The 72,089-nt window shown below is 43.2% G+C and overlaps 1 protein-coding gene and 1 long non-coding RNA gene across 4 annotated transcripts; one reads left to right on the top strand and one right to left on the bottom strand.

Moving 5' to 3' along the window:
- Positions 1-16,654: 16,654 nt before the first annotated feature.
- LOC147891275 (SPX domain-containing membrane protein OsI_21475-like) lies at positions 16,655-69,205 on the top strand. Of its 3 annotated transcripts, XM_087389382.1 has the most exons (12): positions 16,655-16,758; positions 17,074-17,218; positions 18,638-18,699; positions 20,741-20,861; positions 21,398-21,709; positions 24,894-24,992; positions 25,104-25,558; positions 25,667-25,977; positions 32,057-32,256; positions 32,365-32,555; positions 40,703-40,836; positions 68,774-69,205. In XM_087389382.1, the coding sequence occupies exons 3-12, from the start codon at positions 18,647-18,649 to the stop codon at positions 69,010-69,012; spliced, it is 2,115 nt and encodes a 704-aa protein (XP_087245508.1). In that variant the 5' UTR covers positions 16,655-16,758; positions 17,074-17,218; positions 18,638-18,646; the 3' UTR covers positions 69,013-69,205. The 3 variants fall into 3 exon arrangements, with proteins under 3 accessions (XP_087245508.1, XP_087245507.1, XP_087245509.1); XM_087389381.1 differs by lacking the exon at positions 17,074-17,218; XM_087389383.1 differs by lacking the exons at positions 16,655-16,758; positions 17,074-17,218 and adding an exon at positions 17,587-17,606.
- On the bottom strand, positions 17,536-18,661 carry LOC147891276 (uncharacterized). The gene is made up of 4 exons (XR_015542588.1): positions 18,579-18,661; positions 18,204-18,464; positions 17,915-18,102; positions 17,536-17,751 (listed from the first exon to the last, which is right to left on the bottom strand). It is a non-coding gene; the product is annotated as an uncharacterized LOC147891276 (long non-coding RNA).
- Positions 69,206-72,089: the final 2,884 nt, after the last annotated feature.

Raw genomic sequence — 72,089 nt, 5'->3', positions numbered from 1 at the left:
ACGTGGATCCTCTCTACGAGGAGGAGGCAGCGGTCAAGGTGGACATTGCCTCTTTTCAAATACAGACAGGGTACATGCATTGCTTGAAAGGAGAATTTTCAGAGGACAATAAGCTTAGTGGGCTCAAGTCCCATGATTGGCACAAGGTCTTACAAGCATTCTAAGCTATAGAATTAGTGTACCGATAATCGTGATGCGTTAGTGTAATTATGATTATGTTATATTGTTGACATGACTTCTTTGTTGCTTTGATAGTTCATCCTCCCAATTACAATAAAAGGGTGCTTAAAAGAAGATGTTAGAAATGCTATATTCAAGATCAGTGGTATTGTGAGGTATGCTTACTATCAAATTGCATTGATTGCATTTTCTTCAATTTAAGCTGAATAATCTGTAGATTGATTATGAAAATATCTTACATGGGCATGTGAAATAGGTGGATATCTCAAAAAGAGATCTCCAGATCGAGCATCGAGAAAGCTAGGGTGGAATCCATCAATGCCGTATGCTTGCTTGAGAAGCACTTTCCTCGAGCATTATGACAACTCAAGTCCACTTGCTTGTGCACATAGTTCATGAGGTGGCTATTGCAGGTACCGTTCATAATCAGTGGATGTTTTTTCTCAAGCAGTTTATGAAAACTTTGAAGGGATTTGTAAGACAAAGAGCAAGACCAGAAGCAAGCATGGCAGAGGGATGGCTTTTGCAAGAGTCATTAGTATATATCACGGAGTTTCTTGCATTCACAGATCCCGATATGCCACAAGCTTGGCATAACAAGGATGATGATTGCATCGTTGGCGAGGTTCCCCAACGAAAAGGGATTGAAAGAAAGATGATCAAAGAGCAAATGGAGAAATTCAATAAGTTTTGTATCCTCAATAGCCCTGAGATGCAGAAGTGGATTGAGAGATATGAAGCAACCAAAGCAAAAAGAATAAATGCAAGGACGAGATTCAAAGTAATGTACAGGCGACCGCAACCATATCCACGGGATCTGGCTCTTCTCCCTACTCACATGTCACTTGATTGGCTACAATTGGCTCTACGTAAAGCCGAACGCGATGGAGAGACAATAAACGAGTGTGAGCGAGAGTTATCATCTGGATGTATGATGCATGTGAGTTTCTTACCTCTTGACGTAATTAAGTAATTATTTGTGGCAATATACGCTATAAAATAGATCCATCTTCATTGTTTGAATGATGCTCTTTTACAGTACAAAAAGTACAGTGCATTATGGTCATATGGACAACATTTTCGTGTGGAACGCATCAATTCAAAGAGAGTCACATATGATTGTGGAGTCATGGCTAACTTCACACAAGATAGCCAAGCAAGTGCATGTTATTGGATCTAAATTTATAATTTCTAATATGACATATTGCATATCTATGTATAGGCATTAAAGCTTACTCTTTGTGCTTTACTTCTTGCTCCAAATAGTTAGGCTTTCTTCCCAATTTATCGTCATGGATACCGTGAAAAAAAGCTCTGGACTATCCTTGCTTAACATTGAGTTTTCAAGTCATGAAAGTGAATCGTTTTGCATCTTTGATAAACTAGATGATGTGCATGATACTATGGACTTGCAGCATGGCTCTTTCTGACATCCTCTTTGGGGTGATACAAATTAGGGTTCCCTCTTTATTATCTTCTATACAAGTAAGTGCTCATTTGGAGCCCTTGGATGATTTTCTTTGTGATAGTCTAGATTAAATATGTAACATTTTTGCCTCATGATATTTGTCAAGTTAATATTTCCACCAAACATTTTGGACATGTTGAAACTATGGAAGAGATCTACCTAAAAGAAAATTGCAAGTTCAAACACTGCGGTAATTGAAAATGCAAATGGAAGGTTTCCACTTAGTCTTTCTTTCATAGATATAACATTTAGAATTATTTTGAATGAAAAATGTGAAAGAGGTACTCTAAATTTGTGCAAAAGGATAGGAAAGTAGTAGTTGCCTTTGGTCATAAAAAGGGAAGTGTTGTAGCAACAACAGTTAGATTTGATTTTCAATCAATTCTTTGTTCTATCGATGATTTTTTACTCATAAACTTGATTTTGGATGAGAAATTTTATTTTTGGAGGTGTCTCAAATCTTTCGTTGTGATAAATCTTCCTTAATTGTTGGATATGTCATCCATATTAGCCTAAATATCTAGAGACAAACCCATTAACATAAGCAATCTATCAACTAGTGTAGGCTCTACTCTCATGTTAATGCTAGGTGGAACCTTGAAGGCTCGGTTGTTATTGTCTACATGTAATAGCTTGAGGGCTATGATGTGCATCATAGCAACTTTGACAAAGACGATTGTTGGATGAGAAATTTTATTTTTGGAGGTGTCTCAAATCTTTCATTGATAAATCTTCCTTGATTGTTGGAGATTTCATCCATATTAGCCTAAATCTCTAGAGACAAACCCATTGACATAAGCAATCTCTCAACTAGTGTAGGCTCTACTATCGTGTTAATGCTAGGTGGAAGCTTGAAGGCTCGTTTGTTGTTATTGTTCACACGTAATAGCTTGAGGGCTATGATGTGCGTCATAGAAACTTGATGAAGACACTCGTTTCAATAGTTGGCCTTGTGTAGATGAATTGGTTGTTGACCAATTAGTTGTAGTAAGGAGGTTTTAATACAATTCGACCAGTAGTCAAAAGTGTTTGACTTGTTGAATATGAGCCAAGTGAATGATGAAGTTCATACCATGAGAAAAGTAGAGGTTTTGCTTGTATGATGAGGATAATATGAATGGCTCGAGGGGGTCACTATGTATAAAACCTCTTATCACGTGCTTTCAAGGCCTATTTTTAAAATCCCTTATCTATAAATTTTTCATGAATAAAATGTATCCTTTTTCTATACAAATCTGTAACTTTTTTCTAAAACTATATTAAATACTCCCTTATGTATATTAATTTTTGTAAATTTTAGAAATAAAAAATATCCTTCTGTTGAACTCACGTGATAGGATTACATATGATGATTGACCTCCCAGAGATGAATGGAATGATGGTGTATGTAGCTTGTCCACTTGGGTTGTGAACATATGTAAGTTGTAACTAAAAGAGATGTAAGAATACGTCTTTTATACAGGCTTGTAGATTCTATCCACATGGTCTACACACTTAGGGCATCTTCCCACATCCCCCCACAACTAGGCCATTCATTATTCACAAGCCATCTACATCTATGGATGGAGATTAGATGCATCTGAGGATGTAAAAAAACAAAAAGAAATTGGAAAGGCAAGACCAACAACAAGGCTGTACAAAATCATATCTTACTACTATAAAAGCACTCTATGTGAATTCTTCAAATATAACACCTAAATGTAGATAGATGCATAGGTGATTTGTGAATGCCCTCAACACAAGCATGCTATCCAAATCGTATTTCCATAGAGAATATATGAATCTTAAAAATAAAAAATAATCCAACTTGACCGTAGGGTTGTTCACAGTTCATAACACAATTCGATGGGCAATATATGTGCATGGTGCGTAGGTGTACAAAATCCGTGTATGTGGGCCATCATGGAATGTTCAAGTGGCATATGGCCATGAAACTTTTCACAAGTTATAAGTAGAGCAGGTTTTGTGTCCTTGCAAAGTTTCATGTCCGTTGGGAAACACCTGAGTCGATGGGCATGCAAATTTCTCCATATTTGTCCACATGCATGGTTCACACTACATATGTGCATAAAATTTGCATATGTGGACCATCATAGAATGTTGCTAGATGGCCATACAAATTTTTATGTGTGTTGAGTAGAGTAGGTTTCATGTACTCACAAAGTTCCATATCGATTAGAAACATTTAGGTGAGTGAGCATGCAAAATTTCTTATTTTTGCAAATGCATGTTGCATAGGTGCATGAAATTCGCATGTGTGAACCATCATGGATTTAAGTGGTAGAAGGCCATGCAAGTTTTCATGGGTGTTTTATTAGAGTAGGTTTCATTTTTTTGCAAAGTTTTGTATGGATCGGGGAACATCTCAATCCATGGGCATGCAAAACCTCCCATCTGTGACCATGCATGGTGTGTAGGTGCATGAAAATTGCATTTGTGGACCATCGTAGAATGTCCAAAGTGTTAGATGGCCATTCAATCTTGGATGGGTGCTAATTATGGTAAGTTTCATGTCCTTCCAAAGTTTTTTTTTTGGAAGAGGAACGTGTGGATGGATGCGCATGCAAAATTCCCCATTTGTGCACATGCATGGTGCATAGGTGCATGAAATTCCCATCTGTGGACCATCGTGCATGGAATGCTCAAGTGTCCAATGGCCATGAAATTTAAATGGGTTGTAATTAGACTAGGTTTCATTTCCTAATAAATTTTCATATCAATGGGAGAACATCTGGGTGGGTGGGCATGTGAGATTCTAAATTTGTTTACATGCACGCTGCATGGTGCATGAAATTTGCATATGTGGACCATCATGGAATGGTCTAATTTAAGATGGCCATGAAACCTTAATCCATTGTAACATAGGTTAATCTTCATGTCCTCGCAAAGTTTCATGTTGATCGGGAAACATTTGGGTGAGTGGCATGCACAATTTCCCATTTGTACACATGTGTGGTGCATAGGTGCATGAAAATCACATAACCATGGAAGGTCAAGTGTCAGATGTCCATGAAACTTCAAATTGGTGTTACTTGAGTAATTTTCATGTTGCTACAAATTTTTATGTCAATACTAGAACATTTGGGTGGGTGCACAAATGGAATTCCCCATTTCAGCACATGCATGTTGCATAGGTGCATGAAATTTGCACGTGTGGACCATCATGGAATGGTCAAGTCTTAGATGGACATGAAACCTTGAAAGAATAATAATTATAGTAATTATTATCTCATTATAAACATTTATGTTGATCGAAAAAATATTTGGGTCAATGGGCACACAAAATTCCCAATTTGTATAGATGCATAGTGCATAGGTGCATGAAATTCACATGTGTGGACCATCATAGACAAGTCTAGTGTCAAATGGCCATGAAACTTTTCACATCTATTAATTAGAGTAGGATCCATGTCCTTTTAAAATTTCATATCAATCAAGAAACATCTGGGTGGGTGGATACACAAAATTGCCCATTTCTGCATATGCATGGTGCATAAGTGCATAAATTTCGCATGTGTGGACCATCATGGAACGTTCAAGTGGAATGTGGCCATGAAACTTTTCATGGGTGCTAATTATAATATATTTCATGTCCTTTAAAAGTTTCATATCAATTTAGAAACATTTGGGTCGATAGGCATGCAAATTTCTCCACTTGGGTGCATGTTGCATGGTGCATAAGTCCATGAAATTCACATGTGTGGATTATCATGGAATGTTCAAGTGTCATATGGCCATGAAGCTTTTAAAATGTGTTAATTAGAGTAGGTTTCATTTATTTTCAAAGTTTTATATATATCATAAAACATCTGGGTGAGTGGGCATGCGAAATTCCCCATTTGTGCACATGCATGGTGCACAATTGCATGAAATTTGCATGTGTAGACCATCATGGAATGGTAAAGTGTCAAATGGCCATGCAAGTATTCACAAAATGTTAACTAGATTAGGTCTAAATTTCACTAAAATTTTGGTATCAATCAAGGAAAAACTAGGTCGGCGGGCATGCAAAACTCCCCCTTTGTGCACATGCATGGTGCATAGGTACATGAAAATCGCATTTGTGGACCATCATGGAATGTCCAAAGTGATAGATGGACATGAAACTCTGAACACGTGCTAATTAGAGTAACTTTAATGTCATTTGAAGGTGGTCTCGATAGGGGAACATTTGGGTGGATGTTTATGCGAAATTCCCGATTTGTGCACATACATGGTGCATAAAATTCCCATCTGTCGAACATCATGGAATGTTCAACTGTCAGATGGCCATGAAAGTTTTCATGGGTTGTAATTACAGTATGTCTCATTTCCTCACAAATTTTCATATCAATTGGAGAACATCTATGTGGGTAGGCATGCTGAGAAATTTTACGTGCATGATGAAGTTTGCATCTATGGACCATCATGGAATGGTCAAGTGTCAGAAGTCCATGCAACCTTGAACAAGTGTTAACTATAGTAAGTTATATGTATTTACAAATTTTGGTATTGATTGGGAAGAATCTGGGTGGGTGGACATGTGCAATATCCCATTTGTGCAAATGTGCCAGGTGCATGAAAATTGCATATGTAGTCCATCATGGAATGGCAAGTATGAGATTGCCATGAAACATTTTGATGGGTGTTAATTAGAGTAATTTTCATGTCCTCACAAATATTTCTCTCTATAGGGTAACATTTGCATGAGTGGGCATGCAGAATTCCCCATTTGTGGACATGCATGGGGCATAGGTGCATGAAAATTGCATGTGTGAACCATCATGGAATGGTCAGTGTCCAATCTCCATGAAAACTTAAGAGTGTTGCTTAGACCAATTTCCTTGTACTCATAAAATTTTGTGTCGATCGAGAAGCATTTGGGTCAATGGGCATGAAAAATTCACCTTTTGTGCACATGCATGGTGCATAGGTGCATGCGATTCACATATGTGGACCATCATGGAATAACCATGTATTAGATAGCCATGAAACTTTGCACAAGTGTTAATTATAGTAGGTATCATGTCCTCGAAAAGATTTGTATCAAAAAATTATTTTGGGTGGGTGGACATGCAAAATTCCCCATTTTGCACGTGTGTAGTGTGTGGGTGCATGAAAATTGCATCTTTGCACCATCATGGAATGTCCAAAGTATCAAATGGCCGTGCAATGTTTGATGGGTGTTAATTAGAGTAATTTTTGTATCCTATCAATTTTGTTTATATATAGGGGAACATATGGGTGGGCATGTGAAATTCCCCATTTGTGCAAATCCATGGTGCATAAGTACAATAAATTCACATATGTTGAATATCATGGAATGCTCAAGTGTCAGATGGCTATGCAACCTTTCATGGGTGTTAATTAGGGTAATGTTCATTCTCTCATAGATTTTGTGTCAAGAAGGTAAAATTTGGGTGGGTAGGCACATGAAATTCCCCATTTGTGTACATGCATGGTGCGTAGGTGCATGAAATTTACATTTGTGAACCATCACGAAATGGTCAAGTGTTAGAGGGACATGCAACTTTGTAAAGGTGTTGATTAGAGTAGTTTTATGTCCTTCCAAAATTTTATGTTAATTGGGGAACATTTGGGCAGATGGGCATGCGAATCTCCCACAGGCATGGTGCGTAGGTGCATGAACTTCATATCTATGAACCATCATGGAATGATCAAGTGTAAAATGGCCATGCAACTTTGAACGGGTGATAATTAGACTAGATATCATGTTATTGCAAAGTCTTTTGTTGATTAGTGAACATCTAGTTAATGGGCACACAAAATTTCCCACATGCATGGTGTATAGATGCATGAAATTTGCGTTTGTGGGCCATCATAGAATGGTCAAGTGCTAAATGGCCATGAAATTGACAAGGGTGTTAATTAGAGTAACCATGATGTCCTCACCAATTTTCTTGTCCATTAGGCTGTGTTGCGGATGGATGGGAATGTGAGATTTCCCATTTCTGCGCATGCATGGTGCATAAGTGCATGAAATTGCCAACTGTTAACCATTATGGAAAGATTAAGGGTCAAATGGGCATACAAATTTACATGGGTTTTAATTAGATTACTTATATGTCCTTGGAAGTTTCATGTCGATTGGCTTGTGGCCAAAAGTTTATGTTTGATGAAGCTTTTGCAGCATAAATCTTGCATATTGAAAGCTTGCTCGTAGATTTAAGAGCTTAGGCCATGTATTGGAATGGGGATTCAATGATAAGAGGATGTGGGAGCTTAGTAAGTGCTTTTGAAGAACAATGGTCCCTGGAAAGGGCATCAAATTGACACTAGAAACTTGCAACCTCCTATTTGAAAAAGTCATTCATGTGAACTCAAATGCACCAATCCAAGTCTCATGAACTAATGGAAGAATCAATTAATGTACATTGATCCCACCATCAATTTTTCAAGTACACACATTAACTACTATGCATGTTTTGATTGCAATATTTATATCAAATGCCAATAAATGTTATTGTAGCAACTAATCCAAGAGAATTTGGAGGATACAACCACTTCATTTGCACTTCAAATGGATGCCTTATGCATAAGTGCTTCATGTGCACTTCAAATGTATGACAATAAATGTTATTGTAGCAACTAAGCTAAGAGAATCTCAAGGATATAACCACTTCATGCGCACTCCAAATGGATGCTTCTTGAACCTAATTCCAAAATGATGCTAGCAATGACTCTACGAGTGACACTAGTAATGACGCTTGCAATGATGCATATGTGTCGAAAACAGTATCATTAATTGAAATGATAGTATGCTCAGATGGGTGAGGCTGAGAGGCGAGAGAGAGGAGTGCAGATGGGTGGGAGGTTGAGAGGCGAGAGAGAGGAAGCTAGCAGATGAGAGAAGGGAGAATAAAAGAGCCACGAGAGAGGTGAGAAGCGCGAGAAGAGGTGAGGAATAACAGTGGAGGCAGAGGGCAATATATAAGCGAGGAGAGGCGGTGCAGAAAATCTGAGAAGGGCGGACATGTGCCTCCCCCATTTATCCGTCCTTTTCCCCTCCCGTTGAGGGCGTCCCCAAGACTAATTAATTGAATTTATTTTTGAGAACGTTAGGGGTCCCTATTCACCTTATTTCAGGAATTTTAGATTCTGCCATCCGTGACTAGGCTTTACAAGTTGTCAAGAGATACCCGACATGCTAATATTGTTACTCCCAAAAAGCTGCCACCCTTCAATCAGAAAGACGCGTGCTGAAAGCTGCCAATTCCCACATCCAGACAACGAATCACGTCTCTTCTAGCCACGAAGAGCTACGGGGCTGATGAACACTCGAACTCGAAAGTTTTAACAGAAGTTTCTGAACGTGGTTTCTGCTAGTAACTCTGGGAATTGTTGTCCCTCGCAAGCATCGAGATGCTAATAAAGGCACGCAGTCAGAGATACCGCTTCTCGCTTTTATTATTATAGAGTAGATTGTGCCTGCCTACCGGTTCAAAATAGAAGCTTGGAATTTGGATTGTGCCAACTAGATGAGCAGGTTTTGTCTGGGTTTTTCCTTGTCGCGCCTGACGCTGGGGCGACTGGAAGATGCCCAGATCCAACAAGTACTGGTACTGAAACTTGGAAGAGATGCTCAGTCCTGACTCCTGATTCCCTGAGGTGCCTGTCACTCCTTCATCCATATTTCCATGCCAACACTAATAAGGTCCAATATCTGATCAGCTTTCCACATGGCGAGCGCCCATAGTAGTGAACAAACAAGTTTGTCTTCACACAAGGGAGGACTTACTCTTAGGATTGATTCCTTCCTAGATATGCTTTCTCGGGAACCCAGATATTCCCCAACGAGCTAATTGGATATTCCCAATCAATTCCTAAATTTTTAGCTGTCCAAAACCAAACGAAATTTGTTTCAAAGTGAGGCTAATTGAATGTGAGTGTGTGTGTGTGTGTGAGGAGCGATGTGCGTGAGTGTGCATGTGCATACATGCATGTGTGCGGCACACACATGCGAGCATGAGGGGTGTGTGTGTGTGTGTGTGTGTGTGTGAGAGAGAGAGAGAGAGAGAGAGATCGGGCACATGAGAGGTTTTCGATTGCAATCCGTTAAGACTAGAGTTATCAAAATCTCTGCCAAAAGCTTGCTAAATGCCTGATTCTCCATTAATCCCTTCTGTCGAACCTTATCAGACTGTGCAATCCGTTTGCATGAGCCAGGCATCCGATTGGCTTTTTTACCAGAACCTTGCCAAAAGGCCCTCATGCCTAGGGAGGGTGAGAGAGAGAGAGAGAGAAAGAGAGAGAGAGAGAGAGAGGTGCAATACTTTATCATTGAGCAAGACAAAGGGGGCTCAACTAAGAGAAAGATAACGATTCTAATCTTTGGTTGAAGAAATTGTGTGCTTTCCTTTAGCATTTCTTTCCTGCATGGCCCAATGAATTTGCTTTTATCGTTTCATACAAAGTCTTATAAAATTGAACTCTCTATCTTCCTCTTCGCTAGACGTATTGAAAGTTGTCTCCCTTTCCCAAACCCACTTTTGCTCTCTCTCTCTCTCTCTCTCTCTCTCTCTCTCTCTCTCTCACACACACACACACACACACACACATGCACACACACATATATATTGGGATGCCTCACATTTGGGATGTCATGTTGCATGCTCGTACTCTTTTCTATAGAGAATACAATCATTTGGAAAAGCATGGATTGAATTGTAGCCATCCCAAAGGAGGATAAGATCTCATTTGCATCTTCTTTAAGTAAGCCATACTTCTAAACATGATCCATAATTAGAAATGATTTATGCTTGTCTTATCCCTGCAATGTGCACATTGGCAATGTATCCTCACACTAAGATATTCCTCTCTATGCAATATGGCAGGTTCACCTTCTAAGTTTGAGGAGGTTATTAAAATCTAAAAGAGTACGGGCAAGGAAAGAAGTGAATTCCAATACCATTAGGTTCTCCCTCTCAAATTAGCAGAGTCGCCCTCACATAATCAAAATACAACTAGGCATTAGAATCCATTTGTCCCTCCAAATCAACCATCTCTCAACCATCGATGGTCTTTTTTTTCATACGAAATATGTTAGGAACCTCATATTTTGTATCTTGAACCCAAAATTAATGAACAAAAAATTTATGTATCTATGCTACATACCCCCTAGTGGTTGTCCCCTAATTCCTCCATTAGTTTACAGAGAAAGGTGATTGAAAAGCACTTTATTTTTCAATTGAGAAATTGAATTAATTTCTTAGGCAAAAGGGTGGAATATTCCAATTAAATTAAGCCCAAAGATATAGCTTCAAAAACTCATGAAAACGGGGGACTCTAGCAGAAGACATCCAATATCACCTTCCAAGGTCTCAATTGAAGATTTTGTTAAAGAAGTAGAGTATGTTGCACATCGATTACGATGGGTCCCACACCCTTGCACCCTAGCCGTGTGGCTTGCAAGACCTCTCTCACTCACAAAAAGCTGGAGGATATGAGAAAGGGGTCTACACACTTCAATAAATCCAAGTCCCTCATGAGACCCCTGTGGGCGAGTGTAGCCTAAACATATTTAAGAACTATTTATCTTTAACAATGATATATGATGTATGGAAAAACCTTAATGGAAGTTAGTTGTGCAACCGCTGATGAGGCGTGTTTGCAAGCTAGCAAGTAACTACCATATGTAGTTAGTTAGTCGTTCGACTCATGGATCTGTCACGCAGTATTCCGAATGCAGATATGGTGTTGTTGATCAGACTCTATTTTGCCTAGTTCTATGCCTACTTTATATGCCGTTGTTACAGAAGCATTTGCAATATAAGAAATATGTAGTTGTTCACTTCAATTGATCATCTCTATTGCACTCAATCTTGAGTTGATGTGTTCTCTTTTGGAAGCCCTGAATGCATTCATGAAGATACCGTATGTTTATGAATAGGTATATTTTGGGCTCTAATCTCTACCTATTACAACCCCATTTGCATATGGGGTTATTCAAGGCCCAAAGGTAAATGTGTCAGTCACAAGTGCCAAGGGCACCTATCTCAACCATTACCCAATTTTACTATTCAAGCCACAAGGAGGGTACCATGGGGGTTGGCCCAATATTCAACAACCCCTATGGGCCAAGCATCTTGAAAGGGTTTGTGTGTGTGTCTGTGTTTGCGTGCATGTGTGTCTCTATGTGTGTGTGTGTGTGTGTGTGCACGCGCACGCATGCATACGTGCACACATGATCGTGCATGCATACATGTGTACGTGAGTGTGCACACGCACACGTGCACACGCGTGCATGTGTGTGTGTGTACATACATACATACATATAAAGTGGGCGTGTATATAAAAGAATGGTGACTCAAGACCAACCTCGTGGAAACCAATAAAGCAAAGCCACCCCAAAATGCCTCAAAGTCTGTTCCAACTAAACAAATACAGACAACTATTGTTGCAAATGGCCGTCAATTGAAGTCGCACTTAAAAGTCAACCACTGGGGGGGGGGGGAGGGAGTAGGGGAGGGAGGGAGGGAGCAAGGGGGAGAGAGAGAGAGAGAGAGAGAGAGAGAGAGAGAGAGAGAGAGAGAGAGATTCTAAATTTTTAGCACAAAATTTATATCCATTCTTTAGTGCTTAAGCAAAATCTAAGTATATAATAAGTGTAAGTCCTTAATGATTCAACACAACAACAAACATCAACCGAATCACATAATGAAAAAATATATGGCATAAAAACTTTCTCAAAACAAATAATATGTTGGTTCTAAGGGACCTCATAAAATGAAAGTGGTTTAAAAACTACTAATCACATGAGTTTGGGAGTTGTAATGTCTCTAGCGTATAATGATGAAATCACATGATGAAAAAATTTATGGCCTAAAAACTTTCAAAACAAATAATTTGTTGGTTCTAAGGAACCTCATAAAATGAAGGGTTTAAAAACTATTGATCACATTAGTATGGGAGTTGTAATGTCTCTAGCTTATAATGATGAAATAAACCAAAAGATGTCAAATCTCATGTTTTAGACCTTGGAAAGTAAAGTGCACTTCATGATGAATTGTGTCCTTTTTAAGAAAAGGGTAGAAGTATGAGTGGACTATGAGGCCATTAGCATCCGCATTTCACAAAGCACACTGAATTGCATAAAATGATCAAAATCATTGGTAGATATCTATGACTATAGCTACATTGCTTAAATGACCGATCGACAACAATGCATTTGAGTAAAAATTCAAACCTATACCTAAACTAAATTATGTGAGGGTTTTTTTAAAATTCAAGTGACAACAAGGCATTGAGTAGGACTTGAATCCTAAACCTAAAATAAATTACGTGAGTGGTAAAAACATTTCAAGCATTTGCAACAAAAATCATTCTTAAATATGATTTGAATTATCTAAATCTAACCACAAATTTGAAATCAAACTTTTGGTTGGATTAGTTTAAAAAGCTATAATTTGTTGTCCATGTAGCTTTAAGTTCAAGACCTTCTTTCCTGATATTATTATTTTATCAAGAACATCACTCTGCCAAATAAGTCGATGTACTCAATATATCACATTGTACCTTCTAATTAGCATCCATTTGCTTAATAAATTTGCTAGACCTATCCCAACACTTCATGGCATGTTAAACACAATACTGCTTTTGCAGAGTGATCAAAATGAAACCATATCATTATTTACTTAAACATTCAACAACTATGTTAAAAACACTCACTAGTCTTGGTGTTTTCAAATGCTATATGCATTTAAGATATAACTTCTTGGAGTGCAAACATTTTTGGCAATAGGTTTTGATGTGACTCAATTTGAGAAAATATAATAATTTATATTTATTGATGGGTTTTCACACACACACACACACACACACACAAAGCATGCCTAATAGAAGCTCCATTGTAAATGTTCAAAAACTATATATTCCTATGATCTCATGTGATATTGTGCATTTTAAAATAGTGATTAATTAAGGGGCCAAGGGGTCTTTGTAAGCTTCTTTGATCACTTGAGTAGGGCCACTTGCCAATGTACTCCACATGACTTAGCCTTTTCAATCCATTGTTCCTTATTATTGTAAGCCCTTGAGAGGAGGACCTCTCTAGCCATTATATTCTCTCAATAAAAAGAAACTTGTAGACTCTCTGCAAGGATGTTCATTAGAACATTTAAGGATGCCACTTTGTCAAGACTAGTATGCAACATTTTATAGAATTTGGGCTCTTTTTTTAAGAATGGGCATATATACTCACGTGCGTATGATCTTTTGTGGCAATATTTGACCATATTAGATGTATATTTTGAAAGCAACATTTATTGAGACATCCCATTAGTGCTCTTAGCTTTTAGCCTTCATGCATTGGAAAGGATACATGGACCACCATGCTTAACTTGTGGTACAATATATTTGTGGTAGTACAATTAGTGGACTACACTAATAAAATATATCTTGACAAATGGATGATTTTGTCTCAATATAATCATTATACTACACTTTTGCATTGTGTTTCAATTGAGGGGATGATTGGTTGGTGATACTACTTTCGATTGGAAGGTATGGTGCAGAGATTTTGAGGTGCATGAAGTGACACAACACTTGGAGAGAGCAAAGAGAGAGAGAGAGAGAGAGAGAGAGAGAGAGAGAGAATGTTGATGGGAGGCCACATTTGATGTAACCCACACACCTAAATAGAGAGGCCATCCTGCTAACAAACAAGTGTGTGTCCAAGGGCATAGAAATGTTGGTGTGGGATATCTTTTGAGAGGATAAGAAGAAGATCTTATGTGAGGGATGGGGATGGAGAGAGGTACATGTGCTCAAGAGGAATCTTCAAAGATATGGAATGGAGGGAGGCAGGGGGTTGTGTGTGGAGAAGTGGACAGGAGGAGGATAGTATGATTATTTAATTTTAAGTAAGTGCTTGAATTTGACATAATTTTAGCCTGGAAAGGATACATGGACCAGCATGTTTAACTTGTGGTACAATATATTTGTGGTAGTATAATTAGTGGACTACACTAATAAAATATATCTTGATGAATGGGCGATTTGATCACATACAATCGTCATATTCCACTTTTGCATTGTGTTTCAATCGAGGGGACATTGGTTGGTGATACTACTTTTGATTGGAAGGTATTGTGGAAAGATTTTGAGGTGCATAAAGTGATACAGCATTTGGGGGGGGGGGAGAGAGAGAGAGAGAGAGACTCAATGTTGATGGTAGACCATATTTGATGCAACCCAACACCTACATAGAGAGGCCATCCTCCTAACAAATAAGTGTGTCTCCAAGGAATGTTGGAATGGGATGTCTTTTGAGAGGAATGAGAAGAAGATATGATGTGAGGGATGAGGTTGGAGAGAGGTAAATGTGGTCGGGAGGAATCTTCAAAGATATGGAATGGAGGGAGGGCGGGGGGTTGTATGTGGAGAAGTGGAAAGGAGAAGGAGAGTGTTATTCTTTAATTTTAAGTCAATGCTTGAATTTGACACATCAGATTCATTGGTTTGTTTTCTGGGATCAATTACAAGCGTCTAAAAATTCTCAATGTGAAATAAAAAAGGAGAATCAATTTATTTTTTTCATTTTTAAATAAAAAGTATGTATGATGCATTTTTGGCCAAATGAAAATGATGCATTTTTTGGCAAATGAAAATTTAGGACAAGTAAAAGCTTGTCATTGGACAAAGAAGGCGGTTTTGGGGGGGGGGGGTGATATATATATATATATATATATATGTATATATACATATACATATACATATGTATATGTATATATACGTATATATATATACATATACATATATATACATATGTATATGTATATATACATATGTATATATACATATGTATATGTATATATACATATGTATATATACATATACATATGTATATATATGTATATATGTATATATACACACACACACACACACATATGTATATATATATATATACATATAAATAAAGTATATATATATATATATATATGTATGTATATACATACATATACATATACATATATGTATATGTATATGTATATGTATATGTATATGTATATGTATATGTATATGTATGTAGATACATACATACATACATACATACATATATATATATATATATAAAATTGTTATTTTACTATTATTATTTCCATGCACTCCCACATACACAACTACGAGGGGCACATCACTCGTAGCTTATGTTGATACGTAGCATGTTTCCTGCTTGAGAAGTTGTTCAGGTGGGCGAGTGCCCATATTGATGCAATGTGGGATGAGTGACGATCGAGTGAGTATGGGTCCAAACCTCCTCTCAAACCGCCACCACCTATAATGTGGGCTCCTTGCCGCAAAACAATTAGCGAACTCAAATTGAGTACATACATTGCAATGTGCCCTGCTTCAACACAGTTCTTTGCCTTTGAGCATTGATTGTGCCATCTCCATGATGAATCTGTCCCACCCCCCTCTTTCCCATTCTATGATGAAGTGTGTGATCGGAAGCCTATCCGATGCCTGACGGTTGCAAACGGATTGCACCAGCAGGCAAGGTCCGGCAAGAGGGGATATCCAGTCGGAACGCAGGGCCATGTAATCAAATTTCGATCCTCTCATGTGCCCCTACTTCCAGCAGGGTCGAGCAACCTTCCGACAGCCATGTGCCCCTGCTTCCGATAAGTCCACCCTTACCGGATTGCAATCGGAATCCTGTCATGTGCGCAAGCTATCTAGCTGCGCACCAATAGCACTGGCCATGAAACATCCACGGGATCGAGATGTGGTGAGGCGAGCAGAGGCGGCGTTAGCAAGCGCGTTGAGAAGTCGGAGGTGTGGGCATTGGGAGTACGTGGGAATGGGCTCTTAGTGTTGTGCATGTCATGCGACATTCTGTGTATGAATGCGAGAGGCCTTGGAATAAATGCTGTCTTTTTATCGTCGTCATCAATTTGATCTTCATCATCTTCATCTTTTTTTTCTCTGCAAATTCTTCACCTCTCGCAGTCAAACGCCTCAGCTCCTCCAGATTTCTCATCAACAATTCCGATTTTTCATCCACAATTTCTCCACCGCCATAGCTTTGGCCACCGCCAGAATGTATCTTATATAACTGTGCTACTTACTATCGGTATTGGCTTCTCTCGCCCTCGTCGATATCTTCTTGGGTATCCAATTCATTAACGAAGCTCTCAAATTGCTCATTTCGTATCCTGCGCTAATGCTTCCTTCCGTTCCTTTCGCTGCACAGTTTACTTGATTAGCAACTCTCTGTTTATTTTAGTGTGGTTTACTGTCCTCCTGCCCATACACAATCTACTATCATATTGTGTTCTACACAGAAGCTGGACGAATTATAAAGGTTCGGATGGCTTACTTTCAACCAATCTGTGTGTGTGAGGGGGGGAGGGGGCGGCATGCCCCATCTTTGCGTTGCTTTTTCCAATAAGGGATTACTAAGTATAGCATCTGCATGTTTGCAGTGCGTTTCCGATTGGGAATCAGTACTACAGTAAAACCATTTCCTGTTGGCAATGAGTAGAACATAACTCAAATTCTCAATTGCATATTATCGAAAGACGCTTCATTTCGTGACGCTCTGTCAGTCAGTCCAACTTTGCGATTGAGGTATGGCTTGAAATTACCACCAGAAACACGGAAGTCGCTTTACTTACTATCGCAACCTGGTTTACATCTAGGAATTTTCGGCGCAGCACTGTTCTGCGAAAATATCGTTGTGGGCCGCATCTCGGAAAATTAAGACTCGCAGATGCCACCTCTAAGATTTTAACTATCTTCAGCTTATTATCTACGAGATTCTTGTTTTTGTACCTCCTTTACTTCTGTGCTAAATGGAACATTCAGTCTGTGCAAGCGCACTAATTCACGTTACAGACTAGTTCACGTGGGAATGTCGCCCAGACTGGCTTTGCATGTTGGCATGATAAATTATTGTTGGCATGAGAGAGAGAGAGCGCCAAACTTAATTTGGCGACAAAATTGTACCAGTCGCCAGGTGAGAGCATTTGAAAAGAATTGTTTCTATATCGATCGAGTACACATAGCTGCTTCCCGAATTGGGACAGTTGGTTCTTGGCGAGGGAGAGACTGAGCAACAGAATATGTATCTCTTGAGAGTCGGGTCCAAAGCCTGTGATGATCTGGAAATAGTGGGCGTTTCCTATGTTAGGTCCCTTTATGCTATGGCATCGTTTTGAGGTATCTAGGAACGTAGGGCGTTTTAGACACACAACTCGACCTGTAGAACGATAACGAAGATGTATCAGACAACGTGAGATGCGGCATAATAAAAAAGCGACATACCATGTCTTTGTCAACCTTAGCCTTGCATATAGATCAAAACTGGTTCCCCTCCCCCCTCTCCTTGTATTAAACGTGTTTTGATTTTCATCTCACAAAGCTGTCCCATGCGACAACAACTGCAACCAATGTAATCCACCCTTTCTGCAACCAATGTAATCCACCCTTTGCAAATATGAATTCCCTACTTCCTGCAATCACCATCAATTGGCAAAAGGGCATATGAAAGCCGTCTCAGTTGGGGATGAACATAGCAAGGCCAATGCTCGAAGCATCAAGCTTGAGATGCTACCTGAGTGCCCCGTCTATCTGCTAGCTGTAGGCAGCCATAAATGCTGCCAATGTGGTAATTATGCCCCAAATTTGCAGGGAAAGGCTTTTGTGCTCTTGGATCAGAAGGGATAATGAAGCTGACATTGTGAAGCTGGAGGAAGCGCTTCGCAGTGCATCTATGCCTGGCTTGTTTTGGGTAGCTTGATGTAGAAATATGTCTATCTCTGTTTCTGTTGTCAGGCAGGGATGATCATGCCATATCCTCAATAACAGAGGGCTCCTGGAAGAGCCGGTTCTATCATTGTAAATTGTTTTTTAATAAATGTAAAAGCTCTTTTGCTAAAAAGTAAACAAATAAAAAAGTTATTGCATGCCATGCTGTATTTTCACTTACCTTTCTGGTATCTTGAGAACCAAGCTGGCTTTTGATTACTTGTTCTCTCTGTTTTGCAGTTGAAGAATATGGTTGGATTTGGCAAGAAATTGCGTGAGTCGCTGAATCCAGAATGGGAACCGTAAGTTATACAGCTGCTAAATTTTTTGTTTAATTACAGATGCTATTGCTGCTTATTTATTTGGGTGAATCGAATTTGATCTAAAATGCTCTCTCTTTAATGTCCAAGATTTTCAAATGACAGCTAACCATCAGAAAGTGAAATATCAGGAGACTTGCAGTGAAATAAGAAGGCTTTGATGACGATTCTTGGTGAAACTGAATTAGTTATGCTTTTTAAAAACCAGGTTATTACAGTATTGAAATATAATGGCAGTCTGACTAGCTCATTCGAACTGCTAAGTTGGTGCTTGAAGGAACAATACTTTCTCTACATTCAAACAAGTCACTTTGAATAACAGCTACATTTGTCACTGAAGGACACTGATATTATCAGTGGGTCCTAGTGTGTGGATTTGAGTGCTTCAGGACACATTTGTAACACTTCAAATCTACTGCATATTCTCTTTTTGTTAGCAGGAGAGCAGAAAAACTTCGTGTCTGCTTATCAATGGCTGGCTCTAACTTAAAATGGGCGATTGTGCCTGGATTTGGTGTACACATTTTCCTCTTTTCTGAGCTTGTACATGCGTATTGACATTCTTATTTTATGGTATTCTCTGTGCATACCTGGTTGTAGGAGGGACTCTTTTACCTAAATAAATAAATAAGTAAATAAAGCCGGCAGGCCGACCTGCAAAGCCAACCACAAGGCCGACATCGAGGTGCCAAACCTTCCCGTCGATGTGAACCCTTGGGGAAGATCAGCAGCATATTTCTTCACTGTAGCGGGGTCGCTGAAACTAGTTCCATCTAGTTCACCACCATGAGATTCGACAGTTACACCTAGTGGTTGGCGAAACGAATGAGGGCTGAAGGCAAGAAGCGGTTGCTTTCCTCTTTCTCGGGCTTCGGTATCCATATCTAACAAATGGGGGATAAGAAAAGTCCGTTGGATTGGAAGAATCCTCGCCAGCTCCAGTAGAAGAAGTATTATTTTCCCCCACATAAGGAATGAATAAATTTGTACCTTATCTAGCGATTAATGCTGATAGGTGGGCGTCTACAGGCCCGGCCCGATGAAACCGGTGGGGGGGTTTCAGTTAGTAGCAGGAGCTAGAGTTCCGAAGGTTGCCCAATCTACGTTACTATGCACCAGCACAAACTGATGGGGATAGGGAGAAATAGGATCGGTATGACATAATTTTTCGGAACGAAATGCAATTGTTAAGGGGAAAACGACAGCATTACCAGCTGGATGTGATACACCTGCGGGGTCGCTGAAACTAGTTCCATCTAGTTCACCACCATGAGATTCGACAGTTACACCTACTTGTTCAACATTGTATTTTGATTCCGCCTGTCTGAATGGAACATCCGCCCTTACGATGCCTTCCCCGTCGACCAGGACCACCAGGAATGTCTCGAAGAAGGTGGGCATACGGCGCACAAGTAACTTATGACCTTCCTTATCCTTGAAGATGGCATGCCCTAACCAACCGACAGCTATTCTGTCACCGTTGTCCATAGCACCTGCTCTGAACAATCCACCCTTGGCTGGGTTATTACCAATATAATCATGAAAAGCTGATTTCTTGGGAATTTTGGACCACGCTTCCGATAAACCAGAATTTTCAGCTTTGCACACACACACGAAAGACTTGAAATCTTTTGAAACCCAGATGGCAGGCAGCTTATGCTTGGGTACTGATGAGAACATAAGCGTAGCTTTGCTTACCAAGTTATTATTAGTTTTTCATTTCCTCATTTTCTGATAATTTTGTTTAAAGTTTCTTACAAACTCCCTTCTTTCCTTTGTTCTTTTGGTTGTTCTAGAAAAAATTTAATTTGTAAGATTGGACATATTCGAGCCTTATCTATATAGTTATAAAAAATTTATGTATATATACATATATGTATGTATGTATGTATGTATGTATTTATATATATATATAGAGAGAGAGAATGGGTTTTTGTTTGAGGGTATTGTTTGAATATGCCATGATTGAGCTCATCAAACAAGGATATGTGTGTTTCTTACCATGTATCTACTGTGTATTTAGGTATTACATAAATTACAAGATGATGAAGAAGCAGCTGAAGATTTATGTTCGAGCACAGGGAAGGAGCCAAGAAGAACGCACAAATATACGAAAAGAGTTTACAAGGCTACTTGATTGGCAGGTACATAATCAGCTATTCATTCGAGATGCGCTACATTTGGTTTCCTATATACTGTATTTTTAACTCTTTCTCAGCATGTGAGCTTGTTTTCCAATGTCCACCATTCTTCTACATTGAAGTCGTCACATAATCTAAAATATGCAGATTTTTGTTCAATGTTCTGCTGCTAGTAGCTAAGCGTTTAGCATCCATACCTTTTCTTAAACAACATAATATCCAAGTGAAAAAAACAACAATTCATTATAAAGAAGGAATATTTTGCCTATTTAATACAATAAGCTCTTGGTAGTCTTTGAGTAATGGCATCTAGACTTGACTACGAGCTCAGGGTAGTTATACATTCTTAAATTTCTTTGATCTGATGTTTATGTACTGCTGTATTTTATGCATTGAAAAATATGTCTTCAAGAATCTTGAATTGCTTTATTTTCTGTTTTTATAGAAATCTTGAATTAGCATAGACGAGGAAGAGACTTTGAGAATGTCTAAGAAACCATGGACATATTTCATTGATTCGTTGGCAATCATTCTTGCAGATTGAGAAAATTGTTCTATTTTTACTTGAGCAGCAAGGATATCTTGCAGCTCGTTTGGCAGTACTTGGTGAGGAGCGAGAAATGGTTAAAGAAAGTGGAGACTCATCTCGTATTTGTCAGTCTATAGAGGCATATCGAGCTGTGGGAACGGACCTCCTCAAGTTACTACATTTTGTTGAAATCAATGCCACTGGCTTACGGAAGATTTTGAAAAAGTTTGACAAGCGAGTGGCATATAGGCTCACTGATTATTATGTCGCAACCCGTTCAAATCATCCGTACTCACAACTACAGCAAGTTTTCAGGCATGTGGTCAGTTTGCAACCTGCACTTTTTAACACACTTGATTTATAGGATGCTTCTTGTTTAAATTGTGAGATTTGAATATCCTGTTTGCCCACCTTCTTGTTATGAAAGTCTGAACACATCACTAAGCTCGTGATTGCATACATGCGCAAGTGCACTCACCTACAACAGAGACATACCTAACCATGCATGCACACGTGTGTGTGTGTGTGTGTGTGTGGCTCTTGGACGCACTCTTTCTCTGATCTCTAAGATGAATGCCAAAATTATCTCTAGAAATTGTTCTCTGCTCCTGGTTCCCCATCAAATCAAATGACTGATGCGAGGACTGAATTTTTCAAATATGTTTCTGAAATAGTGGAAATGGACGATGCTCTTACCTTGGAGAGAGCTTTTACTGACACAGAACTTGATAATGCATTGTTCCACCTCAGCAAATACAAGTCCCCTAGCTGGGATGGCCTTACGGTGGAATTTTATATTTCTTTTTGGGATGATTTGAAAGATGCCCTCTTGCACATGATCAATGTTGCCTGGCAAGAAAATCAGTTACCGCACTCTTGGAAGCATGGCATAGTCAAACTTGTGCCCAAAACATCTGTGTGACCATATGTCAGATTGGAGGCCTATTACTTTGATGCCTATAGTTTACAAACTCATTACCAAAATGATTGTGCATAGGCTTCATAGGATACTGGATGCGGGACTTCATCGTCATCAGTATGGATTTGTGCCGCGAAGACAAATCCATGATAATATTTCCAATGCCTTGACTGCAATTGAATATGCTAAGTATTCGCATCAAGATGTCCTTATATTGCAGGTGGATATTGCTAAGGCATTTGATACTGTTGGTCCCAAGATAGCAAATGCAGTTTACTGGCTTTATTCTGACTCTACTTCTCAGTGCATTCTTGGGGGTCATCTGTCTCGGTCATGGACATTGGGCCGATCAGTTAGGCAGGGCTGCCCTCTTAGTGCTCTATTCTATGCCATTGCGACTCATCCCCTTTTAATGTATCTTGATCATCTTACAAACACAGGACAGATGACTGGTCTAAAAATCCATGGAGCTGCATCTTTTTTGGCACAAGCATATGCTGATGATTTCTTCTTTATGCTAAACAATTCTCCCCGGGAAGTTCACATGCTTATGACCACTCTTTCATTGTATGGTTTGGCAGCAGGATTGCATGTCAATTTTGACAAATCTAAATTACTTCCCCTGACACAATGTGATTGGCATTCTATTCTTTGCCCAGGTCAGGTGGTGCATTCCAAAGATGTAGTCAGGCATTTGGGATATCCCATAGGATGGCATATCACCAGGAAGCAGCAGCTAAAATGGATCTTCCAAAGGCTTCAACATAAACTGGAATACTGGAAGATTTCTACTTGGCCTCTTCATGTCAGGCTCAAAATAGTACAGTCCATTGTAATGTCCTATGTCCAGTTCTATTTGCCTTTGATACATTGGTCCTTCAGGGATATTTCAGCCTTTATGTCTCAAGCTATGGAGATGTTATGGAGGACAAAAACTGCTGTGAAAGCATTGAGACTGATGAAGATGGAAATGGTGTGCTCTCCTAGGATGCATGGTGGACTTAATGTCCTCAATATAAGATATCATGTGCTTGCAAGGAAGGCGACTATGCTGCATACTTTTTTCCGCCAACAACAGCCATGGACTCGTATGCGAGCATCCATGTGTGTCAACATGAGGACTTGTGCTTATGGTCATTGGACTACTGATCATTGGGAGGTTGTCATTGGCAGATTTGTAGGGAAGATACCTGGCTGTCCTTTCTCTACTGCTCTGATAGTTGACTGGAAACAAGTACTTTCTAAGGTCAAATGGGCTCCTGATAGTTGCTCGAGGACAAACTCAATGAGGAAAGAAAGTATTCATTGGAGTGCCATTTTTGCAATTCCGCTAGCTTTACAGGAACCTGTTCGGGCCTACAATCTCATGAAATTGGGAATTAGATACATACATGATGTGGTAGATGATTAGGGATATGTCTTATCTTTTCCTCAGGCCACTGCTTCCTATGCATTGGGAATGCATCATAGGTCTATATGGAAGAAAATTGCTGATTTATTACATCCTTTTCTACCTGATCCTCCTGTGGCTGACACCGACAGGCTTACGGATTGGCAATTGCAACCCTCTGCTACATGCACTCATCCTATTCCTCTTCCTGCCTTAACCTCCATCAAAGCCTATAGGCTTCTTCAACCTGCTCCATGGATTCAGCAATATGCTAATTCTCTGTGGCATATAAGAAAGCCCCTCTCATGGTGGCGGAAGAATCTCAGGAGTGTAAAATGCCATTGAAACCAAGACTTTTTCTTTGGAGATGTATGTCAGTGGGGGTCACACTTGCTAAACGTCGCATTGCACCATCCACATGTTTAAGATGTCAGGCTCCTTCAGAGACTGTTATTCATTTGCTTTGGCACTGCCCGTGTACTAAGATCCTCCTCAGGACAATTTCAGATTATCTTCGGATCCGTTTCACAAGTCATAATTTTGGGAAACATTTATGGCTCTTTGGCAGATTTATGAAGTCTTTGTCTCAATACTCACTATTTGTCTCTGGGGTGCGATATTGGGCTCTTTGGACAATCTGGAGTGAGCATAATTTGGCATACTTGGGTCAGCAGATTCAGAAGTCATATGAATCTTTCCGAGCCTCATTGCGACAATCCTTATATGATGCCTGCCATGAGGGTGATATGGATGCTTCTTGCATACAGCTTTTCTTTTTATGCTTCTAAACTTTGGGATACTCTCCATTTTGGAGACCTCCCATCATGTAAATTTATGATCATATAAATATATGCACTGGATATTACCAAAAAAAAAAGTCTGTGTGTGTGTGTGTGTGTGTGTGTGTGTGTGTGTGAGAGAGAGAGAGAGAGAGCATACATACGTACGTACGTATGTACAGACATATGTATGTATACATATAAATGAGCAACATCACATAGCTTCTTGGTTGTCTTAAAAGGATTCACAACACCTTGAAGATAACTTCTATTGCTCCTCTTTCCTCATAGTCTTAGAATTCTTAGGTACTTTCAAATATACCTTGTGATTTTCTAGGGCCCTTTGGAAACTCCTTTGATTATGTGGTTGTGATTATTGCGGAACTCTTACTTAACCACATGGATGATGACAAAGCAGGGTATAGGTGCTATGGTGGGTGCACTTTCCCGAAGCCTTGCTGAGTTGGAAAATCAAACAAGGTCAATATATGATGACCCTGCGGGTTTTTACCTGGAGGTTAAGAGGCCTTCCCCTTGTGACACATCTTTATTCTGTTCTTAAATTTATTTTGGCATGCAAATAAGAGTACGTATTGTGTTGATGAAGGTGGGTGCTGTTGTTCTGCAGGAGCCAGTTATTCATTCTATAAAGGCTGCTCAAGAGCGGCTCACAAATTCAACAAGCTTTCTTCAGTTCATAGGAACACATGCACTGATTGGCAAAGAAGATGAGCTTCCTAGAATTGAAGATGAGTTCATCAACGAACAATATCACTTCATGTCTCTTGTTCTTAATCTAGTAAACACGTTTCTGTACATGGTAAATACATATATAATTGTACCCACTGCAGATAAATATGCTATCAGCCTCGGGGCAGCTGCTACTCTATGTGGGGTGATCATAGGTTCAATGGCCGTGGCACAGTTGGTCTCCTCCGTTTATTTTAGTGCATGGTCTAATACATCATATAACAGGCCTCTCATTTTTAGCAGTCTTGTCTTATTCCTTGGGAATGTACTGTATGCTCTGGCGTATGATCTGAATTCCCTTCCTCTTCTTATCATTGGGCGGCTCTTTTGTGGGTAATGCCTTAGCACTTGCCTCCTTTTATCAATTGCAAGCTGTTAGTTTCTGTTTAATGGGTTTGACAATTTGAACTTACTGGAAGTGACCTAAGCTTTGCATTGCAGGCTGGGCTCAGCAAGGGCTGTAAACAGGCGATACATTAGTGACTGGGTGCCTGCTAAAAAGCGACTGCAGGCTTCAGCTGCCTTTGTCAGTGCAAGTGCCTTGGGTATGGCAGCAGGACCTGCCCTAGCAGGCTTTTTTGAAATACAAAAATCCTTTCTAGGATTGACTCTCAATGCAAATACTTTGCCTGGATGGGTAATGGCTGCTTGCTGGCTGCTGTATCTTATCTGGCTTTGGATGGGTTTCAAAGAGCCTGTTCGAGATCAGAGTACAAAGGAAGATGTTCAATCACCTGCAATAGCAAATGAAGGTAGCCTTCGTTATTTCTAGTCAGCCTTTCCATAAATCTCTCTCTCTCTTTTTGCTATCTCCTCCCCGACATCCTAGATTTGGCAAGGTAGCAGCTTTTTTTCCATATCAAGATAAACACCAAATAGGATACATAGGATGAGCAGCACAGGATACTATCACACCCCCTATTTTGTCCTAGACATGGCCTTTAATGAAGCCTTATCTTAGAATAGATAAGTTCCTACATAATTACTCTCCTTGATCCAGCAAAAAGTCTCATCTCTCTAAGGAGAGGGCACGAATGTCTAATAGTAAAACGCATGCTCAGATAAGACAGCTTATATTCATATACAAACAGTTGCTCCTGCATCAAAAGCTTCTTTGTGTCAGGAAAGTGGTCAAATTTTTTTTGTTTTGGCTGAAAGACATTCATCTAAGCTTTAATGACAGGAGCCTTCCATTCTAATTGTAAGGTTCAAAGTGGCAAGACCCAAATTGTTCTTAAGGCTAAACACTCTAGTAGAAAGCACTTCCGGAATGAAATTCAAGGCACAATAGTTCTAGGCTAAATAGTCTGATAGAAAACACTTCTCCTTGTCCTGGCCACACCCTGTTCAAGCTGGGACAACACTTGGATTCTTGCTCAACCCCCCCCTTTCCCCCCTTCTTCCGCCGGCCCTCCCTTCCCATCAAGCTTTGGCTCAGAGAGGGATTCTTCAAGAGGGAGCTAGTTCGGGGGACATTGATTTTGAGAGATTGCTGCAGTGGTTGGACGTGGCCTTTTCTACTGCATCCAGTTTAGGAGAGTAAGAGGAACTAATCGATTTTTTTTTCTCTCACCAGTGTTTTGATGGTTCCTTTTTAGCATGATGTTCACTATTTGCTCCCTTGAAATAGTTTCTAGCACACGTGTTTACATGCTGGACAAAAGCAGGCCTTTGTTTGTTCCCTCGATTGTTTCTGGCACATCATGCGGAAGGAAAGCAGGTTCCCTACTAAGCAGGTTTTCGAAGTCTGACCTGTTGGGGCAAGGTACCAGTCAAGAGCGCCCTTTTTTTGGGGGCTCTTCATCGACGTGTAGGATTGGGATTGACCTCGATCTCCCGACAGTAGGCTATGCGAGGTTACGGGTTGAGATTTATCTCTCCACCTCTGATGTTATTAGTTAGTACTTTATTTTTTTGAATGGAGTATTACTCCTTTCAGCAAAAATTGAAGGCACAATAAGCTTTAAAGGTAACAATTCTTCTAAGCATAACTCATATACCCTCAATCTGGTGAAAAGCTCACCATTTTTAGTCAATTTCCCCGTGCAAACATACAAATCCCTCAGTGCTTGGTGAGTTGATCCATTTACTTGATAAAGATATATAGACTCTCATCATTTATCAAAGCGATCAAAGTCTCAGCACACCGCCAAAACTCCCTTCGATCACGTAGCCAATTGTCTTTGATTGGTCAATGGAGCTTGCCCCAACATAACATGTTGAATGCATGCAGAAACGACCGCCTCATCCAATAGACATGCAGCACCACATATCTCCAGCCAATCAAGGTCCATATTATCACGTGAACCATGCATTCTACAGCCAATCAAGGTCCATATTATCATGTGAACCATGCATCCTAAGAAACCTGTCACAGGAAAGCCCCCCCATGAGGGGTTCAGCCAACAAACTTGTGTTTCTCTCTCACACAATCCGAAATGAAAGCTTAACCCTCACATAAAGTATTACATGAAATAATAGAAGAGCTTGCAACCTGAATTGTTACAGAAATTATATTTCTGAAAGCAATCTATTATCGTCCAAATCATATCATTTTGATTCGATGTAGTAGGAAAACCTGTTATGAAATCCATAGATATTTGTTCCCAAGGTTGCGCAGGAATAGGCAAAGGCATAAGCAATCCTGGGATCTTTCCTTTGTAACTCTTGATCTTCTGACAAGTGATGCATTCGGCTACAAACTTAGCCACATCTTTTCTTATAGTAGGCCAATGGAATTCTCTTGCTATCACTTGCAAAGTGGCAGTCATTCCCCTATGTCCCATATATGGTGGTTGGTGCATTTCCCCCATTACAATTTGTCTAAAGGGTCGAGTGATGCATAATTTCTTTTGATAAAAGAGGTATCCATCATTGCATGAATAGTCCAACATAGGATTCCAATTGTTATTTTCTAATTTGTTCCATATATCAGAGAAGTCTGGATCCCCTTGATAAGAATTCTTCATACCTTCAAAAGGCTGGGTCTCTACAGCAGTAATGTGATTAATACTTGGCTTTCTGCTAAGAGCATCAGCAACTACATTTTCCTTTCCAGGTTGATACTGAATCATGGGCTGAAAACTCTGTATAAATGATGCCCACTTGATGTGTCTATCGGATATTAGTGGCTGAGTCAACAAATGCTTGATACTTTGCTGATCGGTTTTGATAAGAAACTCAGCTCCCATCAAATAATGTTTCCACATTCGTAAAGCATGCACAACAGAGCGGTTAATTCTTTATCATATGTACTGTAATTGCATTCCGCTGGTTTTAATTTTCGGCTCTCATATGCTATTGGATGTCCATCTTGCATAAGTACAGCTCCAATTCCATATCCACTAGCATCGGTTACAACTACAAAGAATGGTCTAGAAAAATCGGGTAATTGCAACATAGGAGCTTGTGTGAGAGCTTCTTTCAAAGCTGTAAAAGATTTATCTTGACGCTCAGTCCATAAGAAATGCTTGGTATGCAATGTATGCAAAATTCTTGACGAACTTTCTATGAAAGCTACACAATCCCAAGAATGATCTTAATTCATGTATGTCTCGGGGTTTAGGCCATGTGACTATGCACTCTTCTTTGGATCTACTCGAATCCCAATGTGACCGAAATACTCTATCTAATCTTGAAAGAAACTGCTCTTTTCAAGATTTATGTACAATTGATTTTCTTTCAAGAGTGAAAAGACTAGCTTTAGATGTTCCTTATACTCCTCAACATCTATGCTAAACACCAGAATATCATAGAAAAATACTACCACTCAATCTTGGTGTTTAAGAAGGATTCTGTTCATCATTCTACTAAAAGTAGCTGGAGCATTAGTTAGCCCAAGAGGCATAACTAGAAACTCATAATGTTCCGTTTGAGTTCTAAAGGCAGTCTTGTATATATCCTCTTTTATCATACGAACTTGATGATAGCCAGATTTGAGATCTATCTTACTGAAGACCTTGGCCCCTTTCAATTTGTCCAAAAGATCATCAATCCTAGGGATTGGATATTTATTCTTCACTGTGATTTTGTTCAGTGCACGATAGTCTATGCACATTCGGTAGGTTCCATTTTTCTTTTTGACAATAAGACAGGTGCTCCATAAGGAGAACTACTGGGTCTTATCAATCCTCTCTCTATCAGTTCCTCCACTTGCTTTTGTATTTCCTTTTGCTCTAGCTGGTTGACTCTATAAGGAGCTTTGCAAGGTGGAGTATTGCCCTGTAGGATTTCTATCCTATGATCTTCAAGTCGAGAACATGGTAGTCCAGGCGGTAAATCCTCTAAGAAACAATCAGAAAATTGAGAAAGAAATTTTTGGTGCGTAGGCTTAGTGTTTGGTTGAGTAGCCGTTACCGTATTCACCAAAATAAGATCTTCAAGTCGAGAACATGGTAGTCCAGGCGGTAAATCCTCTAAGAAACAATCAAAAATTTGAGAAAGAAATTTTTGGTGCGTAGGCTTAGTGTTTGGCTGAGTAGCCGTTACCGTATTCACCAAAATAAGATATGTCTTCTTACATTTTCTAATTGCTCTTTCTAATTGCTCTTTTGGCTTGTGTGTGGTTGAGTAAAGGACTGTCCTCAGATTTCATTGAGCTTTTCAGACATATTTCTTGTCTGTCCTTCTCAATCCACATCTGATGTGAATCGTAATCTATCTTAGGATTGTATTGATGCCTCCATGGCATTCCTAAGATGATGTCCACTCCCTGTAGGGGTGCCACTAGAAAGTCTCGTGTATCCTTGTAGGGTTTCATTGAGATTTCAAGATTCTTAACTTCTCTAGTGCAATTGTATTTTGTTTTGGTAAAAGCAGCTTTGACCTTATAATTAGATGGAAAAGACTCTAGGTTTAGCTTTGCTAAGGTTCTTTCCGAAATGAAATCATGAGCGTAGAGGGTACAAACTCCCCCTTTGCCTCAAACTCATCCAAGTCTACCAATGCTAAAAATGAATTCCTACGAGACACCTTTGGTGCAGGAGTGCGAAGAAGTCCTACGGATGGAGGAGTGGAACCCATAACCCCCTTACCTCTATCGGGTGTAGATAGAAGTGGAAGAGAGGGAGGGGGATGTTGCATGAACTTGGCCACGACTTTGGGATTTTTAAGTCATGGGTCTCTACTATAAGGATCTCCCTAGGTGAGCGCTCCTGCACATGAACACCTGAAGGGGCAGGAGCAGTCTCATCTGCACATGAAACCAGGACATGAATGTCTCCTACCTGAAGAGACGGGTCCGCGGTGCCATCAGTGGTAGCCTGAGGTGGAACTAGCTTCCCAACTCTGACAGACACCCAACGGGGGATGACATAAACATGACGTGCTGATTGTCTTGTCCGCACTAAAGAAGCACCAGGATGAGAGGCTGAAGGTCCTGGTTGCACTGAAGAAGTACCAATTTGAGAGGCTAGTTTGGCTATGAAGTCGAAGGTCCAGCAGCGCGGGAAGAGGTAGGAGCTGGTCGTGAGAATGGTCCAAGCCGGGTGGAGCTATGAGGCGCACCCATGGACCTTTTAGGTCTTTTCTTATTTCTTTTCCTTGGGCAACCTCTAGCAAAGTGCCCAAACGTCTGCAAATCCTACACTGATCCTGTCTCCTTGCAATCTCGACTCTCTGTCTGAAGAAGGAGCCATCCGGACGTTGAAGCTTAATGTGGTCATCCGAGATGTTAGGGTCAGAGACAATGACCCTAACACGCAGTACTCCATCCGACCTAACTGCCTCTGCTACTAAGGAAGGCATCCCAGGGAGAGAGGGGATCTCAGTAACCATCCTAAAGGCGCCTCCAATGGAATGCAAAAGTCGATGGTACACTTGAGGAAAGCCGGGAAATACGATGAAGAGTGACGTCATGCGGCTATCCTTCTCGACAGGATCAAACCCCAACGAGAAAGGGGTCAAAAAAATCCTCCTGGACCTAGCTAGGTATAGGGGCCTCCCAAGTTCAAGTTGTTATAATGTGGGAATCTTTTTTAACCCTTCTTGCGCTAGGTGGATAGTTTTTATCATATTCCTTAAACGAATCCCTTGTAAAGATCATTTTAGCATCTATAGATCAAGTTAGAAGCTTGGCATTGGTTCTAGAGGTTGTATCTTTATGAGTGGAAAAATTCTATATCTTAATGTTGGAGGCATCTCAATCCTTTGCTTATTCGTATGAAGGCTTAAGGGTACTTGAGGGATATACATTGGCGCAGTATATTTTCTAGAGCATTCTTCCAAGTTTGTTTCCCTATGTCTTTGTAAGTGTATTTCCTCATTATCCTCATATGATCCTTGAGATGCACTAGAAAGAGAACATGCTCTGCAGCTCATTGTTAGAAACATGGTGAGAGTGAGAGAGAGAGATAGGCTAGGGAGTGAAGAAATGATACACAAATGTAGAAACCTTGGAAGGCTTTCATTCATTCATCATCATCAAATGAGACAAGTGAAGTACAAGCCTTTTATAGGCTACACACTCACACTTACACCAAGTGCATATGGGATAAGTCCCATGATGACATGTGGCACTCACACATGACTCACACATGAACTAGTACTAGATCTCCTAGTACAACACATCACACATCACATCTCACACACTCTTTGGCTATGATATCTTTAATACTCATTGTGTCGGAAGTGGGCTTCATTGCTTTGGTGTTTGTTTTAGGTAGTAAGGTAGGGTTCTATATTTGTCTCTTTAAGTATTAAATAGATTTGGGGCTAAAAATTTAAGATGGCATCTTGAATTTTTTGACATATCATAATCTTGTGAATGCTATGTCTTTGATGTGTTGAACAAACATTATTGATAACTTTCATGTTTTACAAATTTATTTGCAGATGGCAGTAGAAGCATTGTAAATGAGGAACAAGTAGAAGATGGATTGATACAACCACTGCTGGAACCTAGTAGAGATGAAAAGGATGACGATGAGGAGGAGGATGATGTAGACCTAGAGAGTAGTGAAGATGCAGAAGATTCAAATAAGCCAGCAACGTCATTTATGGAAGCATACAAGCTTCTTACCACTCCTGTGAAGGTTTTCATCTTCCATTCTTTTCCCGCCCAAGGTGTTGAGGTCACTTGTCTGACGTACTGTTTTCTTGGCTTTGATTTCTTCTCTTCATTTTATTTTTTGTGGGTGCAGGTGCAATTGTTGATTTACTTCATGTTGAAGTACGCCATGGAAATTTTACTTTCAGAATCCAGTGTGGTAACAGCATACTATTTCGACTGGACCACCCGTGCTGTAGCACTATTTCTTGCATTGCTGGGATTGACCGTTCTCCCAGTGAATTTCCTAGTAGGAAGCTACATCAGCAACTTATTTGAAGATAGGTGAGTTTGAACTCTTTGTATTTACATCTATTTTTTGTGCCTCCAAGATTTGTTAAACTTTATGCTCCCACCACCTCTTTCTCTCTCTCTCTCTCATGTTTACTTATCTCACTGTTTCCAGAACTGCATATAACCACTACTTGTTATTCATGCTGTGGAATAGATGACTGCATTTTGTTGTTATTGTTGATACTTGAATTTCCACTATTACATTGTATCATGTTTGGGATAGGATCTCCCTTCTTCCCCTTCCTCTTGTATCTCACACACTTAAGCACCCATTTTCCTACTTTACATGCATGGGCACATGTATAACCGTATGTACACATGGACGTGCAACACCTGCCTGCACGCCCAACCACCTGTTAGAACATGAAGTCAAGTGTGAGTGTGTCTTAGAGTCCTGGTGTTGTGTGGGTGTGAATGTGTCTAGTAGGTGAGCAATTAGTGCCACCTCCTAGTTTTAGGGGTGTGAGAAGATAAAGTTGCCCAGCCTATAAATGAGGCTCTTGTACTTGCTTATGATTTTTTATTATAAAAAACTCAATCTCAATCTTGTACATTGTGCCTCATCCCGTCTCCATCATGTGGTTGCCTATCTCTCTCCCTGTTCCTAGTTCCTTCATGTGTTCCTGGTTCCTTCATGTGGTATCAGAGCTGAGGCTTTCCCTAGCTCCCCTTCACGTTGCCCATCAACATTCTTGGAGGAGAACGAATCTGCTCCTCTTGCTGGTCTCTTCCTCCATGACAATGAAGCTGCTAGCTTCTTGAAGACTGACGCTGTTGTTGCTGGAGATCTATGCCACTTCTATCTCACACGGATGTGATCTGATAGTCACTAGCTAAATCAAAAATCGACAGCCATTGATTATGAAGCGGTTGCAAAATGTTCCTAACCTGCTGGAAGATCACATGAAGACTTGCCTTGGGGGTTGAGAGTTGTGTGACATACTATTGCCTGCTATTGATGATACGCCATCACTCTTGAACTTGCACGTGGAGGATTCTGCCATCGCTCAGATCTGTGTGGTCATTTGGAGGATCTCCCATTGTTTTTTTTTCTTGCACCTGGGATGAACGTTGTTTAGCTGATCGATACCATTTGAACATTGTTTCAAGGTGCCAGTTCATAGATAGTTGTGATGCTTCAAAATAAACATCGGCGGATTCAAGCGGGCTGCCTCTGGCGATGAGAAGAAAATAGGCGATGATCTTGTGACACCCGGGCGACAAAATTCAGATATCATGGCTACTCTATCATCTCCAGTTAATCGTCTCCTCCAGCGTTTCATTTCTGAGAAAATGTTGCTCTTGACAAGTTGACGCTTTCCTGAAGCATTCTCTACTTGCAATGACCTGCAACTGATTACCTTGGGCTTCTTGTTTTCTGAAATTTCCCTTTCTCCAATAGTGAGGAAAATTTGATGCACTAGCTCCTCACTTTTTGGGGCTTCACTGAAAACAGAATCGAAGCATCCAACATGTGAAAAATTGGGGCATTCGTGAAATTAGTACACATTCATCTCTGAATTGTACAATTGTTTGGGGATTTTGCTGCATTAAACAAAATTGACCACATTTGAGGCCGCTTACTCAACATTGGTAGCCACCAGCCCGACATTTTGAGAGTCATGCTGTGATTTCCCTTGGTAGCTACTCCCATGGACATCATCGACTTTAGCTTTGCGGGGCATTCTCGCCATGCGCTTCATCGACATACTTCATCGACACAGGGATGTGCACACTTGTGCAGGCAGCTACTTGGGGAACATCTCTCATCCTGAGGGATCTACATTTTTAATTCCTTTATTTACTTTGTGTGATTTGGGTCCTCTGCCCGGGTTGTCCCCCACAATGAATGTAATGAAGTGTTATTGAGTGTCATTGAGTCCATAAGGTTCTCAGCCTTGGATTGTCCTCCTAAAATGATGTAATCTTTGCTATTTTTTCATGTTTGACTCCCTACCATTCTGTTCTGGAGTCAGGAGGGGGATGTATTGTGGGAGCCATGTATTGGCGTCGATGGGTCTTTTTTATCAGACCTGGCATATGAGTTCCAAGATGTTGGTGCATTGGTCTCCTAGACCTCTGAGTTGGTCATACATCCATACTGAGACATGAGCCTCTGAGTTATGTTGGGATGTAAAGCCATGAGAGTGCTCAGTTCGACCTCTGAACCATGCTCAAACTTCAGCCTCTGAGTTAGCATGGGAGCCATGTCTAGTTCTGACATTGCACATATTAGTGGACTCGGTCATTGTCATGTTTTGTTCTTGGTTCCATTCCAGTAGTCTCTCACCTTTCCTTCATGGGGGGGTGTCAGAACATGAAGTCAAGTGTGATTGTGTCCTAGAGTCCAGTTGTGTGGGTGTGAATGTGTCTAGTAGGTGAGCAATTAGTGCCACCTCCTAGTGCTGGCCAGCCTATAAATGAGGCTCTTGTACTTGCTTATGATTAATTTAAAAAAAAAAAGCTCAATCTCAATCTTGTGCATTGTGTCTCATCCTATCTCCATCATGTAATTGCCTCTCTCTCTCTCTCTCCCTGTTCCTAGTTCCTTCACCACCCACCCACACCATCACGCCCGCATGCATAATATGTTTGTGCACACGTGTGTGTGTGCGCTCTCTCTCTCTCTCTCTCTCTCTCTCTCTCTCTCTCTCTCTTTCCACCCTCCCATCTTCGGGAGGAGCTTTCATGTACTTGTGATATTGTATTGCCCAGGTCCCATAGGCCGGTTTTGGTCTTCAGAGGACGATAATATATTCTTCTTCTTCTTCTTCTTCTCTGTGTGTGTGTGTGTGTGTGTGTGTGTCTATGTGTCTATCTATATATAGATAGACACATAGACACACAGAGAGAGAGAGAGAGAGAGAGAGAGAGAGAGAGAGAGAGAGAGAGAGAGAGATATTAACGTCTGCAAGAGGCCTCGCAGGCCTATGAGACAAAGTGCGAATCCAAGAAGTACCTCATACAAGCCACTGAGGGCTGAAGCAAAGGGTTCACTAAGACCCTTGTTGAGAACTAAAAGCTGAAAACTGAAAGCAAAAGCTAAAACGCTAACATGCTCAGCTAGTGAACAAAATATTAGAGTAGCGAAGCAATAGGAGCGTGTCAGGCGCTCAAGGCTAGCACTCCTAGTACATGCTGAGGTTTCATATATCCGGGTAACCTGGTGGCACTCTGATGAGATGTAAGCAGCTCTCGTATCTGTGTCTATCGAGCTGTCTCGCAACGTGGGAGAGGGCATGGTTCTTTGGAACACAGAGGCGGCTCTATTGGGATTCTAGCAGGTACCACGGTGTGAGACCACTCTCTTGAGTACTTCACTTAGATCAGCCCCGCCGAGGTCTTCCCCAGAAGGGGGTCCTCATTCCAGAGGACCTCTTGCAGGACAAGGAGATCCACTAGGTTATGGCATGGAATTGGAAGCAGTCATAGGCGACACTGTGCGAGGGCTGGGCTTCGTGAGTGGCCGATGCGATCCAGAGGAGGAGTGAGGAGTTGAGGCTCACGCCTGAGGCAGAGGACTCTATAGGAGCATGAGCGGGCTTTGAGGAGAGACCTCGCCTCCATAGAGCGGCTCAAGGAGAAGGACCCAGGTTCTCAGTGGCTTAGCAACGACAGGTTTGAGAGCGCTCGCCTTGAGGTTCAGGACACAGAGATTTGGAGGGCTGAGTTCTCCTATCACTCTTTTTGGGCCCGGTGGGTAGAGCAAGGGGACAGGATGACGAAGCAGTTTTTTGAGACCTTTGGGTGTCGATCGGCAGGCACACAGTTGTAGTGTCTCCGAGATCCACAGGGCATCATGCACACTCACCCGCAGGATATATTAGACCTGACCACAAGTTTTTACAGTTAGCTGTTTCAGACGGAGAGGATGACTCCAGCTGGTCTTGTGGCCCGAGAGGTAGTTTGGGATCACGTTCCGAAGTAGTCTTGTAGGATTTATGCAACAGATTGGAGGAGCCTTTCACGGATGTGGAGCTCTGGGAAGCCCTCAATGCTCTTCCAACTTAAAAGTGTCCTGGCGAGGATGGCTTGACTTCGGCCTTCTTCCGGAACTTCTAGGAGATTATCTCCACCCCTTTCCGACTAGCTTGCCAAGATATATTTGATACGGGCTCCCTCCCTCAGTCCTTGAGCAAGGGGTGGATTTGTTTGAACCCGAAGGGGAGATAGGTCAGACATTCGGCAGTGGAGACTAATCACTCTGCTTGATATTGCATACAAGATCCTCGCCAAGGTCTTGTGCTTGCGGTTACGGCCCCATCTTACTGACATCATCCACGACACACAGACCGGGTTCGTCCAAGAGCGCAGCATCCTGGACAACATCTTCACGTTCTGGGAGGTAGTGGATTGGTCCAGGGAGGAGTCACAGCCACTGGCCGTCCTTCTCTTGGATTTTGAGAAGGCCTACGACAGCGTGGAGTGATCCTTCCTGGAGTTTACTATGTAGAGATTGGGTTTCTCAGATAGATGGGTGAGAGGAGTTTCCGCGCTTTATGTGGGAAGCTCTAGCCAGATGCTTATCGGAGGACACGGGCAAGGCCTTTCCTCTCTCTCGCTCTGTCCGCCAGGGCTGCCCACTCGCTCCCTTCCTCTTCTTGTTCGTGGCAGAGGCTTTGGGCTATTACTTGAGATCATAGGTGGCGGGCCTCACAGGGTTGAGGCTCACAATCAGACAAGAGGAGGAGTTGCTTGACTTTGAGCTTGTAGATGACACACCCTTGTATGTTGAGGGCACCACAGTGACTTTGGAGAGAGTCAGGGGAGCCCTGGCTATTTACTGCGAGGCCTTGGGCGCGCGGATCAAGTATCCATCTGAAGCCAAAGTCACTCCCCCACTCACGAATCTCATGTGTCTCCTCACAGCCTGTGAAGAAACCTATGCACTTTGTCCACCGTGGGGCCAGACAACAAGATACCTCGGATGCCAGGTTGGTATTGACATTAGAGTAGAGCAACAGATCGCCCCGGTCCTTGAGAGTGTTTGGGGCAAGCTTCTCTACTAGAGCTCGGCCAAACTCTCCCTAGCAGGTCGTGCCTTAGTGGCAAACCAGGTCCTTGCCATGGCCTGTTATATTGCGTCCTGCCGGTGTTTTCACTGAGGATGCATTGGGCAGCTCCAACGGTTGGTTCGGAACTTCCTTTGGGCAAGCTCAAACAGCACGAGGAATACTAGAGCCCGGGTCGCTTGGCAGACGGTGATCATGCAGCAGACACTGGGAGGCTTGGGTATCATTGATCCAGAGATGCAATAGTAGAGCCCTCCTGGGCAAGTTGGTTGTTCGCGGCCTCACCCGAGGTGTAGAGCCTTGGAAGCTCCTCTTATAGTGAGGGCTTCTCAGGAACACGCCACGCACTGGGAGGCAATGGCAGCTTTCACATAGATGGATCTTCTCAAAGACCCCCCTTATGGGGAAGGGTTCCCCCGTGAGGAGGAGCCTTCACAGGGTCTGGCAGAGACTAGTAGGGGGTCTCATTCGTGCTCCGCCCAGATGCAGAGAGGAGTTTGAGCGTCAGCCCCTTACGTGGTACCTAGAGATCTGAGATCAGGAGGGGCATATGCTCAGAAAACGGACTCACATTGGTCAAGCATAGTGGGACGGTGGTCCGGCTGGGTCTTTTGATAGATGGAGCAGATTTATCCATGGAGGCAAAGGTGAGGCTGGACGTCGTAGCGCATCTGCGAGGGGCAAGGCATCGGATGAGAGAGATTGACCTAGCTATCCCTAAGTCCTGGTGGGAGGGACTTCACGTATGGAGGGACAGCAAATGGTTGGGGCAGTTTTCTCGTACTGGTGTCCCCTTTAGGATGATGATGCATTGAGGCTGCACGCACCCCGACTTATTCCGCTGCTCACTATTATTCTTGAGAGCCAATATGTGCAGTGGACATCTACTGAAGTTGCAATACAGAAAAAACAAAACATTCATGACTTCTAAAAGATCTAAGAGAGAGCTGAGATATGATTGAGATATAGAGCTGAGAAGTGAGCTGTGCAAAACTGCAAAAGAGAACTTCAAAGAGCTGCTGAAGCAGTACCCAAACCTTACTCCGTTTGTTGCTGGTCCGAATCCACAACTGCTGTGCTGCGTATACACGTTCCAGAAAGGCTGAAATGAGGGCCAAAAGCTGAGGCTGATCAGGGCCAGATCTGAAAGTTTTTAGGAGCTGCACACAAGGGGCTGGAAGGGAGCTATTGGAGTGCTAAAGGCTAGGGGAGCAGAGTCAATATTGCAAGAAGCTTGGTCATTACATTGCTGAGTGCCAGAAAAGGATTGCCAATGAGAAAAAGAGGCAAGGCACAAGTAGTAATTATGTGGCACCAGCTGAAAATGCCAATGCTTAACCTACTCAAACTTTTTTTTTTCAAAGAAAGGAACCTTCTATTAATGCTTGAAAGACTTCATACAAAACAACAGCCCCGAAGGTGCTGACTATGGGAAAAACCAGAAAAGGCTGAAAGAAAAGACCGGCCTGTTCCAGAGAAACCCAGCTCACTGCCTATGGGATATCTGGTACTAGGGCTAACAGCCAGGTGGGGGGACTATACAACCAACAAATCCCTTGCCGAGTGAAGATGTAGAAAACTCATACAGGAGGCCAAGCCTTGAAGAATCGACACGCCTCTCGATAGTCGCCCTGGAGCCTAGAGTCCCACGCTCCCAGGTGGAGCGTAGAGTGTATATGATATCTTGCCAGATGGCGACCAGGGTAGCCGAGGGTGGAACCAAATGCTCACTCATCACGAGATTGCAATGAGGCACTTAAATGTTCCACACCATGATACTAGCTACCACCTCCCAAACGCTGTCCTTTGGAGGAGCAGGAGGAGCTAAGCTATCAGGAGGGACTACCTCATGGAGCGCTAGCCTCTGAATGCTCTGACCCTATATCTAGTAGACTGTGGAGATTTGGAACGAGTGCCCTCCCTTAGTCTACCAGGCCACCATCCCCCAGGTGTAGTCCCTATGAAGACTCTGCATACGGGTCATGATCTTAAGGGCTCCCATCTAGATCCTTCTTGCGCTACGACAGCTCCAAAGTCAGTGCGGGATCATCTCCAGGAAACCAGTAGAGCAAAAATGGCATTGCCCCTCCACTCGCATCTGCTCCAACCATGGTCCGATGGGCAAGCCTCCGTGGGCGGCTATCCAGAAGAAGTAGGATATCTTCCTCGGTCGCAAACTGGACCATAATCGCGTCCAAAACCTGGAACAGACATCCCAGGGCACTCTTTGAGCCACCCAATACCTCTTCCTTGAGGGGGTCCACCTCGAAGAGTCCATCTGAAGCCTCCTGCCAATCCGTGTGATGTAGGAAAAGAAGGGCACCTTGTCCATCTACTCGGCAAGGCCGCCCTGGAGGGCCAGAACTACTCTCCCAGGGATCCCACAGGACCTCCCTCAAGGGTCTACCCTCCCACAGCCAGAGGCACCATCTGGGGGCATCCTGCTGTGAAATACTGGGAGGGTCAATGTGCCACTCCTTCCCCAAACGTCCCACCACTCTGATCATTTGCCAGTGATTACCTCTGCTTGCTTAGGATGATGACATATTGGATGCCAAAATATGTGTGTGGTGGTATACAGGTCACTCACTACATTGTAGGTCCATTCAATTGATTTTGCAAGTTTATCATTCATTCAATGAAATGCAAGAGTTAAAGAAGCGAGTTGGAATGTGACAGTGGTTTAATCAACTTAACAGTCTCTCAACATGGTTGACGGACCAAAGGAGCAACGTTTTCCTTAAGAAGCACAAATAAGGCATACCTTATGAGTAAAGATAAATGCTAAAACTTTGTATTTCTTGCTTCCATCTGTCATAGAGGATTCTGTATCTGTAGACTAAAGGTTGTGGTAACTGTGAAAAACAGCGTACTGGAGCTTGGCATGAGGCCACTGACATAGAATCTGCATATCCTGCTATTCCCTGCAGTAACGTGAACCGGTGTATTATCTGAATTTCAAATCGCGCACTGAAATGTAGGTGTGATACTAATTCGCATGAAAAAGCTGCACTGTTTGCACCACATTTACATGATGAGGCTGTTGAATTTAATGTGTATTGTCTCTGAATAACATACAGAGTGTGATCATACACTCAAGTGCCTGAATTTTTTACATACCTGCAGACAAATTCTACTTGCGACACAGGTCATCACCTGCTTAGGAATAATTATTTGTTTTGTGGGACCGTTTCCTTATTCAGTCGGTCAATATGTCAGTGGAGCCTTGATTACATTCGTTTCAGCAGAGGTTCTTGAAGGCAAGTGTTTTAAGTTCTGCCTCTCCCCTTCATTATATTTTTGCTTTATAGTGGGAAGAATAAATTGGCATTGACTGTATACAGCATAAAGCTGTTGTTAAATAATAACTGAGTTTTTTTACTGACAGATGACCAAAATTTCTTTTCCAAAGTTGCTTTAGTACTCATTATTTCTGTAACACAAGAATAATTGACTTCAGAATCCAAATTGATGTCGTGCATATAGAAATGGTAATCAGGAAAAAGGTGGTATATTTTTCAAAATTGTGCGCACCATGTATGTTTTGAATGCACAAAGAGACCTTAAATTCCCAAGAGCACCCAGCAAGGGCAGATCTAGGTCAGCATCTACCTCGATTACAAGCTATACAAATTAGCTTGCAGAAATTGAAAGAGGATGATCTTTGAGCAATCTTGCTATAGAGTCCATCTGTTGGCCAGGCATGGAATACTGTGAAAATAACTATCTCGATGACCAAGGAGTCGTCAGTGCTTTGTTGGATGAGGAGCATCGAGCAAGTGGATGAGAATGGCGGCATAAAGGTGAAAATGTTTTGTTAGCTAAACGAATGGATACAATGTTATTAAGTGTACATATTGTGGTAACGATGGACGTGTACATATTGTGGTAACGATGGACGTGCAGAGTAGTGCTACACAGCAAGTTCTTTGATGAGCGAGAATGGAAAAAGAAGAAGAAAACGTGGTTCGAATTCGAACATGTAGCAGAAGAAGAAATAGTAGAGAAGGCAAGGGCATGAACATATGCGAAGAAGATGGACATTACAATCCCAATTGTGATGGCAGCAAGGCTTATCAGCATGATGATTTGGATTTTTAGGGTACCGTGAGTGCATGGCTATGTTAGTTTGCATAAGCTAGGTTAGTACGCATGAAATACAAGACACAGAAGACATCATAGCCAGGCCAGCGTGTAAGAAGGCCTGAGAGAAGATTGCAACCTCTTGAGGAGGGGTTGAACAGCTCGTCTTGGAATCTAGGGGGAAGCTGACCTTTATACTTTAGTCAAGCGGTGCGATCACTCCTGGATTAAGCTATGATGTAAGGTAGCACAAAGTATTGAGCCTGCATGCCATTGCAAAAAATCTAGTCTTGGGATAATACCACCTCTTGGGATAAGGCAGCACAAAGTAGTGAGCCTGCATGCCATGGCAACAAATCTAGTCTTGGGATAAGACCATGGTTGGCTTTAGGGCCCTCACCTTATGGATTGGTATGATGGTATCAATAGTCCTTGGTAGTGGGAAAGATAAGAGTGTATAACTCCATTAAAAAGTCAAAAAGTCTATCAACCATGTGCGATGTACTCCATCTGGAAATCTTAAGTTATTAAGATTTCCATTATGAAGTTTTAGGATTTCATTGGTATTTCCGTTATGTTAAGGACAAAAGCTGAGGCAGTTATCATGATATTGATAGCGCTACTAGATCAAGGATGTTATCTAAAGCACGTGCATGCTTGTTCCCAATGTTTGGGTCTGTGAAGGGTGGTGCCCTTCATCACTAGCAATCTCTACCAAGAGTCATGAGACTTTTCTCGAAAGAAGTTGGAGAAGTTTCTCCTTGTTTTTGTCCATAAAAACCCATTACGTATTAAAGCTTCGTTGGTAACTCTAGACTATTGCTTTTGGTCTAATGTTGAGAAGCTCTTGAGAATCAATTATTGTTTGTGCCTGGGTCCCCTAGATCTTTAGTCTCTAAGATCTTCATAGAGTGTATTTACGATTCTGGATCCTCAACAGAAGCACTTGACTCCCCCAAGATCAGTACATACCCTCTAGGAAGTCTCTCTTTCCTATGTGGGGGTGTCGGTTGCTTTGATGCCAAAAAAAAAAACCAAATTGATTTCTGTAAAAAAGACTAGAAACAACACCGGTGACTTGCAATCTTCTCCTCCGCCTCTTAACTCACATCTTATACAAAAGATGGAGCTCGAGCTGCTCTCCATGAGCTGCTGCTGAGCCGCCGCGCCCCCCCTGGCTGCCTCGCCCCTTCCGCCCCCCTCTGCAGCCCCTTGCCCTCCCCGCCGCACTCCACCTCTGCTGCCTCCCCCTCCCCTGCCAGCCCCGCCCGCTTCGCCCCGTCACCTCTGCCTCCCATCACCTCTGCCACTCTGCCTCCCGTCACCTCCACCTCCGCAACCCGTGACCTCTGTCTCTTCCGTCTCCTACTTCCTCGTCCCCTCCCCCGCCTCCTCTCCGCTCCCTTGCCTTCTCCTTTCCTCCTCTCCTTCTACCCTCCCTCCTTCTCTCCTCCCCCCCTTCTTTCCCCTGCTCCCTTCTTCTTTTCTGCCACCCACCACTACTTCCACCTCCTTGTCTTCTCGTCCCCCCTCCTCTTCCGCCTTCCGCCGTCCCCCCCTCGCCCTCCTTGCCCCCCTCCTTCCACCACTTTCATTTGTGCCCTCTCCCTCCTTCACCCCGCCTCGTCTGCGCCTCCCCCTCTGACGTCCTTCCTCACCATTCCTTTTTTATTCTTCCTCCCTGCAGCGGGAGAATTTGTGCTTGTTAAGGCGAAAGGAAACCTTGGTGGTGACCCTTGGTTACCCTTGGTTTGGCCAGAGGGGCTCTATGGCAACACCCTCGAATCCCACAGCTGCTAAGGTTCTTCTTTCCCCAGCTAACAAGCGGCAGTTCAGTCCCTCCAGGACAAGGCGCTCGTGGGCAGAATTGTGGGCCTTACGCCTATAAGGAGACATGTGTGAGAGTGGATCCAGGCGAGCTAAGCATTAGAAGGTGACCACATCCAGGAGGTCACCATCTATGAAAGAGGCATATTCCTCATTCAGCTGAGCTCCCCTGACACTGCCCCGATACTTGTGGAGCAGAGCCCCATTGTCCTTGGTCCGCATCTAGTGTACCTCTTTCCTTGGTATCATGGCTTTACAGTGGAGGACATGGAAACGACACACCATGTTTCCCGTTTTCTGGTTACGCTCCGTGGTTACGCTCCGCTTCCCAGGGCTCCCCAAGGAGTATCGAGCCATTCTCCCCTCCATTGTTTGGGCATTTGGCACCGTGCTCGAGTCCCCGCTAGAGTCGGCCACCTCAATGGTAGCAGTCTGCAGATGACGGGGTCTCTAGGATCAGATTGGTGGTTGAGAGCCTATAGTCACTCCCAAAGTTGATCCTCCTAGAGACCTTCGAAGGGGGCACACTTGCCAACGAGTGGAGATTTCTGGGTTACTAGGCCAGTGTCTTCGGTGTAGACAGATGGTTCACCTAGCCAGACATTGCCCCTATTGCCATGGCTGAGTGCCTCCCCCCCACCCCCGCAAAGTAGGCAGAGCCAGCAGACCAGAGTCCCGCATCCCCTCAGACAAGAGCAACATGAGTCTGAGACCCCCTGGGTGACCCCCCCAGAAGGGGACTGGACCCAGGTTAAAAAGCAAAAGAAACCAAGCAAACAGGGTCACAAGCGCCGCAGAAAGAGGGCTAGACGTAGAGAGAGAGAGACAAGGTTTTCTGCGAGGCACCCGAGGAGGAGCAGCAGCAGCAGGTATCACGACCAAACTCCAAACTCAGCCAAGACCACGATTCGATGAATACAAAATAATAGGGGATGGCACAATGAATAACCGCCCAACCAGTTCTCTGGTTCAGCAAGCTCGTCCCAAAATCTAACACGTGAGAAGTACCTGCATGCTGAATACCAAAGTCCACAATTCCCTAGATGGATCTAGTATGCCACATGTCTACATTTGAGGGCATCTCCTCAATGCATCATTTACCCCTTTCTTGGGATATCATTGAAATCATTTGTCCCTAGGCACATTTAATGCATTTAGACCGCTTAGCCTTAGATCCACCTAGTCTTATGCCAAGTCACCCTCACCAAGGACCTTGACCTTGATTCCTTTTTGATCATTTACGTAAAGCATTGATCCTTTAAAGGAAAATGTCGACTGACCCTTCCAAGGTCATGTTGCCTCAACTTAAGCATAACATTCCTTCCCTCTTCAAGCATTAGCGTCCTCAATGATAAAGTCTGGGAACACTCTCCGTAACTGGTATATGGATTCCCAGGTAGCTTTTGATAGAGGTAAACCATGCCATGCAACTAACACCGTGGGTATCTTCCGATTGCGTACTTGCATTGTTCCTCGGTCCAGGATTCTTGTTGGTTTGCGTCTCGCATTATCCTCTATCTCCTGAAACAAAAACATGAAACACTGGGTGTACCTTACAACCCTGTGGTAATTCTAATTTATAGGCTACCTTGCCTATTCTTTTTAGAATTAATCACGGCCCACAATATTGGGGTGATAACTTAGCACACTCTTTTGCAGTCAAAGACATGAGTGCGAAGGAACTCTAAGAAAAACTTTTTCTCCTTCCTTAAATTCTCTAACGGATCTGTTTTCATCTACATACGCCTTAGCTCTATCCATAGCTTGGCGGATGTTAGCTCTCGCAAGTGCTAGCATCTCCCGCATCTGAACCACAAAGTTCGCGGCACTAGGCACTTTCTGAGGTACTCCAACTATAGTTGGATTCGTTGGTCTATAACCATAGTTTAGCTCAAATGGACTGAACCTTGTAGAGGAATGTTTTCTATCATTGTAGGCAAATTCTAACAATGGCAACCATTTGTCCCACGTATGTTGCCTCAATGAAACATATGCTCTAAGCATATCCTCTAAAATTTGGTTGATTCTTTCTGTCTGACCATCCGTTTCTGGACCACTACTCATTCCTAACTCAGTCCTTAGTGTCTCAAACACTGTAGTCCAAAAATGACTGGTAAACTTGACATTCTTTCTAACACTATGGATTTGGGTAATCCATGCAAACGAAATATATGTTTAATAAACAAATCCGCCACTTGCGGGGCACTAACAGACTCGGTCAAACTCTAAGGGATAGGGCAAGTTAGTATCGCAACCACTTTCTTTGGATCCATTTCTACCCCTCAGAAGTAATAATGAATCTTAAATATTCAAGTCTTATCATACACAGTACAATTTTTTTTTAAATTTACATAAAGACTGGCTTTCCTCAAAGCATTGAGCACTATTCTTAAGTGTTCGTGATGCTCAGCAATACTTTTGCTGAACACAAGAATATCATCAATAAAATGTACTACAAACTTTTCGATATACGGACGCAGTAAATCGTTCATAAGCATGACGAATATAGTTGGAGCATTGGTAAGTTCAAACGGCATTACCAAAAACTCATAATGTCCAAACCTGCTTCTAAAAGCGGTTTTATGCACATGCTCGGCTCTAATACGGATCTGATGGTAGCCACATTTAAGATCTATCTTATTGAAAATTACGGCCCCATGTAACGCATCTAGCAAATCATCGATCTGAGCCATCGGATACCTGTGATTAATAATGATATTATTCAATGCTCTGTAATCTATACAGAGGCGAAAAGTATCATCTTTTTTTTTTAAAAATATCATTGGCGAAGCAAAAGGTGAGAAACTGGGTTGAATCTGCCCCATCTTGAGATATTCTTCCAGTTGTCTTCGTACCTCTGCTTCTTCGGTAAAACTTAACCTATAGAGAGGTCTATTTACAGATTCTATCCCCGGGATTAGTTCAATCTTATGTTAAACATTCCGCTCTGGAGGTAACCCATAAGATAACTCATCCCTAAAACAATCAGAGAACTCCTGTGCTATTTGATCAGCCAACTTGACCATCTCTCCATTTTGGTAACATCAGTGCTAGCCGAAGGACCATCAATCGGCTCTATCGATACTGTACAAAGAAACAAAAACTCTTCTTGACCTTTTCGAACTTCCATCATGGAAACCAACGGTCCTTGAGGTATATCTTTTTCACCTCGCAAGACATACAGCACATCATTTATCTTGAATTGATAAATTTGTTTTTTCCAATCTATGTTTGCATGAGCAAGCTTTGTCATTTCAAAATCAAGCTTCTCAGCATAGTCCTGAATTCGAAGTTTCAACTGGGTAACCCTTTGGTCCCATACTTCAGTTGAACTTTCGTTTGCCATTCTAACTGTATATGCATAGTCAGATGGGCTAGTCTATAATTTCAGCCTCTTTACAAGCTTGGATTTAATTACATTGTGCGTTGATGCAGAGTCAAACAACACAATGACATCATGATTAGCTACTTGTCCCTTCATCTTAATTAAGTATGTATCGTTAAAGGCTGTATATCCCGTTGCCGCGGGCTTTGACAGGACATTATCAGGTGCACTAGTTGCATCTGTTCTGCTCTGGGACTTTCCTCCATTTCCATGTCGCATTCTGAGATTACCATCTCAGCCATCCGACAATCCTTGTTTCGTGGACAATCTTTCCACTGATGAGCTTGAAGGCATCCAAAACACAAGCCTTCTTTCCTCGCTTTTTCTCTTTGCTCTAGGTTCAAAGAAGACTTCGACCAAGCTCGGGCTGTCATTGGTGTTACTTTTCTTTTCATTCCAATGGTGGTACTTGGTTTAGGAGTCTCAACTAGCTTCGCCTGCTTGGCCTGACCACTAGGCTATGAGGCACTCCCTTTGCTAATCCACTTCTTCTTAAACCCAGTTTTCTTGAGGTACTCATACCGAGTCCCAACCTGCACAAACCCACTTGGTCTGTTGCCTTTGGCATCTTCATAGTTCAAGGCTATGGCAATTGCTTCATCTAGCGTGTTCGCGTACTTAGCCCGAACTTCATCTTGATCAGATCATTCAGTCCAAAGATAAAATCTTTTACCTAGATTGACTGAGGTAGGGGTTCATAAACATTCATTACACTTTCTATGAACTTATTAGTGTATTCTGCCACTGATAAATTTCTCTAACGAAGGTTTCGATACTGATCCCAAGCTCGGGATGCTTTGTCAGGAGATAAGAAGTGTTTTCTACATTCTTTTTTAAACCCCTCCCAAGTAGTGGATGTCACTTCATCTTTTTGTTGTTTTATCCCATTAAACATATGGGTGGCCTCGCGGATTTTCTTCATATCATTCCTAATGGCAAAGGCCTTGTTCCATTTGTGTAACCAGGTCTCTATGATATCGGAACTACGGTCAGACATCCGACCAGAATACTTTTTAGGCCTATAATTGGCAATATTAGGCACCTTAGCCCTCCTAGGCTCGACCGTATGAACATTGGTTTCAGGCTCCATTGGAGATTTACCTTTCTCTTCATGAGATGGTCTAGTAGACATACTATGAACCATTTTCCTGAGCTCGGATTGTCCTATATTTGCTTGTAACTGTTGTGCTAAAATCTGTTGCAAGGAATCCTCCAATAATGTAATTCTACCAGATAGTGTATGGCTTGCTGGGCGCGACACTTGCGGGGTCGGCCGGACTCTCGACTCTACGGGATCAACCCTAGAAGCTTCTTCTTCTACTTCCATTTAGGTCGATGGGTATGTGTGTGTGTTTTTTTTTAAAAAACATCCCTGAATTGAATCTACAATCGAAAGTCCAACTCCCAAAATTACAGCTAATCAGACATATATCAATTGCAAACCAAAACCGCTTTTCCCTATGCTAGGGAAACTCCTACAATCTAAGAAACCTCAAATCCTTTCCAAATCCGTAAATCCAAAAGCATAATCTCGCTCCCAATCCAGCTCACACACCTTGAAACTTTAGAAATTTAGCCACAAAATAAAACAAAGGGAAAAAGGAAATCGAAAGCCCGGTATCTCCACGTGATCAACACACGCCCGACTAGTCTCATGGATGGTGCATCATATGCTAACTGCAATCGTACAGAACTCTTAACAACGATCAACTCTGCCAAGGCTTAGCGAAGTATTTTACTGGGTTCTGATTGCATTTCATAATAGCTCTTAATATCAATTGAAACGATCCATGTAGCTCTTGCTTTAGGGCCTTTCCAACGCCATGCCCGTAACAATGTTTGTGGACGTCTAATGCAGCCTTCAGGTGCGCCATACTTCGTGTACTCAAGATTGTGATCAGGGCAGCCTTTTCGATTGCATTCCTATTTCCTATAGCTTTGTAAAAGTATTTGGCATCACCTTCTGCAACTTTCTCATATCGCCGTTTGTATTAAGGGTGAGGTCTTCTTCGAGGGATCAACTGAACATACAACTGTACGCGAGCCTGATATCCTGCAACTGCGATGACATCCGCAAACACATGACTTCTGCGAGCGCAATATCATCTTTACTCCAACTTTTCAAAGCCTCCTTGATGATCATCGCATCTCTCTCGGCCGGATCAAACATCCAGAGCACAACTGCTTTCTCGAGCTTGGCATGCAGTTCTAATTGCAAGCGTTGCATAGGGTCTTCTTCATATTTCTCAAGGTAAGTCTCACGGATGCTATGACGCTGTGGTTGGTTACAGTGGCAGCTGATATCCAAGACAATTTTCTTGTCACAGCCAATATCTTCAAAGGCAATACGCAAGGCGATGCAATCTGTGTTGTCAGTAAGGCCTTACGACAATGAACCCACGATCTAGCCAATGGCTCTGATACCAAATTATCACAACCAAACTCCAAGCTCAGCCAAGACCACGATTTGATGAATACAAAATAACAGGGGATGGCACAATGAATAACCGCCCAGCCATTTCTCTAGTTCAGCAAGCTCGTCCCAAAATCTAACACGTGAGAAGTACCTGCATGCTGAATACCAAAGCCCACAATTCCCTAGATGGATCTAGTATGCCACATGTCTACATTTGAGGGCATCTCCTCAATGCATCATTTACCCCTCTCTTGGGATATCATTGAAATCATTTGCCCCTAGGCACATTTAATGCATTTAGACCGCTTAGCCTTAGATCCACCTAGTCTTGTGCCAAGTCACCCTCACCAAGGACCTTGACCTTGATTCCTTTTTGATCATTTACGTAAAGCCGAAACAAATATAATACAAACATTGACCCTTTAAAGGAAAATGTTGATTGACCCTTCCGAGGTCATGTTGCCTCAACTTGAGCACAACTTGAGCCCTTACGTGGGGATCCACCTCCCTCAACAAAAGAGGCCACCGCCTGGCCAGATGATCCTCACGTGATGGAGGTTCAGCGTCCACATCCACCCTTGCATCAGTAGCGAGCTCTAGGAGTTTCTGATGAGGCGATGGCGGACGTTAGCCAGGGAGGAGTAGATCCAGAGCATCGGCGCGCATGATCAGCAGGGGAAGCCTATGATCGCCCCTATTCCCCCCCCTCCCCCTCCAGATCCTTGCCCCCCTTCCCCTCCACTCCCCCTCCCCCTAGGTTCCCCTCGCCCCTCCTGCTATAATCACTCTCACCACCTGCCCCCTTTCCTCTACCCCCCCTTCCTCCCTCCCCCGTCGCCCCCCTCTCCACCTCCGTAGCAGGTTCCTCAGCCTGCCTCCCCTCCCCGTCTTCGACACCCCTGCCAGCAGGCAAGGGTAAGACGACGTCCCCTTCTGCTCCCTCATCGCAGCATCAGGCCCATTCGGGGAGGGAGCCAGAGGGCTCGTCCTCCAGTCAGCAATTCCCCACCTACAACCTGGGCGTCCCTTACCACGGGACTTCTGGAGGCTAGGACGGTGGAATTACCTAGAGATCCCGGACTCCTATCCTTTACCACTGGAGGTAACGTTTATGATCCTGCAGCCATGGAAGGGGGTTTGATTAGCGCAGTGGGCTCTCAGACACACCTCGTTTGGAGTTTCCAGTTTGCCTCCACAGGGTTGGAGAAGTGGACCCCATAGTTGGACAGCAACAGATGGATCTTTACTTCAGCCCATCTCAAATTCCCCCCTTCCCCTCTCAGGGCTGCTATTCTCAAAGCTTGGGGCTGCTTCAGAATCACACTTCACAGAGTTCTACCCACTTCTCGTGAAGAGATTCAAAGGCAGCCAGTCATGTGGAATGATCGATTTTGGATCATCATGGCAGGCCACTCTGAATGTCACATTATATGCAGTGGTCTAGATGGGAGAGGGAACCTGCCTCTACTGTAGGCGCTTGGCAGGCCTTTATGAGACTTTTAGAGGATCATAGACTTTTAGCAGTTGGTCACCTCAGAGGGAGTGCACTCAAGATACAACAGATACAGGCAGCCATTCCGCCAGAGTGGATCGACACATATGACATGCCGTTTACAGAGTCCACTTGGTTGGGAGTGTTCTTAGGGACGAGCATTCTGTTACAGGTCATTGCATTGCATGATGCACATGAGGATACCCTTGTCTTTGATGTTCAGTTGGAAGGCAAGACTTATCAGATCTTTAGATGATATTCTTTTGGAGGTTGCATTTCAGCCTGTCAGGATTGCAGGATTCATGGAGTGGGATAGGGATTCACAGTGGTATCTTGACCCTGATTCTATTCTCCTTGCGTTGGGGTCTTGGAGACTCTGGCTGTATGGTGGTTCCCCTATTAGGTTCTTGTAGTGGGATCCAGAGGAGTGGGAATGGATTGATGAGGGGCACCAAGAGAAGAGCTTTCCCTTCTTTCGCTATACAGTTAGAAATGCCTAGAGATTTCAGCTCAGCAGTAGAGGTTGGAGGCCCTCCAAAGCGCCACATTGGGATAATTTTTAGATTTCTGCAGCTGTGCGGAAGAACTTTTGGCGTAGGCTTTGGAAATCCCTTAGGAATAGAAAGATCACTCTTTTCTTTTGGCTTTCTATTCATGGAGGGATTGCAGTGATCCAGGTTCGGGGCTGTCCTCGTTGTCACATGGCAGTTGAGTCAGTACAACATTGTCTTCGGGAGTGCAGACAGGCAAGGATGATCTGGAAAGATGTTGCTAGGATTTTCAACATCTTTCATACAACACCTTTCTATATGACCTGGGGTTCAGTAGCTTGGTTCTCTCTTACTAGCCCACAGGTGTTTTTCGAGGGACATGATCCAGATCCAGCTTTCATTGTACGGCCACATTCAGTGGAGTCTTGTTCCCTCCAGGATGTTCTCCTTACTTCTTTTAGAGCTGCTCATGCCTGAATAGACACGTCTTGGGAGATTTTGGCTAGCATTGCAGCTTGACATATTTGGAGAGCCAGGTGTATAGAGGCGATGGAAGGTATCCAGGTGCACCCTGCCCAGACTATGGCTAGTATTTGGGCTGACACAGTATACACTCTGATGGCTATTTGGGTGAGCATACAGGGATCCTCCAGAGCAGCCACTACTAGGAGAGTTACTTTCTTCAGAGTTTGGAGGGGATCTCGTTTCTTCTCTGAGTTTCCTTCAGGGTTGAGATGGCATTTTCAGCCTTCGCCTTGGTTCTTTATTAGCTCACTATGAAGAAATTTTCTTGAAAAAAAAAAGGACCCCAGAGGCATTTGATGCTATTATGGGAGATCAGATTTCACGCATGATGGACGAGTGGATGGGAGCACGGGGACTGGATCTTTTGTATGCCCACGGTGTGGAGCTGAATTTTCAGGTGAGCTTCACGCTATAGGAGCCGACGTGTGTGGTTTGGCGGTAGGAGTTATCAGATTGTCGCTTGAGGCAAAGGTGGATCATGCGTACTACTGGCCCGTCCAAAAGTGTGCAGAGCGGTTCAGGGTGGAAGTCTCCTTCATGATGAAGAGGGCACGGAAGATCGGCATTGAGTCAGTATCCACCCTAGTTACGTCATCGAATAGACATGGACTATTCGCCCTCCAAACCACCGATAAAGTCACATAAGTCAATCTTTTTGGAACAGGTACCCACTCACAAGAGAGCCTTGTTCTCTGCACCCCCGTCCTCATGAGCTAGACCATAATGAGTTGGAACGTGCACGAGCTCAACGACCATGCTCGTAGTCAACCACAGTACCTGGTACTCTAGCAGGAGTTGCATAGGACAGTGGTAGGGCGAACAGTGAACATCCTCTTGATTCAGGAGCATATGTTCTCAGCAACAGACATCAGACGGCGACGCACCTTCTCCCAAGGAGGGGTATGGAGGAGTGGTCGCCTCCAGTAGGACGGAGCGGAGGGGTCTGCATCTCGATCTCACAGACTTTGGCTCCAGAGGTCTATGATCAGGGCGAGCTTATCCCAGGGCGGGCAATTTGGATGGGAGTTAGGACAGGAGAGTCCAAGATTAGGATCCTGAACGTGTATGCCCTAGCGTGCAGACAGCACCGCCCAGCCTTTTGGAGGAGGCTGTTATTTTGTCTTCCGGATGTAGACTCCTGGATTGTTGGAGGGGACTTCAACAACCTGGAGTTTGGGAAAGACAAGCAGGGCAGTGCCTCCTTCTCTGAGATGCCAGCAACAGAGGGCAACGCGTGGGAGCAGTTCATTTTCATGATTCAGAGACCCGTGGCGAGAGCTAGATTTCAGCAGGATACCTGGCAGCCTCCTCTTCTCTTTCGGATAGAGGAGACATGATGAACTGCTTGAGAGACTAGACCATTTCTACGTTGGGGATTGGGCATTGCAGAGAGGCGGCTCTACCGAGATTTTGGCAGGTACCACGATGTTAGACCACTCTCTCGTAGTACTTCACTTAGATCAGCCCCGCCGAGGTCTTCCCGAGAAGGGGGTCCACATTCCAGAGGACCTCCTATAAGACGAGGAGATCCAACAGGTCATGGCAGGGATTTGGGAGCAAGCAGAGATGACACCGGGTGAGGGTTGGGCTTCGTGGTGGATGGCCGATGCGATCGAGAGGAGCAATGAGGAGTTACAGGCTCACGCCCTTAGGCGGAGGAGGACTCTTCAAGAGTGTGAGCGGGTTTTGAGGAGAGAGCTCGCCTCCATAGAGCGGCTCAAGGAGCAGGACCCAAGTTCTCAGTGGCTTAGCGACAGGTTCGAGAGCGCTCGCCTTGAGATTCAGGACATAAAGATTTGGCAAGCTGAGTTCTCCTACCACTCTTCCCGGGCCTGGTGGGTACAGTAGGGGGACAGGATGACGAAGCAATTTTTCTAGACCACTGGGGCCCTGATCGGCAGGCACACAGCTACAGTGTCTCCAGGATCTGTAGGGCATCATGCACACAGACCCACAAGAGATATTAGACCTAACCACAGATTTTTACAGCTAGCTCTTTCAGACGTAGAGGATGACTCCAGCTGGTATGGTGGCTTGAGAGGTAGTTTGGGATCACATTCCGGTAATAGTCTCGCAGGATTTATGCAGCAGGCTGGAGGAGCCTTTCACAGATGAGGAATCTAGGAAGCCCTCAAGGCTCTCCCGACCTAGAAGTGTCCTAGCGAGGATGGCTTGACTATGGCCTTATTCTAGAACTTCTAGGAGATTATCTCCACCCCCTTTCCGACTAGCATGCCCAGAGATTTTCGACACGGGCTCCCTTCCTCAGTCCTTGAGCAGGGGGTGGATTTGTTTGATCCCGAAAGGGGGAGATAGGTCAGAGATTCGGCAGTGGAGACCGATCAGTCTGCTTGATACCGCCTACAAGATTCTCGCCAAGGTCTTGAGCTTGCGGTTACGGCCCCATCTTAATGACATCATCCACGAAACACAGACGCGGATTGTCTTGGAGCACAGCATCCTGGACAACATCTTCGCATTCTGGGAGAAAGTGAATTGGTCCAAGGAGGAGTCATAGCCGCTGGCTGTCCTTCTCTTGGATTGTGAGAAGGCCTATGACAGGGTGGAGTGGTCCTTCCTAGAGGGCACTATGCAGAGATTGGGTTTCTCAGACAGATGGGTTAGAGGAGTTTCTGCGCTTTATGCGGGGAGCTCTAGCCAGATGCTTATCGAGGGACACACGGGCGAGGTCTTTCCTCTCTTTCGCTTGGTCTGCCAAGGCTGCCCACTCGCTCCCTTCCTATTCTTGTTCGTGGCGGAGGCTTTGGGCTACTACTTGAGATCACAGGTGGCAGGCCTCACAGGGTTGAGGCTCCCAATCAGATAGGAGGAGGAACTGCTTGACTCCAAGTTTGCAGATGACACGGCCTTGTATGTTGAGGGCACCACAACGAGTTAGGAGAGAGTTAGGGCAGCTCTAGCTATCTACTGCGAGGCCTCGGGTGCATGGATCAACTGGACAAAGTCTATAGGTTTCTTCATGGGGAGTGAGGAGACACAGGAGATTCATGTGTGGGGGAGTGACTTTGGCTTCAGATGGATACCGCAGGGCCAGACAGCGAGATACCTCGGATGCCAGGTTGGTATTGACATTACAGCAGAGTAGCAGATTACCTCTGTCCTTGAGAGTGTTCGGTGCAAGCTTCTCTACTGGAGCTCGGCCAAGCTCTCCCAGTAGGACATGCCTTATTTGCAAACAAGGTCCTTCATGCCACTGCTTGGTATATCACCTCTTGCTGGTGCTTTCACAGAGGATGCATTGGGCAGCTCCGACGGCTGGTTCGAAACTTCCTTTGGGTAGGATCCGACGGCATGCAGAATACTAGAGTCCGGGTTGCTTGGCAAACAGTGATCATGCCGCAGGCACTAGGAGGCTTGGGTATCATAGATTAGGAGATGCAGAGCAGAGCCCTTGTGGGCAAGTTGGTTGTTTGCGGCCTCACCCCATGTGGAGAGCCTTGGAAGCTTCTCTTACAGCAAGGGCTTCTCAGGAACACCACACACACTGGAGGATAGTGGCAGCCTTCACACACGTGGATCTTCTTAGAGGCCCTCCTTACAGGGAATGGTTCCCCCTTGATGAGGAGCCTTCACAGGGTCTGGCAGAGACTAGTAGGGGGTCTCATTTGTGCTCTGCTCAGATGCAGAGAGGAGTTTGAGCGTCATCTCCTTATGTGGCACCTAGAGATCTGATATCAGGAGGGTGGTATGCTCGGACAATGGATGCACATTGGTTGGCCACAGTGGGACAATGGTCCGGCCGGGTTTTTTGGCAGATGGAGCAGATTACCCATGGAGCCAGAGGCGAGCCTTGGCGCCGTAACGCATCTGCGAGGGGCAGGGCAGCAGATGAGAGAGATTGATCTAGCTATCCTTGAGTCCTGGTGGGAGGGACTTTTCGTTTGGAGGGACATCATCTGGTTGGGGGCAGTTTTCTAGGACTGGTGTCCCCTTGAGGATGATGATGCAGCGAGGCTGCACTCACCCCGGCTTCTTCCATGTAGGACCTGGAGGCCTACTTTATCCGCTCATTGAGAGGGACCCTGAGATGGATGGGAGTCTTGATGGGATTCACTAGCAGATGATCAGAGTGGTGGGACGTTTGGGGAAGGAGTGGCACATTGACCCTCCTAGTATCTCAGAGTAGGATGCCCCTAGATGGCACCTTTGGTTGTGGGAGGGTAGATCCTTGAGGGAGGTCCAGTGGGATCCGAGAGAGTGGTTCTGGCCGTTCAGGGGCGGCCTGCCGAGCAGATGGATGAGATGCCCTTCTTTTCCTACACCACACGAATTGGCAGGAGGCTTTAGATGGACTCTTCGAGGTGGACCCCCTCAAGGGAGTGGCATTGGGTGACCCAAAGAGTGCCTCGGGATGTCCGTTCCAGGTTTTGTCGCAGTCATGGTCCAGTTTGCGGTCGAGGAAGATATCCTACTTTTTGTAGCTGGCCGCTGACGGAGGCTTGTCCATCAGACCTTGCTTTGGAGTAGATGCGAGTGGAGGGACAGTGCCATTGTTGCTCTGGTGGTTTCCTAGAGACGATCCCACATTGCCTTTGGAGTTGTCGCAGAGTCTTTAGAGGCGAGCCTTGGCGCCGTAGCGCATCTACGAGAGGCAAGGCAGCGGATGAGAGAGATTGACCTAGCTATCCTTGAGTCCTTGTGGGAGGGACTTTCCGTTTGGAGGGACATCATCTGGTTGGGGGCAGTTTTCTCGGGTTGGTGTCCCCTTGAGGATGATGATGCAGCAAGGCTGCACTCACCCCAGCTTCTTTCGTGTAGGACCTGGAGGCCTACTTTATCCGCTCACTGAGAGGGACCCTGAGATGGATGGGAGTCTTGATGGGATTCACTGGCAGATGATCAGAGTGGTGAGACGTTTGGGGAAGGAGTGGCTCATTGACCCTCCCAGTATCTCAGAGCAGGATGCCCCCAGATGGTGCCTTTAGCTATGGGAGGGTAGACCCTTGAGGGAGGTCCAGTGGGATCCCCGGGAGAGTGGTTATGGCCCTCTAGGGGCGGCCTTGCCGAGTAGATGGACGAGGTGCCCTTCTTTTCCTACACCACACGGATTGGCAAGAGGCTTCAGATGGACTCTTCGAGGTGGACCCCCTTGAGGGAGAGGCATTGGGTGGCTCAGAGAGTGCCCCGGGATGCCTGTTCTAGGTTTTGGACGCGGTTATGGTCCAGTTTGCGACTGAGGAAGATATCCTACTTCTTCTGGATGGCCGCCCACGGAGGCTTGCCCATCGGACCATGGTTGGAGCAGATGCGAGTGGAGGGGCAGTGCAATTGTTGCTCTGTTGGTTTCTTGGAGACGATCCCGCACTGCCTTTGGAGCTGTCCTAGCGTAGTGAGGATCTAGATGGGAGCCCTCAGGATCATGATCCGTATGTAGAGTCTTCAAAGGGACTGCACCTGGGGGATGGTGGCCTGGTAGACTGAGGGAGGGCACTCGTTCCAAATTGATGAGATCTCCCTAGTTTATCGGATATAGGGTCAAAGCATTCAGAGGATAGCGCTCCATGAGGCAGTCCCTCCTGATAGCTTAGCTCCTCCTCCTCCTCCTCCGGAGGACAACGTTTGGGAGGTGGTAGCCAGTATCACGGCGTGGAACATTTGGGTGGCTCATTGCAATCTCATGATCGGTGAGCATTTGGTTCCACCCTCGGCTACCCTGGTCGCCATCTGGCAAGATATCATATACACTCTACGCTCCACCTAGGAGCGTGGGACTCCAGGCTCTAGGGCAACTATCAAGAGGCGTGCTCAATTCTGCAAGGCTTGGCCTCCTGTATGAGTTTTCTACATCTTCACTCGATGAGGGATTTGCTGGTTGTATAGTCCCCCCACCTGGCTGTTAGCCCCAGTACCAGATATCCCCTAGGTAGTGAGCTGGGTTTCTCTAGAACAGGCCAGTTCTTTTCTTTCAGCCTTTTCCGGTTTTTTCCATAACACCTTCGGGGCTGCTGTTTCGTTTGAAGTCTTTCAAGCATTAATAGAAGTTTCCTTTCTTTGCCAAAAAAAATAAAATAAAATAAAAGCTTTGTTGGTAGAGGAATCTTTGAGCCTTCTTCTAAAGGAGCTTATGTCATAGGGATTTGTAATCAGCTTGGAGAATCGTTCTTGTTGAAGATTGTTTGTGAATTGGATGGTGTATTGAAAGATTGATATGTAGTAGTAGTTTGTCGTGCTTCTGTAAGCACTAGCCTTTGACAAGGGGAGGCCATGCATGTGCACTAGGAGAGTATGCTGTTTGGCTGTCTAAATGGTATTTCATCATGAATGAAGTGCAAGCTCTATGAGGTGATACTAGTTGGTGAAATGACGCATATAATTTGCTCATTCACATTAAGTACAAATTATTGCTCAGGTGTTGTGCATTTTGAAGCCAAGTATTGGCGTGTAAGTTGATGCACTTTTGGATGCCTATTGAGCAGGAGTTTGCTATTGCATTGTGAGCCATTGTTTGGCTGAGATACAGGCTGATTTTTGGGGTAGAAGCACATTGCATTTGAGCGAGTGTTAGGCTCTATGGTTTAGGACAACTTTTTGGGGCAGAAATACAGTGCTTGATTGCATCTGTATCCTGGAAGGAATTGAGGTTTGAGCAGAATTTTTGGGGCAAATTTATTGCTATTTCAGAGTAGCCATTGTCAATGAATGCCATTGCAGTGATTACATAGCAATCTGTGGTCTTTCAGTTGTCCATTTGCTGTCTTTTCCTCTGCAGGTATATTTGCAATTATTCTTGAGCTTGCAATCATGTCTCTCAATGAGAATTTTGGCACCATGATTGAGGTAGAGAAGTTGGATGGACCCAACTATGCTTTGTGGCCGTTTACACTCAAGACTATCTAGGTTGGAAAGGGCTTATGGGACATTGTGAATGGGGATGAGACTAGACCTGGTGCACCTAGCTCTAGTGTAACTTCCACTACCACTCAGGGTTCGCTATTGATCATAATTAAGGGGGCTTTGACCACGGTTGAGGCGCCTTAATTATGGCCAAGTCTTTCCAACCGAAGTTGGCACATCTCTCCAACCGAAGTTGGCACAACTCGGTTAATTGTAGTTAACCCTCTTGGCATATGCCAAGTCTTGTTGGCTGAAGTCAACAACTCTCTCTGACCGTAGTCAGCTTTGTGGTTCTCTGGTTAACCGCAGTTAACCCTCTTGGTAACAAACCAAGTCTCCCCGATCGAAATCAGGCTTACTTGACCAGAGTCAAGTATCTTTGACCATAGTCAATTCTTTGACCATTAAAGGAACTCTTTGACCATAATTAACACAAATAGAAAACTCTTTAATTATGATAAAATAAATGGTCAACTCAATACTTTGACTTAGGATATTTACAGCATGGTGATGTCCCCTCGGCTTCTATTCTATTGACCTCAACTGAAAAGCTTGCTTGTAAACATCTAAAAGCTGTGGATGATCGGACAACATGTCTTCATCCATCCACTTGGCATCCAATGCCGAATAATTCTTGAATTTTACAAGATACCTGTTAAATTCCTGGCCCTGAGGGCCTTTGCATATAGTATGGTACACAATCTGCTTTGGCTGAAGGACCTCCTCCAGCTCATCCACTTCTGGTGGATCCTCTACTATTAGCTATGTAGGCTCTGGCCCCTCGAATTTCTTTAGAAGACTCACATGAAAAGCATTGTGAATCCTCCAATGCTCTAGCAATGCTAACATGTATGCAACCTCATTAATCTTTTCTGTAACTCTGAAAGGGACATAGTATCTGGGAGATAACTTTGCATACACTTTCTATTTGCCTTTAAACTTGTGGAGCCTAACTTTCTTGAACTTCAAAAGTACCCAATCCCCTTCCTTGAGATCTAACTATCTCATATGCTTATCTGTAGCTCTTTTATGCTTTTCTTGAGACCTTTCAATTGCTGTCCGGACTTGACTGAAAGCTGTCTAGAGTTCTTTCACAAACTGATCAGGTGCAAATAAATATTTCATCTTTGGTCCTTAGGATAGGTGGTAGAATCACCTTTCCATAGATGACCTCAAAGGGGGCTCTCCCTGTAGAGCTGTGAACTGTATTATTGTAATAAAACTCTACCAATGATAGGTACTTTTTTCCTGTCTGAACCTTGGTCACCCACGTAGCATTTCAGCATATCCAATGCTGTAGAACTTGCTACCTCGCTTTGACCATCTATCTGGGGATGGAAAGAAGAAGAAAAATGTAGATTCGTCTCCATATTATCAAATAAAGCTCTCCAGAATAGACTGGTCATTCTGAGATCTCGATCACTGACAATGGACTTGGGCATACCATGGTGCTTAAAGATCTGTGCCATGAAAAGCTTAGCCATATGATCTGCCTTTATGGTTTTGCGAACCGGAATGAAATGAGCTTGCTTGCTAAATCTATCAATGATAGTCCATATCCCATCATTCCCTGACTTTGATCTTGGCAAATTAAAAATGAAGCTCATTGCAATACTTTCCCACAGTGCCTGAGGCACAGGAAGAGGCATAAGTAGGCCAAGTGCCTTCCATCTATCATACTTCACTTTCTGACAGGTAAGACATTCAGTAACAAACTGATGTATATCTTTCCGCATTCCTGGCCAAAAGAAGTACCTCTCTAGTGCTTGAGTTGTTGCTGTAATTCCTCTATGCCCAGCATAGGGAGAATGCCATGCCCAGCATAGGGAGGTGCATGGCATTCTTCCAAAATCTTTTTCCTTATCTACTGGGTAATGCATAGGCAGTCATCTTTCATTAGAAACCCATCTTTCATACTGGGTAATGCATAGGCAGTCATCATTCATTAGATACCCATCTTTCAAGGAATAGTGACTGGTGGACTGCCCCTCTTGTATTTGCTGTAAAATCTCACCAAAATCTGCATCATGAGCATATTGCTCCCTCTTGTCTTCCAGGTCTTGATGATAAGCAATAGTCACATTATTGACCTAGGGTCTTCGGGACAAGGCATCTGCCACTCTGTTTCGAACTCTTGGAGTACGGACAATTTGAAAATGGTACATTGACAGAATATTTGCCCATTTCATATGCTTCTCGAAGAGCTTTTTCTGAGTCAGAAAGTATCTCATACTTTGGTGATCTGTTTTAACAGTAAAATCTGCACCCAAAAGATAATGCTTCCATGTATGGATGGCATGAATTACAGCCATCAACTCTTTCGCATAGATTCCAAGATATCTTTCTGCATTCCGGAGTCTCTTGCTTTCAAAGGCCACTACATGACCATTTTGATGCAATGCAGCCCTAACATATTCCTCACAAGCGTCACAATCCACCTCGAATGACTGATACAAATGTGGAACTATTAAGATTGGCTCTGTGGTCAGCCTTTCTTTGAGTGTCGTGAGGGCTATCTTTTGAGGAATTCCCCATCTGAAAGCTGCACTTTTCTTAGTAAGATCATGGAGTGGAGCGGCTATATCCACAAAATGCGTGATACATCTTTTGTAGTAAGAACACAGGCCTAGGAAACTTCGGACTTCATGCACAGTTTTCAGCTCTGGCCCGTTAAATGGCTTGGATCTTTGTCGGATCCATCCGTATCCCATCTTTGGATATTATATGCCCCAAGTAATGGATCTGCTCCAGGAAGAATTCACTTTTCTTACTATTTGCATAGAGCTGGTGATTTCTCAACTCTTGAAACAGTGTGGCAAGATGTTCCTTATGCTCTTCTTCGGACTTAGAAAAGACAATTATGTCATCGAAGAAGGTACCAGTGAGCTGTCTGTAGGGTTGGAAGATGCGATCCATCATCCTATTGAAAGTAGCTGGGGCATTAGTCAATCCAAAAGGCATCACCAGATATTATTACAACCCACAAGTCGTGTGGAACGTTGTCTTATGCACATCTTGAGGCTGTATCCTCACTTGGTGATAGCCACTCTTTAAGTCTATCCTGCTGAAAACGGAAGCCCCATTTAACTGATCTAGCACATCATCAATGGGTGGAATAGGGAATCTATTCTTGATGGTCATTTTATTAAGAGCGTGATAATCGACGCACATATGAAATGAACCATCTCTCTTCTGTACCAGCAGTATAGGGGAGCAAAAAAGAGAAGAACTGGACTGAATCAGCCCCTTGGACAACAAGTTCTGCACTTGAGGCATAATCTCCTCTTGCTGAGTTGCACTAACTTTGTATGGGGGCCTATTGGGTGGCTCACTGCCAGGAATGAGTTCTATGCCATGATCCTCAGGTCACTCAGGGGGTAGCTCCCTTGGCAAAGCGTCAGAAAAGCAATCTTTAAAATTTTCAAGAAATATAAATTTATTCTGATTTGCCTTACTTATTTCAGCATGCATTTCCATATCTCTGTCTTTTACAAAAACCATGTAAGCTGAAACTACAGACTTTATTTCTTTTCCAACAGAACTATTTGATACAATGGGAATAGTTTCCCCTCTATTCCTAGCAACCACAGGGTGTACTTTGTCCCTATATACAAACTCCAACACTCTTTCAGGAAGAGTCAACTTCACTGCCTTGCGATGGAACCAAGGCATATCCAAGACTACATCATGACGTTTCAGTGGAGAAATGAAGAAGTTTTCCTGATCCACATAACTCTGTACATGAAGACGGAGCTTCCCTATCAAGGGAGTGACTGGCACAGGGTTCCCATAGAAGATCTGGCCGGCATCCAGAGCCCTGCCCAACTCCTCCATCTTTATTCCTAGCCTCAAGGCTAAATCCTCTGATATAAAATTATTGGTAGCCCCCGGATCAAATAAAATCAGTGCTTGCTGGGTCTTTGACTTTGCCCCATGATAGCAGCAATCTCATTCCTCTGGGTTTGAAATATGACCTAATATGTCAGGAATTCCTCCTGCCATTGGCTTGTGCGGTCCCCGTGGCTTCTTTGCGTCTTTTTTCTTTGGAGTTGAAGGCTTTTCTGGGCATTGGGCAGCCACATGCCCCTCTTTGCCACATCTAAAGCATTTACCCTCTTTCATGAAAGTTTCAATCTGTTCAGGGGTAAACTGTGGTCTTCCCTTATAGGGCCTTTGTACCTGGTTTCCCGTCGGCTCTTGAGGCTGAAATCCCCTCTCCTGAGCCTTGGGAAACTCTCTTGTTTCGAACTTGGGGGTCGCTGGCTTTTTATCCCCCGGTACATCGGCCTGAAGTGAAGGCACAGTAGTAGGATCCTGCATGTACATGAGACTAGCCACACTGGCTGCATGCATAAGATCCGAAATGTCTGTGATATCCTTGGTATTCACTTGGGCCTGAATCTTGGAATTGAGTCCCACCCGATATTTTCTGAGTCGGGTTTTATTTGAGACTTTCTTAAAGGGAGAAATTTGCAGATATGAATCCCAAAATTTCTGATTATAAGTCTCAACTGTATCCTGGGGTGTCATATGCAAACTTTCCCAAGCAAGAAGAACATGATCCCGAAACTGTTTGGGCATGAATTGTTTGTAGAGGGCTTTCTTGAAGCCCTTCCACTTCTTGGGAGCTGTGCCATTTACTGTTCGGGCATTCCACCATGCACTTGCTATACCAGTCAAGTGCAAACCAACCATTCGAAGCTTGGAAGACTCGCTGAAATTTTCAGAACCAAAGGCAGCATCAAATTGCCTTAAAAACTGCATTGCCTTCTTGGCTTGACGATACAGGCCATTAAAATATGGCAAATCTGACTGACTTTCCACCATCTTGAAACTCCCGAATCTTTACCATCTTTGATGCTGCATGCTTTCTCTTGGTTGATTTCTTCTTCCTAGACCCAAATGATGATTTTGAAGAGAATGATGAGGAAGTAGAACTGGAACTGGAAGAAAAGGAAGAACTAGGAGATTTACTATGATGCTTGGCCTTCTTCTTCTTGGACATAGACTCGTCTCTCTTCCTCTTTCTTCTGCCCTCATGACGGGGCTTCTTACTCTTCCTCGATACATCATCATAGGAGGGAGTAGGAGTAGAACTTAGGGATCTTTTCCTGTCACTTTTCTTCTGAGTTGCTCTTGCAGGAGGCTTCTCTGGCCCTTCTTCAAGAAGGGACTGCATTAATGTGCAAAACAAACCTTCTTGCCTCTGCTAACTGAGCGATCAATTCTCTGTAAGTGCTTTGCCTATGAGGCTGCATGCCCTCTTCCTGCCTGACAGTGTCAGTGGCTGCATTCCCTTCATGGGATGACTGTGCATGTCCTTGCGAAGCCATTTCTGCAATTTACTTGAGATTTGCAAACTTTTCTCATACACGGTGTATGAATTGATGCACTCAGCCTTTTTTTTCAAGGAGAAAATACCTCAACAAGAGGTGTATTGCACCCACAACTTGTGCCAGTACAGGCTATCAACTCAAGGCATGAACTCAAAGCTGTGTGCCCCTTTTCTGGCTACTGCAAATGACATTCAAAATGCATCTGTTTTCCCCTTTTTCACTGCTCAAAGGCATGCATATTCTTTTTCTGCAAATCTCTGATTTTTGCTGTGTTTCTGCTGATTTTCTGACAATATAGACTATCTCTGACAGACAAAGAAAACTGACAGAAAATTTTCCTCTTATTTAAAAAAAAAACAGTAACTAGATGAGTAACCAGCTGGTTACACTAACCAGACTGGTGCTGTTTTGGTCTGGTTGGATGGACAGACTAGTTGGTTTGTAACTAGACCACTAACTGAACCAAACTGGTTAATTGGACCAGTCTAGTCTAGTTAGTCAGACAGTCTGGTTAGATGGAGGGTCTGGTTAGTCTATGACTAATGCTCTAACTAAAGTCCCTAACTGTGTTCAATTTAACTTAACCACAAGTCTGCCAGGCTGGCTGCCACGTGTCTACCACGTCATCTCTGCACATGCTTGTGCCATGTTAGCATGCCACGTGTCACTCGTGTGCCATGTGAGACTTCACACGTGTACTGCCATGTCACCTGCCTGTTGCTCATTTGCCACGTGTGACACGTCATCACACACGTGTGGCCACGTGTCACTACCACATCCACCTAGCATTTCTTATCAGCCCACTCCTGCGTAAAAGATCCAACGCACGTGAAGGTATCTCCGTCAAATGGCGAACTTGCATGTGAAGGCGTTGCTATGCATGAAGGCGTCGTCACCACACAAAGAGCGTGACAGAATATGTCCAAACTGATTTGCATTCACATCTCCAGTCCCGGATGCGCGTACACCATCAGCAATATCGGACTTGCGCTATTCCACCAAACACCTGCGCCAAAGATTAGCGTCGTCCATTTTTTTTCCCTCCTTCCGTCACGTCACGCATCTCTGTCACCCATGGGTAGCCTGTGTCTTGCTGATTCTCCGCCTGAAATTGTCTGCTCAAAGCTCTCTCCAAGGAACGACGTAAACCCATGCTCCTAACTACTCGCTTAGCTTGCCAGCTGCAGGACCCCATGAATGTTCGCACTTTGTCTGGTCACCGTCCTGCATATAGCCTTCATCAATGCTCCTTTCTCTGCGTATATCCTTCATCGGTGCATCCAATGGTAGATAATCACCAGACATAAAAAGCCAGTGCTTGACAACCAAAACCCGTAGCCCACTATTGGCGAAATTTGCAGGCAACCAAAATAGAGCATCAAGGGTCCAATGATCTTCTGATCACCCAACTACATGGCCTTAAAACTTTCTTGGATCGTCACCACATGAGAAGATGGTGAATCCCAAGTTCTGATACCAATGAAATCTGGCGTGTCTTTCATTCACTATGAACAGCCAGCCTCATTAAACTATAGAAACTCTCACTCTCTCGCTCTCTCTGCAAACATGCTAGGGCCCAGGACAATCGTTGGGCTGGACCCCCCTAAAGGTATTTTTATTACTTGAAGGATTTTAATACACGGAGAGTTCAGCGTTGAAGCTGAGCTCCAAAAATCCAAAGTGTGAAGTATTACATGAGCCCTCAGGCTCTCTTTTTTGGGCAACATGCCACTTGTCAACTTTCCTAACTGAAAACTAGATACATGCCACTAAAGGGCAACTTCTGGAGTCCTCAAAGCATTTGGTCACGCGAACGTACTCCTAGATGCTTGTCAGGCTCCATAGCGCTTGGGATTTAAACCCCACTTGATACCTGCAAATTGCAAAAAATAACTAAAGCGCACAACCATGGCACCCATTAATGGTTAGCGCTTTTGCATGCAAATAATCTCTAGACTATTCTAGTCACTGTGGCCATCCCCATTGAACACATGTGTGCACATAACAAATATATATATATATATATATATATATTCTATGGTTGACCGGAGTCAACGCTCTTGATCATAATTAAGGGGGCTTTGACCAACAGTCGAGGCACCTTAATTATGGCCAAGGCTCTCCAACCGAAGTTGGCACAACTTGGTTAACTATAGTTAACCCTCTTGGTGTATGCCAAGTCTCATTGACCGAAGTCAACTCTCTCTGACCGTAGTCAGCTCTGTGGTTCTCTGGTTAACCGCAGTTAACCCTCTTGGTAATAAACCAAGTCTCCCCGATCGAAATCAGGCTTACTTGACCTAAGTCAAGTATCTTTGACCATTAAAGGAACTCTTTGACTATAATTAACACAAATAGAAAACTCTTTGATTATTATGATCAAATAAATGGTCAACTCAATACTTTGACTTAGGATATTTACAGCCTGGTGACATTTACTGCATTTCAAGATAGCTTTGGTGCCAGGGGGGATTTAGTTGCACATGATGCTTTCTTGCTTCATCTGGGGATTCTTCATTTGCTGCCATAGATACTTGGTATCTAGATAGTGGCGCATCGAAGCACCTGACTCACAAGAAAGAGTGGTTTGAAGAAATCAAACCTGTTCATGATGCCACTTAGGACATCACATGAGTGGGAGATGTTCCCATCCTTCTGGATTTAGGAAAGAAAAAGTATATCCATGATGTTTGGTATGTTCATGACTTGTTTCCGTTCCATCCATGGCTCATGATCAACACATGCTTGTGGAATTTCAGGATGATCAATGCCGATTCAAGGACCCAAAGAAATCCCCCAGAGGCAAAGTCACCAGCTGGGGCTGTTGTGACTTGTGATGAAGCCAATATTACCAATGTTGGAGCTGCACTCTAGACTATGTGGTTTTACACATCTTTGTGATTAGACAAGTTCTAAGCGATAGTGATTCCAAGCACACTTGTGTGGTATGGATGCTTGATTAAGATAGAGTTGAGAAAGATGATCATAGCCAATGGGGCCATGTGTGCCTAAGTGGAGTGGGTTTGTAGGGTAGTTGCCACATGGCAACCTACCACCGGAAGCGCCGAGTACAGGGGGTCCCACTCCCCTGCCTCCTAGCCACACTCAGCCTCCTTCAGCCCCCAGCAAAAGGCGGGCAAGACTAAAGGAGGGTCTTACTCTTTCCTTATTTTATACCAAGTCCCTTTCATGATCCCATTGTATATGGGATTTATTCCTTGTATCCACATGTCACCTGTGCATCAGGGGGGCCTCAATACCTCTCTAATTCTCACATATTACCAAGATTCCACCATGAAGGGGGTTAGGACCACACGCCTTCCAAAATGCTAGCCAGCCTCTCGGCTGACTTTCCCTCCTCTGAATTATCAATAGCTCCATTTGGAGTATGCAATGATGCCTTGAATAGAGCAGCTCCTAGTGTCACTCCATCCATCTCCTATCAAAGTAACACCACATTTAAGCCATATGTCTTTGGTGGGAGTCAAATCATGCTCTATGGCTAGTCCTTGCTACGCATGATGGAGCTTATGGTTTTCAACCTTGTGACTATTATAAGATTGAAATCCACATATATGGTTCAGAACTGAGTGGTTAAGAACATAATGGTATTTTTAATAATATTCATTCATTACATGCAAAGCAGATTCAGTAATGGCAGCTTCATGGTTGATATAGATAGAGAAACCAAGTTTGAGAAGGATCTAGACAGATATGGACTAGTCGTCTTAATGCAAACTTCAAAAACAAGTGTAAGTTCTGGTGGGAGAGCACGTATGATCGCGTCTGATGCGTGCCATTTGATATTATTATGGTACTAAATGAACTAAAAAACCTTGATTATACATCCGATGGTATAGTTGATACAAAAGAAAAAGATGTAGAGTTTAGAGTTTGAGTAGGTACTTTGTACAATATTTTAAAACTTGTTGAGATTTGATTCTTGAAACACAATGATGTTATCTTTGGTGCTTGATGGAGATGGAGAGGGAGAGAGATGGAGATGCTTGATGCTTGGTGGAGAGGGAGAGAGATGCTCGTCACTTGATGGAGATGGCAAGGGGATACTCAAGAGTCAAGAGGTAAATGCTTAGAGTGAGATCATAGTGGGGGAAAGAGGGGGTTTGTATAGAACTTCGCTATTGGCAGGCCAAAAATCAGTTTGGCGCAATTTTTTCAAAATAAAATAAAATGGAGCATGACACATGTGACAAATGGGACGCGATGGGACAGTAGGATCAAATGGGACATCCCATTCGATGACCGAGGGCACCCCTGTGGGAGAGGGTGTGGAAGTTCTTGTGTAACAATAATCATTGCTGATCAGAAAGATAACTGCAGATTATGGGTTGAGGTTTCCAAGAATGATAAAATTGTGGAAGGAGGAATGCTCCATACAGACTGGTGTTGGGTGTACATGCACATAAGTGACCTTTTTGAAATTGTAGTTTCAGAATCAAGATGCAGTAAAAAGGTCTTATTGGTATGTGTTATCAAATATGGGAGAGCATTGTAGATGACCTCTGAATTTTTTAATAGTGGGGTGCAGTTCTTGCCTTGAAGCTTTTTCTTTGTAACGACTTGATTGCTCTTACAAATAGAAAGTGTTATTATTTTCTGGAAGAGTTGTTGAAGAATCCATCTTCCTGGTGTGTGGACTAATCATTTGATGTGTGGACTAATCCATCTTCTTGTGTGTGGACTAATCATTTGATGCCGATTGGCAATGTTGTACTTGTGTCCATATGATATCGTGACTCATTTTACAATTACATGCTGTTTGCCAGGGGTAAATTTATCACTGCTTTCAAAAGTGATGTCTTCAAGGCTTGCACGTGGTACATATAATAATGGTTTGCTCTCTACGGAGGCTGGTACTCTAGCTCGTGTTGTAGCTGATGGCACCATAACATTGGCAGGGTACTTGGGGACAAGTTTGCTTATGAATGTGACGTTAGCGCCGACATTATTTTTTGGGATTGTATCATTGATAGCTACTTTCTATTCTTATAACCTCCTTTTCTGAGATTCTAAGATTGTTGAAACAGAGACAAGCCTCTGTATCATGAGTTACTTTTTCAATGAAATAATGTCTCTGTTGTGAGGAAGTGGGCACAGCATCAAGCCTTTATAGTCTTCTCCAATTGGAAGTATAATGTACTCCAGGAATATCACACAATATGTATATTCTTTTCTTGATTTTTTATATAAATTGGTTTCAGCCTAATTTGTACAGCTCTGACTCTTTAGAACATAATTTAATGCAGTATGGCGGGAACAATAGGTCAACTAAGGACATTACTAAAACTTTATTGGAATCTTCGTGGCATTAACTATGGAGTATATTATAGTGAGGTAAAAGTCATAGAAACACCTCATTCTCAAGATAAAGTATCAAGGGGAGCTACTATGGATCTTGATTGTAGTAATTTTATGTCAATAGAAGTCTAATATAGAAAACCAAAAGGATCTATACAACTTAAATGGTAGTTGTGCTTTGTTTTTGTTCGTGTAAAAGGTTAGCTCTTGAATCACAATATCTGTTGTCACACATATTGACAACCTTGTATGAATCATGCAAGCTAAGGTTTCATTTTTATTGAAATAAATCTGAAAGATTTGTAATGAATGTTCCATTTGATAAAAGCACAAAATTTAGAGATCTTCCCACAGGTGGATGTGAGACAGCTTGGAAAAGAGCTGGGCAGAATTGCAATATAGATAGAGTGAGGGGAGGAGAGAAGGAAAAACACAGCAATAGAGCCACAAATAAGGGCTGGCCCCCCCGAAGGTCTTTATTGAAATAGAAATCTCTTTGTACGAGGTGGCTCACGAGGGAGTCTCGTGAGTAGAGTTTGGGTACAATTCTCAATATAGCTGCTTTCAACTCAAGGGGGCCCTTCATTCCATGAGGCTCCAATGTGTAGTGCTCTGTCCCTTATCAAGTGGGTGGATTAAACACTCACCAAAGTCCCGCATCTTGCATAAACAATATGAAACACTTTAACCCATTAGAGGTTATGCATTCTAATTCAGTCCCTGGTGGGCGTCCCCACAATTCTCATTTACAGATGCAAAGCAAAGTAAATAAAACTTATTCGAGTTAACAAGAGTTCACTTTCTTTGACCGAAATGAAGATTCCTCTTTATTTCTTGGGAGAAGTACCAATTGGTGACATCTTCTCAGCTTCTAATCAGTTGCCCTCAACGGAAGAGCTTCGTGATACAATTGTAAAACTTGAGGATACTATGAGAAGAACTCCTCATCTACTCACTTGGCATCTAGTGCCGTATAGTTCTTGAACTTGACAAGGTACCTGTGGGTAACCTTTCCTCTGGGTCCTTTTTTCTCTGTGTGATACACAATCTATGTTGGTCCCCCATCTCTTCCACCTTTGGGGGCTCTTGTTGAACTGGTTCTGTGGGTCTCGATCCTTGGCACTTCTTTAGAAGGCTCACATGAAAGGCATTGTCAAATCTTTCAAGTCTGGTCCTCTCGTCGATATGTGATTTCATTTATGGGCTCACTAATTCGGAATAGCCCCTAGTATCTAGGAGACAACTTTGGGTATACCTTTTCTTTCCCTTTCATCTTTCTAAGATTGGTTTTCTAGAACTGGAGTACCCAATCTCCCTCATATGCTTATTTGCATGCTTTCTTTTGCTTTTGTTGTGATCTTTCGATTGTTGTCCTGTTAAGGGGTAAAATAACTAAGCCGACTTTAGTATTGGAATGCTCGAGAGTCTTAACGGTTAGAAGTTGTAAGTGAAATACCAACCGTGGAGTCGGATATAGCAAGAATGTAAGAGACAGACAGAGAGTGGAACGAATACAATTTCAACTGTTGTCTATCATGCACATTATTTTTCCATTAGTGCTTTTCTGAGTGCAATGTTGTATCTATTTCCTTATTTCCCTTTGAGCATGAGAGAGAGAGGTGTATTCAGTCCTGTAGTGATAATATCTTGAATAACCCGTGGATCTCAGTTCTCTCCTTTAGCAATGCACAGTTAGTTTAGTTCTCTATTTTCACACCCCCCAAGAATGGAGTTTTGTATTCCATTAACACTGGCGATCCTGCGGGTTCGAATACCAATCAACCTATTCGGTAATCAAAGATCAAGACTAGTGTCTTGTGAGCCATGAAGATTTTCGACGCATCGGGGCGACAATGTGGTCGTCCGCATACCACATCCGGGATTGTAGAGTAGAAAATTTAGTCTGGGAGATGAGATCCCCTCAGTCCGATGTTTTCGGAAGATGGCGGGCTCTAGCAGTCTCGAACGAGTTCCAACTCAGGTATAAGCACATTCATTTGAATTGAGTATACTAACGTCCTTGGCATGGCAATGCGTATATAGAAGAATGAATGTCTGCAAATAGCCAAGACGACAATCCCATATCTCAGCGTACGCACTTGCAACTCCGACTTTGGAGACAGCAAGAGCAACAAATGGCGAAAAGGGAAGACACCGAAGTCGAAAGCTCATAGGATGAATCAAGGGGAGATCTCGCGATTTCCAGCATTCTTGGAGAAACCAAGCTAATCCAACTACAATCAATTGTCGACTACCATTTGATCTCCTTCAAACAAATGAAGAGGATATAGATGAATTGCCACCAGATCTTTCAGAGCTTGAAGACCTTGGGGATGAAGTAGCAACAGATTTTGGACAAGCAATGGAAGACATAGTTGCAGATAGCAACGATAGAGATGAAGAATCGGACGAAGATTTTGAAGAAATAGAAGAACACTCGGACGAAGACTCCGAAGCAAGACAACAAAATTCGGACAAGAGATGCGAAGAAAAAGCAGCAGTTTTTCGAACAAAAGATCCAAAGATAAAGAAACAAATTTGGACGAAAGATCCGAGGAAGAAAACAAATGTAATTTGGACGCAGAATGTGACGAAGATGAAGAGAATCTAGGTTTTCATACTTTACCAAACAGTCCAAGGAGTCTATGTAGAAACTCACCACCGCCGTCACCTGCAAGTCCACTAGTACATAGGCCGAATAAACGAGTCCATTCGATGGCATACCCACACGTAGCAAGTTTGAAATGCAAATTTTCAGAGTTTCATAGTAAAGATAAAGAGGAT

Source organism: Dipteris shenzhenensis, chromosome 18 (genome assembly GCF_047967505.1).
Source record: "Dipteris shenzhenensis isolate YYH24624 ecotype China chromosome 18, Dip_SZ_1.0, whole genome shotgun sequence".
Taxonomy (NCBI): domain Eukaryota; kingdom Viridiplantae; phylum Streptophyta; class Polypodiopsida; order Gleicheniales; family Dipteridaceae; genus Dipteris; species Dipteris shenzhenensis.
This window is presented reverse-complemented; position numbering and strand designations above follow the sequence as displayed.

Excerpts from the sequence above, each read along its gene's own strand:
- LOC147891275 (XM_087389381.1), top strand. The coding sequence starts at position 18,647 with ATGGTTGGATTTGGCAAGAAATTGCGTGAGTCGCTGAATCCAGAATGG. Across the intron at positions 32,257-32,364 it reads TTCTTACCACTCCTGTGAAG|GTGCAATTGTTGATTTACTT; the intron begins GTTTTCATCTTC and ends TTGTGGGTGCAG. Across the intron at positions 40,837-68,773 it reads TTCAGCAGAGGTTCTTGAAG|GGGTAAATTTATCACTGCTT; the intron begins GCAAGTGTTTTA and ends GCTGTTTGCCAG.